Below are 70,863 nucleotides of genomic sequence, written 5' to 3'. Positions count from 1 at the left end.
TTTTTTTAGGAGATTTTAAAACAAGGAAGTATGGGGTGAAAAGACCAGGAAAACCAGAGACCGAAAGTAATTGCAGCGCGATCGAAGAACCGCTGAGACAAAAACAAAGCCTCAAGCCAAGGTCGGACACGGTAGCCTACTACACTAGGCCTCAGAATACGCGATACGAAAGAACCGACGATTCTGTACACAGGTATGAAAACCAACACCGAGAATCCTATTAAAGACACCCCAATAGGTACATACACCGAAAGCAAGATACAGTTTCGATAACAACACAATTGTGAAAAATTACTTAACTTCGAAAGCGTGCGCGCAGGGACAGCTTTGAATAGACGTCACCTCCAATCTTGCGCATGCGCAGATCATGCGCAGTATTAGACGTCTTCTTCTTCTTCCATATTTTCAAAATAACGAAAACAGTTTTAAAAAATACAAAATGAAAATTGATGATTTTATGCAGCATCTGCATAAAAAAGCTTCCATTGAGCTTTAGATATACATATAAAAAAAAAAAGAAGCTTCTAGCTTTTTATTGGTGAACCAATTCTGTGACCGATATGCATATTCTTTAAATTTCAAGTCAATTGAGTGAAAATTGGTGATTTTATGTAACCTTGAACTTTGACCTTTTGATCTAAATAAGAACAATCAGATTGTAGCTTTTCATTGGTGAACCAATTCAGTGACCCAATATAAAACTTCTTAAAATTTCAGCTCAATTGGATGAAAATTGATGATTTTATGTGACGCTGACCTTTGACCTTTTGACCAAATTATTAATTTGCTTTCTCCATATTCTCATAATAAAACTTTGTTGAAAATTTGATGACAAAACACAAATGGTAAATTTAAATTTCAGGTCAATTGGATGAAAATTGATGATTTTAGGTGACGCTGACCTTTGACCTTTTGACAAAATTATTAATTTTCCTTCTCCATATTATCATATTTTTGCTTTGGTTAATATTTGATAACAATATCTCAAATGGTAAGAAAGTTACGGACTGGACACACACGCACGCACGCACACACACACACACACACACACACACACACACACACACACACACGGAATTGCAAAACCCTGTCCTGTGCTAACAAGGAGGTCCTGTGATTTACTCTCCATGATAGGATGACCAAAAATAAAAAGTGCTTTCACTCTTACTTTGTCTCTCCGAAAAGGCCACCTGGAACACCCTCCCATCTACTTTCTCGACAAACCTCTCCAAGAAGTTGTGTCACTCAAGCTTTTGGGTCTCACTATCTGCCATGATCTTTCCTGGGAAAACCACATTTCCAAGCTGGCCTCCAAAGCCAGTCGCCGACTGGGCATCCTCCGTCGTGCGAAGTCCTTCCTTGGCACACCTGAGCTCCTCACCACATACAAAGATTTCATCCGCAGCTCAATGGAATACTGCTCTCCCCTCTGGGCCGGTGCTCCTGCCTCACACCTGGCTCAGCTTCACGCAGTTGAAACCAAAGCTTTCAGAATCATTGGAATCTCCCGTGATGAAGCTACCTCCAAGGGCCTTTCTCTGTCTCACCGCAGGCAGCTTGGTGGTCTTTCTCTCTTTTACCGACTCCTCTCCGGCCTTGCTCCCCCTGTTCTGTCTGTGCTCTGTCCCCCAAATATTCCTGCAGGACACGCAAGATCTGCCAGCAACCCTCTTATGGTTAAACTACCAAAATCAAGACTCTCTGCTCACCTTCACTCTTTCATTCCCCTTTTCTCCCGCCTCTGGAACAAACTCCCTCACTCTCTTCAATCCCACTCCTCCCTCCAGGTCTTCAAAACAGCTGTCCACCACCATCTCTATGCAAAACCTTGATCATTTCCACCCCTGTTAAAACACCCCAAATCCACCTCTTTCAATCTCCAACTTCTGTCTTGAAATTCCTAGTAGTGTTCCTTTGATTTATACCATGTACCCCTCCCCCCTCCTACCCCCAGCCCTCTCCCTTCCACAGATCTCTCAATGTCCTTGTTCTCTACTGTTGTTGTGCTATTGTGCTCCCCCCCTCTCTCTCTCTCTCTCTCTCTCTCTCTCTCTCTCCCCCTCTTGCCTCCCTCTCCCTTTATTATATTGTGTCCGTTTTATGTGTCCGTTTATGTTTTATGTGTTTAATGTGTTATCTCTTACACGAGCCTCGATCTTGTATAAAAATAATAATCTATATAATAATAGCGTAAAGACTCGACTTTGTTATCCCTTTTACGCCGCACCCAGTGACCCGATGCCCACGGCACTAATGGATTTACGATCTACGAACCGCGCCCTTTGTTTATCACGTACAGCCATACTCGAAAAATCTGAATTAGCCGACGTTGGGGCCCAAAAGCATCCGATTAACTGCCGATACGACGCCATCTTACGACGCCATCGTATTGGCGTCTGCTGGGCGAAGGCGAAGCAAGCCGTCCGCTGATTAGACAGGCGAAGGCGAAAGCAAGCCGTCAACTGAGTGGACAATCCAGAGCATGCATTTGTGCCGGTGTCGGCGATCGTTGTTCATATACGCACTCTTCATTCTCATCTTTCTTCCTAACTCTTACTCGGACAAGCAAATCCCCTCTGCCATCCATAATGGTACACTCTATCCATACACCACATCCTCCCTTCCGTGGATGTTCCACGGGTTTCGGCGAGTAATAAAATAAACCTGCACAGCTTCGTTACCTTCGCAAGGATTCTCTAGTCGGCCAGACAATCAGGAGGCAATGGCTCCTTAACCTCCTTGAGTATCCTTTAAGGGATCTCTAAATGTATAAATACCTTTAGACAAGAGTTCTCCCCTTGTATTAAGGGAAGCTGACATTAGAGTCTGTAGAAGTGGCCTGAAGAAAAGTGGCTCTTCTAGCAGGACTTTCCTTGGGTGGGGATCATTTGCTCTTTTCATATCAACTGCATACCAGGCCTCCAGCATTTCGTGATAAAAAGAAGGTAATGGTCACTTGCAACGTTTTGGAAGGTGATGATGAATATTTGCCTTTTGTACCCCAGAATGAGCACTTTACTGACAAAGTATGATGCAAGCACACATCAATGTGGTGTTGTGTTCGAATAAAGGTAATATAATGCTGAATGGTCTGTAGCCTGATGGTGTAAAAGTGGCTACAAAAGCAGGGAAAACTCTGCCCACATTCAGCAAGAGGTGTGCTCAGGATTCCTAGGGATACCCAATGCTTACCATTCCAAAAGCAATCCAACAACTTCCTTTTGCATATTAGCCAGAAACTCATCTGGAATTCGTATGCAAGAATGGTTGAACAACAGCTTCAGAATGACAAATTGCTTGATGAAAAAGAGTTCGCCCGTGCAAAGACAGCATCCTTCGTAGTCCACTCCAGTCTCTCAGCTTCACCTGTATTTTATTCCCCGAAGTGCTCCAGTTGTGAATTGATGACCTTTTAGAGGAGATTGACAAATAGATCATCCCCAAATATTTAACTTCATGCTGAGTCCATGTCAATTGCTGAAACAGCGTGGGGAGTTCTTCAACCTATATGGGTCCAACCAGGAGTCCAGAGCTCTTCCGCCAATTTGTTTTAGCGAATGATGCTGCCGAGTAGATTTGCAAACAGTCATAAACTGTTTGCATGTCTCATGTGCACTTCCTGCAAACACAAGAACATCGTTTGCATAAGCGGAAAGAGTGACGGGGATATTGTTGTGCGGCACCACGGTGCAGGTTAACCTTCGCCCCATCACACAGAGAAAAGACTCAATGCACAGAGAATAGAGCTCGCCAGACGGTGCCTCATTCCACTCTCAAAAGGAAAAGATGACAGGAAGGAACCATTGACTTTAACGAGTAGTAGTAGTCAGCATGGGATCATGAATGGTACAAATTATGTTTAACAAACTAGCAACGGTACCCGCCCTATGGGCGGGGCTTCAATTGGGAGGCCCAAATGAAAAGGAAAAATATCAGAAATTGAAGGCTTTTTTTATTTTAAAGGATTTATATAAACATCCGTTGAATCATATCACACTCAAATCGTCAAAATCTAAACAGTATTTGTCGTATTTCAATAAAAGCCACATCACTGTTCATATCAGTAAATATTATTCCATTGTGTTTGGAAAACTGGAAAATTTGAAAAATTGGAAATTGGAAAAAAAAATTGGAAAAACAATATAGCCTACTAGCAGAAGTACCCGGCATTGCCGGGCGGGGGAGGGGAGGGAGAGGGGGGAGGGGGGGAGGGGAGGGAGAGGCGGGAGGGGGGGAGGGGGAGGGGGGAAGGGGGGAGGGAAGGGGAGGGGGAGGGGGGAAGGGGGGAGGGAAGGGGAGGGAGAGGGTGAGGGGGAGGGGAGGGGGGAAAGGAAGGGGTAGGGGGGAAAGGGAGGGGTATGGGGTAAAGTACATAAATTGTGTAAAGTACACAATTTATGTACTTTACATAACGTTAATAGGAATACATGGCCGTGTAGATGGGAAATACAGTTTGTTTGAAATAAATCACAAATATCAGATGAAAGTGAAAAAAAACCTATGTGGTGTGAATGGCAATGTTCGCTCGCTGAAATGTGAAAAAACTGAATTACGTGCGAATGCATAACTGAGATTATGGCGGCAAAGTTGGAACATCACGTGATCGCTCTGAGCGAATCAGCACGCTGCTCTGCCACCACCTCAGATTCCGCGCATAATATTCCTCGCTGAAATGCGCTGAGGTAAAAATATGGTAAAAAAATATTCTGAAATATTTTTTTTTAGGTCGGCCATGTTCTTCCCAGGCTCAATGGTCATGTCTATGCCAAATATCAAGCACGTGAGCCTCTCCGTTTAGGAGTCTATCGGTAACATTACACACACACACACACACACACACACACACACACACACACACACACACACACACACACAAACTGTGTTTTATATATATAGATTTTACTCCAGGGGGTCCCAGGATTACCCACCCAAAATTTCGTTGCGATCGGTTCAGCCGTTTTTGCGGTACCTGGAAACAGACGGACAAACAGACAGACAAACATTTGGTGAATTATAGTAAGATTCTTCGTTGAAATTTTTGAAGAGAAACGCTATTTCGGGCAATCCGTAACTTTTTACCTCCACCGGATGTTAGGTTTGGTGAACATAACCAAGGTGAACGGAGGTTATGTTTTCACCCTTGTCTGTCTGTCTGTGAGAAGGATGTATCAAAAGGTTATGGACGTATCCAGCCATAACTTGGTGGACAGGTTGGGTGTGTGACAAGGACGAATTGATTCGATTTTGGTGAAGATCCGAATCCGGATCCGGCCTATCGGAGGGATACAAAACGTAAACTGTTCATACCTGGTGGAGTTGTGCGCTCAGCCGAGTGCCCATTCTAGTCCCGTCTACATTACCTTATTTGTTGTTTGTACCATTTGTGTGTTCACCGTCCCATTGCATCCACCTATCGTTTTCCGATTCATTGTGCTAAGTGTCTGTCTTGCTGTCCCAGACAATAACAAAGGCCCAGCTTGCTATCCTGCTTGTCCCTGTCTGTCTGTCTGTCTGTCTGTCTTTTGCTTGTTTGTCTGTATCCTTTTGTCAGCCCGTTTCTTTCCACTCCATTATCTGTGCGTTGACCTCACCATCCATCTTCTGGCCCTACCATGAACCTTGACCTCTGTATGACACTAAACACGTGATTGCACATATATGGATTTCTCCCAATCATGGACAAGATGTGCTGGTGTTGTGCTGTTGTTGTTGTTGTTTTTACAATAAGGATTCTGAATGCTTCTGTAATGATCAGATACAGCAATTTCCGTTTTTTTTGAAGTTTGGTTTCACTTTAAACGTTCCGATGGAAACTTTGCCCCCGAGGAGCGCTCATGCAAATCAGTGAATTTAAACGATCACATTTCCTTTCTCTAAACTGTCGGGAATGATCCGTGCAAGTGTGAGATTACATTTCGCAGCAGATGATTACAAAGAACCTTTAAAGAAGAAAAGGAGGAGTGCTCGAGACCTTTCCCACAATTATAACGTGCAGTTATATGTATGCTCGGGAGTTATTACCACCGTAGATGGGTTTTACAGCAGGTGCTGGGTCCACAACACACGACCTTTTTCCCTAAGAAAGTGTGGCCCTGATGATTAGTCCCCGACAGATGGAAAGGGGGGTTTGTTCCCTGGAGAGCACACGTCACTCTTCCCCGTACCCCCTTCACCTTGTCTGTATACACCCACTTCAATGGGAGATGTTATAAATAGAATTATAAGACCCCCTGAACGAGGTAATGTGTACAGTCGACCACCTTGTCTTAACGAGACCTACACTGGTCTCTAACCGCCACAGCAGTCCCATTTGTTTCCCTATTAGAGGGAAACTCAACTGGAGTTTCAAAAAATGGGAATATTTTATATCGAGGAATGAAACAAATGAACCTTCTTGGGATTGTCCGGTCGTTTCGGCGGACGCAGCCGCTCCTTGCCTCCGGAGGTCGGTGATTGGCTGTAAAATGTCACGTGCCTTTCACAGCCAATGGCATCAGGTCTCGTCTGTTGGAGAAGGGACAAAAAGGCGACTGGGGAAACCAGAGAGGCTATTAGTATTACTATTGATGCAGGTCGTACATCCATTCCCAATTAGTTTGATATATTATATAACCTTTTGTAAACTGCTGCACTGACAGTCTCGGCAAAGTTTCCAGACACGCACAATATTTTTTTTCGTGTTTGCATTACGATTTTATGGATAATAAACATAATACGAGACGCTTGTCGAGCGCAGGTGCATGCCCATCAGCCCAACGGTGCACCAGGTGTGCATCCCAGCCCTGACACCCTCATTTGCTAACGATATATACATCATTAGGCTCTTGATAAAGAAGTTTACTCATGTCCTCTGAAATGCTCTCCTAATTTGCCTTTTCATCAGTGCGTGCCCTGATAACTCGCGTTTTCGCTTGGAAATTGAATAAAGGGAAAAGGTGGGAAAAAGCGTTCTAATTGCCCACGTGGTCGGGAAGGGGAATTGAGGGGGGGGGGGCAAAGGGTCGCGTGGGAAGGACAAGGGCTGGGGGTTAGACATTTGCATTAATCGTTCACCCTAAAGTGGCCACGACTACTTCCTCTCTTTAATCTCTATCTGCACATTCCCATCTCATTATGATGTCATCTTTTACGACATCCGTCATCCAATGCGTCATTAAACGCACTACAATGGATTTCGTGAATTAAACGTTGATAACGGTGTGTTCACCGCCGTGGAAACTCAGGTGCTGCTGACGTTTCGAGCGTGAGACCATCGTCAGAGCACACAGGTAAACACACTCCTATTGCCCTTTTGTTGATAAAAAATACATTGTTAATTTCATCCACCGATGCTAACAGATACTACAGATCGTATAAACTTCACAAAGATTATATCATATTGAGTTGTACATAAAGGAAGTTAGTTAAGCACGAATTACTATGAAAATTTTTCACCAAATGCTTCCCGAGCTGATTTAATTTTGTGGGGACCATCTATATATTACATACGCTATGGAGGGGTATACATGGTCGAGGCTCGTGGAAGAGCTAGTAGGACGCAACATGGCGAAAGGAACAGCAGAAAGAGGGGGAAATACCAACAACAGAGCCGAAGGCCTAGATGTAGGGAGGCAAACAAAGAATGGGCGTGGGGACGAATGGGGGGGAAAAAGAAGATGCATAGGGTGGACAAGGTGGATACAGAAGGAAACTCTCAGGAGGGAAAAACTGGAAATTTGGAAGGAGGACAGATTTGGGTGGGTGTAACGAGGGTAAACAAGCGTTACGCCTCGGTCCCCCGTCGGTGAAGTGATGTGTTGACAAAGTGGAAAACGCAAGGCTTGGATCTTGGATTTTGACGTGGCGACCCAATTTTCAATAGCGTTCTCCCTTATGCGTAGATACACCCACACACCAGATTAGAAGTTAGTAGTTCGTTTATTTTTCAAGATATTTCGCTCACAAAGTTCAGACATATATATGGTGGCGGCCATCTTGGATTTTGACGTGGCGACCCAATTTTCAATAGCGTGCTTCCTTATGCCTAGATACACCCACACACCAGATTAGAAGTTGGTACTTCGCTTATTTTTCAAGATATTCCACTCACAAGGTTCAGACATACATGGCGGCGGCCATCTTGGATTTTGACGTGGCGACCCAATTTTCAATAGCGTTCTTCCTTATGCCACGATACACCCACACACCAGATTAGAAGTTAGTAATTCGTTTATTTTTCAAGATATTTCGCTCACAAGGTTCAGACATATATATGGTGGCGGCCATTTTGGATTTTGACGTGGCGACCCAATTTTCAATAGCGTGCTTCCTTATGCCTAGATACACCCACACACCAGATTAGAAGTTGGTACTTCGCTTATTTTTCAAGATATTCCACTCACAAGGTTCAAACATAAATGGCGGCGGCCATCTTGGATTTTGACGTGGCGACCCAATTTTCAATAGCGTTCTTCCTTATGCCACGATACACCCACACACCAGATTAGAAGTTAGTAGTTCGTTTATTTTTCAAGATATTTCGCTCACAAGGTTCAGACATATATATGGTGGCGGCCATCTTGGATTTTGACGTGGCGATCCAATTTTCAATAGCGTGCTTCCTTATGCCTAGATACACCCACACACCAGATTAGAAGTTGGTACTTCGCTTATTTTTCAAGATATTCCACTCACAAGGTTCAGACATACATGGCGGCGGCCATCTTGGATTTTGACGTGGCGACCCAATTTTCAATAGCGTTCTTCCTTATGCCACGATACACCCACACACCAGATTAGAAGTTAGTAGTTCGTTTATTTTTCAAGATATTCCACTCACAAGGTTCAGACATACATGGCGGCGGCCATCTTGGATTTTGACGTGGCGACCCAATTTTCAATAGCGTTCTTCCTTATGCCACGATACACCCACACACCAGATTAGAAGTTAGTAGTTCGTTTATTTTTCAAGATATTTCGCTCACAAGGTTCAGACATATATATGGTGGCGGCCATCTTGGATTTTGACGTGGCGATCCAATTTTCAATAGCGTGCTTCCTTATGCCTAGATACACCCACACACCAGATTAGAAGTTGGTACTTCGCTTATTTTTCAAGATATTCCGCTCACAAGGTTCAGACATACATGGCGTCAGACATACATGGTGGCGGTCATCTTGGATTTTGACGTGGCGACCTAATTTTAAATAGGATTCTTCCATATGCCTAGTTGCACCCACACACCAAATTAGAATTCGGTCCTTCGCTTACGCACGCACGCACGTCCGCACGCACAGACGCACGCACGCACGCATACACGGACGGAGGGGAAAACCATAGTCCCCCTTTCGCTCCGCGGTGCGACGGGGGACAAAAAGATCATGGTTCTGGATTGGGGATGATCTGAAATGGTAGTGAACATCTGTCTTGAAGACCTGGAGGGAGGAATGAGATTGAAGAGGATGTGGAAGGTGCTTCTACAGGTGGGAAAAAGTGGAACAAATGAGTGGAGGTGAGCAGTGATTTTGGATTTATGTAGTTCACCAGGAGGAGGTTAATGGTGGACGTTGTGTGTCCTGCAGAAACCTGAGGGGGGACAAAGGAGGGTTTGAGAAAATTAGAAATGATGGAAGAATGAGAATGGAAGATGATAGGAGAGAGAAAAGAGGGTGGTGGAGTGGGAGATGAATGAAGGAGAAGGGAAATAAATTTGAGAATAGAAAGGAATAAGGAGGGGATGAAAGGGGCATATGGGAGAATATAATGTCAGGTAATATCCACCATATTTGTGAAGGTAGTAAACAGGTGGCCTCTTGAACTATATAACATCACCGAATGAGAGCTGCCCCATAAAAATACTGGACTTTCCTCCTGAAAGTATGCACTTATTCCATCTGGAAGAATGGTCACACAGTGCAACACCTATCATTTCCACTTACCTGGGAGACACCAGAAGATTTTGTCATCTGTGTGTATCAAAATATCAATGGAGGAAACCTTTTGGGATGGTTGGTCCATCGTCAAGATGAAAATGCCACACGAACACCGACATCAGGATGTTGATGGACAAGTCAAAACTAGAGTTCTCCATCGATATTGTATGTCAAACATTGAGAAAGAGACGAAGACGCTAAAACATAAAACAGGACTTCATTGGCCCCATAATGTTGCTTCTCAATACAATTATTGATAAAGGTTACCGATTGCATCCTTTTTCTTCGAGATCAAGGCTCATGGAACAGTGAGGTGACAAATGGCAGTTAACTACTTGCTTGAAGCCCTGGAGGGAAGAGTAGAACAGAACGGTCTCTGAAAGGTATTTCAACAAACCGAAGAAAAGCGGACAAAAGAGTGGAGGTGTCCGGTAAACCTGTGGATTTTGGGGAATTCAATGAGGAAGTAGTTACTGGAAGAACCCGTGCGTCCTGAAGAAGCTGGAGAGGGTCGGAGCGTTGAGAGAGCAGAGGGAACTAAACAGAGACTACAAACCTGTCAGCGAACACTGTGCTTCAGTCCCCATTTTTTTTTTTTTTTTTTTTTTTTGTATACTGAATCGAGGCTCGTGAAAGAGCTGACATTTACTTCACAAACAAATCAACCAGACAAACAAAACACACAAAAAGAGGGAGCGGAAGACAAGAGAATGGGAAGCACGCAAACACTTGAGAGCACACAACATTTAAGAGCAGGGAGATGTGTGGAAGGGGGAGGAGGCGTGGGAAGGGGGGGGGGGGGGGGAGTGGGAGAAGTATAAAATACAAGGACACCAAGGACTTCCAGGACAGAAGTTGGTATTTCAAAAAGTGGAATTGGGGTGAAATTATCGGGGGTAGAAAAGATCAAGGTTTTCGATGGGGGAAGATAAGAGATGGTGGTGAACAGTTGTTTTAAAGACCTGGAGGGTGGAGTGGGATTGAAGAGAGTGAGGGAGTTTGTTCCAGAGGCGGGAGAAAAGAGGAATGAAGGAGTGAAGGTGAGCAGAGAGTCTTGATTTTGGCAGTTTAACCATAAGAGGGTTGCAGGCAGATCTTGTGCGACCTGTAGGAATATTTGCGGGACAGAGCCCAGAGAGGGCTGGGGGGGCAAGGCCAGAGAGGAGTCGGTAGAAGACGGAAAGACCACCAACCTGCCTGCGGTGAGTGAGTGAAAGGCCCTCGGAGTTAGCTTCATCGCGGGAGATTCCAATGATTCTGAATGCTTTGCTTTCAACAGCGTGAAGACGAGCTAGGTGTGAGGCAGGAGCACCAGCCCAGAGGGGAGAGCAGTATTCCATTGAGCTGCGGATGAAAGCCTTGTACGTGGTGAGGAGCTCAGGTGCATACCCATTGTGAGATTCCAATAATTTTTAGAGATTTAGATTCCACAGCAACCAGGAGAGGCAGATGTAATGCTGGGGTGCCATCGCATAGGGGAGAGCATTACTCCATTGAGCTATGGACAAAGGCCTTGTAGGCTGTGAGTAGTTCTGATGTTTCCAAGGAATGACAATTGGACCGAGACACGATTCCCAGTCCGCGGTGGGCTTTGGATACCGGCTTGGCTCGATATGGTCAGCCCAGGGGGAGGTTCAAGGCCGACGGTGAGGCCTAAAAGTCCAAAAGCCTGAAAAGTTCCTTATTCACACACCTCAAAGGATTCAAACTCGTACAAATAAAGTTGGTGAACGCAACAAAGACAAAAGGATGGTGAATCATCGACACAGACGTGGTTTGGCTGATCATCGGGGGCTTTGAACCGAAGGAACCACCTTCAGAGGCCATTTATCCCCGCAGAGCGGGGATTGGACCTTTTTTGGGCACCGTGGTCCCCTTTTTGAAGCAATGTTTTATGGCCGGATGCCCTTCCTGCCGCCAACCCTGTTAGTCACCTCTTGCGACACATAGGGAATCACCAGTGAACTGGTACTCAGTTTGCCGACCTCAGAAGGATGACAGGCTGAGTCAACCCCCCCCTGGCGTTAATTCAGCAATTGACCGGGATTCGAGCCCAGGATCCCAAGCCCGCACCCTAACCGCTAAGACAACACCAGGCTGGGCTTCGCCCGAAGGCCGAACGAAAATCCTACTCTCGCTCGAAAAGAATAGCACGGAGGGATCTTGCTTGTGTTTGCACAATCAAGTTCGCTTTATCTATAGTCTGGGATAAAGTTTCCAATAACATTTCCAGAGCGTCCATATTGCAGCGCGGTGAGTGACCCGAAGCGGTTTACAGCCCGTGGTTCGTTTGCAGGTCGTCTCGTTTTGGGAATAAAGCTTTTAACGCAATGCCAATAAATGCTGTGCTTACAGCATCGTGAACAATCACATTTACGGTCCTGCTTACAACTTGCACGGCACAAACGCTTTTTGCGCCGTGCCATAAAAGCATAAACGATTTGTATAAAAGTATCGACTAACTTTGAGCTTCAGCCATTCGGATCTGAACCTCGCCCTCCATTTCCGCTCCAAGTCTGGACAAAAGCTCGCAGGTAAGGGTTAAAATCCTGTAAAGGTGTTTTTTTGCTTTTAATTGTGCAGATGTCTCGCACTTGCCTTTGAACTGTGTAGTTTTGGGTTTGTTTACCTGCGAGATTGTAAACCGTTGGACTGGTGCTTCACAGCCCAATGTTGTTGCATCACAGAGCGCGTCAACCTTCCCTCGGATGGACCTTAAGCCGGGTATCCCGTCTGCTCGCATTAGATGGGGGTCCTCGAATATCTCACGGTGTCTTTCTTGAAGCGTGGGCGAGTTATCGCCGGCACCCTGAGCGGATTGCGAATTACAGACTACCGCCGAGGATGTAAAGGCAAACCACGCAATGTAATCCTTGCTGTGTGACTGCTTTGGGAACACCGAACCTGAACTCAGACAAAACTAGCCCGGCACTCAGTAGAGAGCATACCTCCACCTGGTTGGCCATATCACTCAATGGTGAAGAATCACTTTAAAAATTATACTAGCCGGATCCGGAACCAGATCTTCACCAAAATTGAATCGAATCGTCCTTGTCAGACACCCAACCGGCCCACCGAGTTTCGTCCAAATCCATCCATAACTTTTTGAGATATCCTGCTATGTATCGTTTTTAGCCCTATCTCCCAATGGTGAAGAATCACTTTTAAAATTCTAGTAGCCGGATCCGGATCCGCATCTTCACCAAAATCTAATCATTTCGTCCTTGTCACAAACGCAACATCTCTGCCAAATTTCGGCCCAATCCGTCCACAACTCTTTGAGATATTTTGTTCACAAACAAACAGACAGGGGTGAAAAACCCTCCATTCACCTTTGGTGGCGGAGGTAACAACACCGCAAGTCGGAGGAACGATCACGTGATCGAAAACCGTACTTATTCCACATATGACTTGTTATTGGTGATGACGAGCAGTTCACGCTTTGCTTTAAGAGGTCACCCAGGTGTTATCGGACACACGCTTTGCTCGTATAATCTCCGATACAGGTGGTAGCACGTGCAAGCAATACGATCGATGGACCCGAGTAAACACCGTTTTGCACTCTCATACACCACCACAGTTAAACACTTTGGACAAAGAGGGCAGGAAACTTTTTTCTTTTTCTTTTTTAACCAAAATTGCTTCGTTATTGCATGTTTACCGATGGGCCTGCAAGGTGGATGACACCGAATGTTGTTCTTCCGTGCTTTAGCCATGTCGAGTGCGTTTAAGCCGGTTGTCCTGCTACTGCCACTGCTGGTCGCCTTCACCTCCAGTGCGTTTATCTTCCCTGACATTGGCAGGTGAGCTGGCTTGCATTGGGTTTGGGAGCAACAAGGGGAATAGGGGAGTTCGCTTAATAAATACATCATACACAACTATGAGTTCCTACAGGAGGGAGGCTCATGGAAGGGCAAGGTCAAATTGGCAGTGGGGTAATGGGGCAACAATTGGGCACAACTGAAAAAAGGAGATATATTCTGATTCTGTTGTACCATACTCTGTTATGGAGCATTGGTGGTGCTGAAGCAGTTAATAGGCAAGGGTAAAAATGGGAGGTTTGCCATCCCTCTCCCAGCATTAGTTAGGGCAGGAATTTGGAATTTGTTCAGTGTGCCAGCGATAGCTCAACTTCCCTTTATGAAGGACACCATGGGATCTTTAACGTCCACCAACTAATTCCGATAGACGTCCATCTGAGGGACACACACACGCATTAAAAAGAAAGATAGATTATAGAAAATAGGAGAAAAAGTGAAATGAGCAAGTATTTATTCTCCCATCATATTGTATCTTTAATATCATGATTGATGTATGTTATTTTTAAAATCTTATAATGACCTCAGGTAGTAACAGATGGGGCCATCTATTTATTACGTACGCAGGAGGATGAAGCTAAATGATTGAGACTTGGAAGGATGACAGCAGAGGGAGATGTGTGTGTGTGGACGAAGGACAGAGGTTTGAGAGAACAGGAGAGGGAAGTGGAGGGGTATTTATGGAACACACCGGAAAGGGGAGATGGAGGGCGGTGGAAGGGGTGGGATTGTCAAATATGACGCCTTAATTGCGTACGTAATAAATAGATGGACTCTGAGCGTTCATCGGGTTTCCCCAACAGCTCCAAGCTGCGCCTGCCCCCAAGCGTTGCTGAATGAGAACAACACTTTTTATACAAATTTTAAAAAACGTCTCATCGTTTGACTTCACACTGTATCAGCCGAGTTAATGAATTAACAACACCTTTGTCGAGCGTTTCACTTGTTCGCTCGGTCCTCGTAATTGGCTCATCTTGTTCAATGTCCCCGACTTGCGACTTCAGTGCGTCTCGGATTCACTCGGCGTGCAAGGATCACGGTGTGCAGGGAAGCTCGGATCATTCAGAGGAACCTGTCGTGAGATGTGGAGATCATGGGTAAATGAGGCCCAGGTAACTTGGTGAAGAGGTAATGGGTAAATGAGGCCCAGGTAACTTGGTGAAGAGGTAATGGGTAAATGAGGCCCAGGTAACTTGGTGAAGAGGTAATGGGTAAATGAGGCCCAGGTAACTTGGTGAAGAGGTAATGGGTAAATGAGGCCCAGGTAACTTGGTGAAGAGGTAATGGGTAAATGAGGCCCGGGTAACTTGGTGAAGAGGTAATGGGTAAATGAGGCCCGGGTAACTTGGTGAAGAGGTAATGGGTAAATGAGGCCCAGGTAACTTGGTGAAGAGGTAATGGGTAAATGAAGCCCGGGTAACATTGGTGAAGAGGTAATGGGTAAATGAGGCCCGGGTAACTTGGTGAAGAGGTAATGGGTAAATGAGGCCCGGGTAACTTGGTGAAGAGGTAATGGGTAAATGAGGCCCAGGTAACTTGGTGAAGAGATAATGGGTAAATGAGGCCCGGGTAACTTGGTGAAGAGATAATGGGTAAATGAGGCCCGGGTAACTTTGTGAAGAGATAATGGGTAAATGAGGCCCAGGTAACTTGGTGAAGAGATAATGGGTAAATGAGGCCCAGGTAACTTGGTGAAGTGGTAATGGGTAAATGAGGCCCAGGTAACTTTGTGAAGAGATAATGGGAAAATGAGGCCCGGGTAACTTGGTGAAGAGAATGGGCAAATGAGGCCCGGGTAACTTGGTGAAGTAATGGGCAAATGAGGCCCGGGTAACTTGGTGAAGAGAATGGGCAAATGAGGCCCGGGTAACTTGGTGAAGAGATAATGGGAAAATGAGGCCCGGGTAACTTGGTGAAGTAATGGGCAAATGAGGCCCGGGTAACTTGGTGAAGAGGTAATGGGTAAATGAGGCCCGGGTAACTTGGTGAAGAGGTAATGGGTAAATGAGGCCCGGGTAACTTCGTGAAGAGGTAATGGGTAAATGAGGCTCGGGTAACTTGGTGAAGAGGTAATGGGTAAATAAGGCCCAGGTAACTTGGTGAAGAGATAATGGGTAAATGAGGCCCGGGTAACTTGGTGAAAAGGTAATGGGTAAATTGGGCCCATGCAACTTGGTGAAGAGGTAATGGGTAAATGAGGCCGGGGTAACTTGGTGAAGAGATAATGGGTAAATGAGGCCCGGGTAACTTGGTGAAGAGATAATGGGTAAATGAGGCCCGGGTAACTTGGTGAAGAGATAATGGGTAAATGAGGCCCGGGTAACTTGGTGAAGAGGTAATGGGTAAATGAGGCCCAGGTAACTTGGTGAAGAGGTAATGGGTAAATGAGGCCCGGGTAACTTGGTGAAGAGATAATGGGTAAATGAGGCCCAGGTAACTGTGAAGAGATAATGGGTAAATGAGGCCCGGGTAACTTAGTGAAGTAATGGGTAAATGAGGCCCAGGTAACGGTGAAGAGGTAATGGGTAAATGAGGCCCAGGTAACTGTGAAGCGATAATGGGTAAATGAGGCCCGGGTAACTTGGTGAAGAGGTAATGGGTAAATGAGGCCCGGGTAACTTGGTGAAGAGATAATGGGTAAATGAGTCCCGGGTAACTTGGTGAAGAGGTAATGGGTAAATGAGGCCTGGGTAACTTGGTGAAGAGGTAATGGGCAAATGAGGCCCGGGTAACTTGGTGAAGAGGTAATGGATAAATGAGGCCCGGGTAACTTGGTGAAGAGGTAATGGGTAAATGAGGCCTGGGTAACTTAGTGAAGAGAAAATGGGTAAATGAGGCCCGGGTAACGGTGAAGAGGTAATGGGTAAATGAGGCCCGGGTAACTTGTAAAGAGGTAATGGGTAAATGAGGCCCGGGTAACTTGGTAAAGAGGTAATGGGTAAATGAGGCCCGGGTAACTTGGTGAAGAGGGAATGGGCAAATGAGGCCCGGGTAACTTGGTGAAGAGGTAATGGGTAAATGAGGCCCGGGTAACTTGGTGAAGAGGTAATGGGTAAATGAGGCCCAGGTAACTTGGTGAAGAGATAATGGGTAAATGAGACCCGGGTAACTTGGTGAAGAGGTAATGGGTAAATGAGGCCCGTGTAACTTGGTGAAGAGGTAATGGGTAAATGAGGCCCGGGTAACTTGGTGAAGAGATAATGAGTAAATGAGGCCCAGGTAACTTGGTGAAGAGATAATGGGTAATTGAGGCCCGGGTAACTTGGTGAAGAGGTAATGGGTAAATGAGGCCCAGGTAACTTGGTGAAGAGGTAATGGGTAAATGAGGCCCGGGTAACTTGGTGAAGAGGTAATGGGTAAATGAGGCCCAGGTAACTTTGTGAAGAGATAATGGGTAAATGAGGCCCAGGTAACTGTGAAGAGATAATGGGTAAATGAGGCCCGGGTAACTTAGTGAAGTAATGGGTAAATGAGGCCCAGGTAACGGTGAATAGGTAATGGGTAAATGAGGCCCAGGTAACTTTGTGAAGAGATAATTGGTAAATGAGGCCCAGGTATCTGTGAAGCGATAATGGGTAAATGAGGCCCGGGTAACTTTGTGAAGTAATGGGTAAATGAGGCTCAGGTAACGGTGAAGAGGTAATGGGTAAATGAGGCCCGGGTAACTTGGTGAAGAGGTAATGGGTAAATGAGGCCCGGGTAACTTGGTGAAGAGATAATGGGTAAATGAGTCCCGGGTAACTTGGTGAAGAGGTAATGGGTAAATGAGGCCTGGGTAACTTGGTGAGGAGGTAATGGGTAAATGAGGCCCGGGTAACGGTGAAGAGGTAATGGATAAATGAGGCCCGGGTATCTTGGTGAAGAGGTAATGGGTAAATGAGGCCTGGGTAACTTAGTGAAGAGAAAATGGGTAAATGAGGCCTGGGTAACGGTGAAGAGGTAATGGGTAAATGAGGCCCGGGTAACTTGGTAAAGAGGTAATGGGTAAATGAGGCCCGGGTAACTTGGTAAAGAGGTAATGGGTAAATGAGGCCCAGGTAACTTGGTGAGGAGGTAATGGGTAAATGAGGCCCGGGTAACTTGGTAAAGAGGTAATGGGTAAATGAGGCCCGGGTAACTTGGTGAGGAGGTAATGGGTAAATGAGGCCTGGGTAACTTGGTGAAAAGGTAATGGGTAAATGAGGCCGGGGTAACTTGGTGAAGAGGTAATGGGTAAATGAGGCGTGGGTAACTTGGTGAGGCGGTAATGGGTAAATGAGGCCCGGGTAACGGTGAAGAGGTAACGGGTAAATGAGGCCCGGGTAACTTGGTGAAGAGGTAATGGGTAAATGAGGCCCGGGTAACTTGGTGAAGAGAATGGGCAAATGAGGCCCGGGTAACTAAGGTGAAGAGGTAATGGGTAAATGAGGCCCGGGTAACTTGGTGAAGAGAATGGGCAAATGAGGCCCGGGTAACTAAGGTGAAGAGATAATGGGTAAATGAGGCCCGGGTAACTTGGTGAAGTAATGGGCAAATGAGGCCCGGGTAACTTGGTGAAGAAGTAATGGGAAAATGAGGCCCGAGTAACTTGGTGAAGAGGTAATGGGCAAATGAGGCTCGGGTAACTTGGTGAAGAGGTAATGGGTAAATGAGGCCCGGGTAACTTGGTGAAGTAATGGGCAAATGAGGCCCGGGTAACTTGGTGAAGAGGTAATGGCTAAATGAGGCCCGGGTAACTGGGTGAAGAGGTAATGGGCAAATGAGGCCCGGGTAACGGTGAAGAGGTAACGGGTAAATGAGGCCCGGGTAACTTGGTGAAGAGGTAATGGGTAAATGAGGCCCGGGTAACTTGGTGAAGAGAATGGGCAAATGAGGCCCGGGTAACTAAGGTGAAGAGATAATGGGTAAATGAGGCCCGGGTAACTTGGTGAAGTAATGGGCAAATGAGGCCCGGGTAACTTGGTGAAGAAGTAATGGGAAAATGAGGCCCGAGTAACTTCGTGAAGAGGTAATGGGCAAATGAGGCCCGGGTAACTTGGTGAAGAGGTAATGGGTAAATGAGGCCCGGGTAATGGTGAAGTAATGGGCAAATGAGGCCCGGGTAACTTGGTGAAGAGATAATGGGCAAATGAGGCCCGGGTAACTTGGTGAAGAAGTAATGGGCAAATGAGGCCCGGGTAACTTGGTGAAGAGGTAATGGGTAAATGAGGCCCGGGTAACTTGGTGAAGAGAATGGGAAAATGAGGCCCGGGTAACTTGGTGAAGAGATAATGGGTAAATGAGGCCCAGGTAACTTGGTGAAGTAATGGGCAAATGAGGCCCGGGTAACTTGGTGAATAGGTAATGGGTAAATGAGGCCCGGGTAACTTCGTGAAGAGGTAATGGGTAAATGAGGCTCGGGTAACTTGGTGAAGAGGTAATGGGTAAATGAGGCCCAGGTAACTTGGTGAAGAGATAATGGGTAAATGAGGCCTGGGTAACTTGGTGGAGGTAATGGGTAAATGAGGCCCATGTAACTTGGTGAAGAGGTAATGGTAAATGAGGCCCAGGTAACTTGGTGAAGAGATAATGGGTAAATGAGGCCCAGGTAACTTGGTGAAGAGATAATGGGTAAATGAGGCCCAGGTAACTTGGTAAAGAGATAATGGGTAAATAAGGCCCGGGTAACTTGGTGAAGAGGTAATGGATAAATGAGGCCCAGGTAACTTGGTGAAGAGGTAATGGGTAAATGAGGCCCGGGTAACTTGGTGAAGAGGTAATGGGTAAATGAGGCCCAGGTAACTTTGTGAAGAGATAATGGGTAAATGAGGCCCAGGTAACTGTGAAGAGATAATGGGTAAATGAGGCCCAGGTAACTTTGTGAAGCGATAATGGGTAAATGAGGCCCGGGTAACTTGGTGAAGTAATGGTTAAATGAGGCCCGGGTAACGGTGAAGAGGTAATGGGTAAATGAGGCCCGGGTAACTTGGTGAAGAGGTAATGGGTAAATGAGGCCCGGGTAACTTGGTGAAGAGATAATGGGTAAATGAGTCCCGGGTAACTTGGTGAAGAGGTAATGGGTAAATGAGGCCTCGGTAACTTGGTGAGGAGGTAATGGGTAAATGAGGCCTGGGTAACTTGGTGAGGAGGTAATGGGTAAATGAGGCCCGGGTAACTTGGTGAAGAGATAATGGGTAAATGAGTCCCGGGTAACTTGGTGAAGAGGTAATGGGTAAATGAGGCCTGGGTAACTTGGTGAGGAGGTAATGGGTAAATGAGGCCCAGGTAACAGTGAAGAGGTAATGGATAAATGAGGCCCGGGTAACTTGGTGAAGAGGTAATGGGTAAATGAGGGCTGGGTAACTTAGTGAAGAGAAACTGGGTAAATGAGGCCTGGGTAACGGTGAAGAGGTAATGGGTAAATGAGGCCCGGGTAACTTGGTAAAGAGGTAATGGGTAAATGAGGCCCAGGTAACTTGGTAAAGAGGTAATGGGTGAATGAGGCCCGGGTAACTTGGTGAGGAGGTAATGGGTAAATGAGGCCCGGGTAACTTGGTAAAGAGGTAATGGGTAAATGAGGCCCGGGTAACTTGGTGAGGAGGTAATGGGTAAATGAGGCCCGGGTAACTTGGTAAAGAGGTAATGGGTAAATGAGGCCCGGGTAACTTGGTGAGGAGGTAATGGGTAAATGAGGCCGGGGTAACTTGGTGAAGAGGTAATGGGTAAATGAGGCCTGGGTAACTTGGTGAGGAGGTAATGGGTAAATGAGGCCCAGGTAACTTAGTGAAGAGAAAATGGGTAAATGAGGCCCGGGTAACGGTGGAGGTCATGGGTAAATGAGGCTCGGGTAACGGTGGAGGTCATGGGTAAATGAGGCCCGGGTAACGGTGGAGGTCATGGGTAAATGAGGCCCGGGTAACGGTGGAGGTCATGGGTAAATGAGGCCCGGGTAACTTGGTGAAGAGGTAATGTGTAAATGAGGTCCGGGTAACTTGGTGAAGAGATAATGGGTAAATGAGGCCCGGGTAACTTGGTGAATTTAGTCCTTCCTGTCTGTGGTTTATCAACACCCCATTCACTTTAATAATCATCAGTTTACCATGAACTAAATCATGGACGTCGCCGCGTCGATCGCTATTTGGAAGTGAGGGGGGCATTGTAAGTGCAAATCGCAGAACCAATCGTGATGACTTTAGGAAAGTCTAGCCCATGCAAATTGTTGATTGTGGACGCTCCTTTGGATTGTAGATGGTGCATTCTGAGCATTTAATCTGACCACCTTTGCCACGTTTCATTGAAATAAGTTAACTAATAAAATGGGAGTTTTTCATTTTGAACTTCTTCTTGGTGCCAACGTTTATTATAACACTCAAAAACCAGATATAAACTGGATTTTCATATTTTAATGAAACATACCCCCCCCCCCACCCCCCCTCCTCAAAAAATGCACAGTGGTAGGACCCATAGATAAGCTTGGCAGGGGGCTTGTCATTTGCACTCCCGATTTATTTATCTTTCCTTCCCCCTTCCTCGTACTCTGTAGCCGCTGCTACCACAATAAATAAATTTTGGGAATTTATCACAAGAGGATCGAGTAAAACTGAAAATGACGGCCCGGACAGCAATGTTCGTGTACGGTACCACGATAGCATTGTTTATATGGAGACCAACATGTTGTTAAGCGGTGCAGAGCACTCCATCAAGCCGCTTGCTAAGGGAACACACCCTTGGTGCATAGCTCAGATATGGTGGGCCAAATAGCCTCCTGCGTCGGATTTCTTAGTTAATTAGATCTCGATCGTAACATAAATCACCTCCTGAATTTATCCCTTCCAGCCGCGTTTATCATTTATAAAGTTTGTCTGAATGGATAAACACCAGAGGCCTTTTCAATGGGGACGACAATTAGCTTACGGTTCCGATGTGGACCGTGGTCCACTTTTGAGGACCCTTGGCAATCGAAATTACACATTCATCAACGATGCTACAATGACTAGATCATCTTTTCTTACCTTTAAATTCCACTAAGGGCGAGCAAAGAGGCTCCTTTGGAAAAAAACTTGAAAACACAGAACTGCAGTGTGAATGTCCATCCGTAATCAGTACTGATACTCACACACAAGTGATATATTTTCAGCACATGCACAGCATGCAGTACATGATTACTTGAACTAATAAAATCTAGGACATGTCTCTTTTATGAAATAAATAATTGGATGAGGTGGGTGAAGGTGTATTTGTATCGTTGGGTTGGTTGTTATCTCCATTTGCGGGTTCAGGAGGTGGAACGAAGTCCTCCCAGGACCAAAAGTATCCACCGCCTCTTCGGTAAGGGATCGCGGTTCATGGACCAAGCTGTTCAACTTTTTCAGAGTTTTGTTCCAAGGGATATTTTCAGGATCGTCACCGAACCCCGGATTGCCTCCAGTTGTAGTTCATTTGTGGTAATATTCCTGGGGATGGTTTTTTAAATCTCAGTTTGGTTCTTCTTTATCATTCCTGTTGCTCCAATTAATCACTGGTACAATTTCAATGCTCTTCAACTTCCAAGCTCTTGACCTCATTTTTGACATCCTGGTCATTTTCTTGATTTCTGCTTTGTTTAGGACAAAAATCGCTGAGTACTGATGTCTCAATCATCAATGCTGTCTTTGTCCTTTGTGTTCCCGAGTACAATGTCTGGACGCAGTGCTCTGTTTTCTATGTTCATGCTCGATGGGATTTTAGTCATACATGAGCGATACTTCCTTGTTTTCAGCGATTGCTTTTGGTTTATTTCCACAATTTTTCTGGAACTGGAATATTGAGACTTTTGCAGATGTGCCAGTGGATTACTCGACATACTTTGTTGTGCCTTTGGGTGTACAGCTGCTCTGACATGAGTTTTTGTTTTTTATTCTGATAGGCAGTGGCTCATACTTTATGTTTCTACCTTGCAGAACCTACATTTGTCCGATTGACTCCGTCCTGCCATCTTCTTAAAGCCATTGTTGTAGTGTGATTGGTCTTTGGGATTTATTAGGATTCGTTTTCCATCCCAGTTGAGCTGGACCTCCTCTTAGCCATTCCAAAGAGCCTTCTTTGTACACTCCCATTCTGTCCAACTCTTTGTTTATACCTACCTGCTCTTTTATGATTTTCCCAGTTGGCAGTGTATGTTTGTTGATATTTTGTTTTACATTTTTCTTGTCTTTTTTGCAATTGCTGGAGCTGTACTCATTTCAGTTTCTTGTGTGACATCTTCTATTTACATTCTGTGGTTTGTTGTCTTTGCATTTGCTTCCAAAATGGATTCGGTAGTCTGTTGCACTTTTCACGTATTCGGCCAATCCTATCGTTATCATTCTGAGCATTTGGTCGAGGTGTGTGTGTGTGTGTGTGTGTGTGTGTGTGTGTGTGTGTGTGTGTGTGTGTGTGTGTGTGTGTGTGTTTGTATGGCATGCTTTTTGTGTTCTACTGGAGCTTTCTGATGTGGAATGTGATACACCAAAATTATTGTCATGATCTTCTGAGTTGATTAGGCTAATTAACTACAAAGAATCCAGAAGAATTCCCATGTTTTAAACACACGCAATGTTAAGGTCATGAGTCACCAATCATGAGCACTCCATCCTGCACCAACCACCAAATTAACCAAGAACCATCTATAGTGCAGACCGGAAGATCCACAGGACTACCTTCACTTCCGTAGACAAGATGATGATGATGAAGGTGTATAGAGCAGCTTAATATGTCCTTCCATGACATAGCTTTACAATTGCAAAGAAAAAGAAAAAAAGAGTGATAACATTGTAAAAAAAGCCGATATTAAGTAATACCAATAATATCAAAACAATAAATAATAATGATAATAACAAACGTTTAATCCCCATCTCCCTCCCCCTCCTCCCCCCCATTCTTCCTCCACTCCCCCGCCCTAACCAAAGCACATATAAACTTGGTGAAAGGCAAACTTATGCCCATGCAGTACAGCAACCAGGAAGCTATGCGATAAGGTCTTGAAGACCAATGAAAATTTGGTCCAATGGACCAGCGTGCCCACTATATATTAACTACTTCCCACCAGCACGGTATTGATTTAACAGATAACTTATTTGGGGACAGTTAATATTGATTTATACATAATTCGTTGATGCATTTGGGGAACATCCCCCATGAGGGCCTATGGAGATTGTACAGAACAAAACATTTTGTTATATTCGAGCAAAAATTGGAAGGGGGGGGGGGGACAATCGGTATATTACCCCCCCCCCCCTAATCAAAAATGTAGGGGAGAGGAGTAGCGACAATCGCTATATTATCCCCCCCTAGTCAAAAATGTGGGGGAGAGGAGTGGCGGCAATCGGTATATTATCCCCCCCCCCCCCCCCGAGTCAAAAATGTGGGGGAGAGGGGTGGTGACAATCGGTATATTATCCCCCCTAGTCAAAAATGTGGGGGAGAGGGAAGGCGACAATCGGTATGTTATCCCCGCCCCCCCCCCCCCTAGTCAAAAATGTGCGGGAGAGGGGTGGCGACAATCGGTATATTATCCCCCCCTAGTCAAAAATGTGCGGGAGAGGGGTGGCGACAATCGTTATATCATCCCCCCCTAGTCAAAAATGTGCGGGAGAGGGGTGGCGACAATCGCTATATCATCCCCCCTAGTCAAAAATGTGCGGGAGAGAAGTGGCGACAATCGGTATATTATCCCCCCCCCCCCCTAGTCAAAAATGTTGGGGAGAGGGGTGGCGACAATCAGTATATTATCCCCCCTAGTCAAAAATGTGGGGAAGAGGGGTGGCGACATGTGGGGGAGAGGGGTGGCGATATGTGGGGGAGAGGGGTGGCGACGGAGAGGGGTCGCGGTATTATCCTCCCCCGCCCCCCCCCCGAGTCAAAAATGTGGGGGATAGGGGTGCTGACAATCGGTATATTACCCCCCACCCTAGTCGAAAATGTGGGGGAGAGGGGTGGCGACAATCGCTATATTATCCTCCCCGAAATGTGTGGGAGAGGGGTGGCGACAATCGGTATATTACCCCCCCCCTCTTCAAAAATGTGGGGGAGAGGGGTGGCGGCAATCGGTATATTACACCCCCCCCCCCACCCCCGAGTCAAAAATGTGGGGGAGAGGGGTGGGGACAATCGGTATATTACCCCCCGCCCCCAGTCAAAAATGTGGGGGAGAGGGGTGGCGGCAATCGGTATATTATCCCCCCCTCGTCAAAAATGTGGGGAAGAGGGGTGGCGACAATCGGTATATCATCCCTCCCTCGTCAAAAATATTGGGGAGAGGGGTGGTGACAATCGGTATGTTATCCCCCCCCCCCCCCTAGTCAAAAATGTGGGGGGGAGGGGTGGCGAGGGAGAGGGGTGGTGGTGACAATCAGTATATTATCCCCCCCTAGTCAAAAATGTGGGAGAGAGGGGTGGCGACAATCGGTATATTATCCCCCCCTAGTGAAAAATGTGGGGGAGAGGGGTGGCGACAATCGCTTTATTAAGCTCCCCAAGTCAAAAATGTGGTGAAGAGGGGTGGCGGCAATCGGTATATATTACACCCCCCCACCCCCGAGTCAAAAATGTGGGGGAGAAGGGTGGCGACAATCGGTATATTACCCCCCGCCCCCAGTCAAAAATGTGGGGGCAAGGGGTGGCGGCAATCGGTATATTATCCCCCCCTTGTCAAAAATGTGGGGAAGAGGGGTGGCGACAATCGGTATATTATCCCCCCCTAGTCAAAAAATATGGGGGAGAGGGGTGGCGACAATCGGTATATTATCCCCCCCTTGTCAAAAATATGGGGGAGAGGTGTGGTGACAATCGGTATATTACCCCCCCTCGTCAAAAATGTGGGGGAGAGGGGTGGAGACAATCGGTATATTATCCCCCCCTAGTCAAAAATATGGGGGAGAGGGGTGGCGACAATCGGTATATAACCCCCCCTAGTCAAAAATATGGGGGAGAGGGGTGGCGACAATCGGTATATTATCCCCCCCTAGTCAAAAATATGGGGGAGAGGGGTGGCGACAATCGGTATATTACCCCCCCTCGTCAAAAATATGGGGGAGAGGGGTGGCGACAATCGGTATATTATCCCCCCCCCCTCATCAAAAATGTGGGGGAGAGGGGTGGCGACAATCGGTATATTATCCCCCCCTAGTCAAAAATGTGCGGGAGAGGGGTGGCGACAATCGCTATATCATCCCCCCCTAGTCAAAAATGTGCGGGAGAGGGGTGGCGACAATCGGTATATTATCCCCCCCCCCCTCGTCAAAAATGTGGGGGAGAGGGGTGGAGACAATCGGTATATTATCCCCCCCTAGTCAAAAATATGGGGGAGAGGGGTGGCGACAATCGGTATATTACCCCCCCTAGTCAAAAATATGGGGGAGAGGGGTGGCGACAATCGGTATATTATCCCCCCCTAGTCAAAAATATGGGGGAGAGGGGTGGCGACAATCGGTATATTACCCCCCCTCGTCAAAAATATGGGGGAGAGGGGTGGCGACAATCGGTATATTATCCCCCCCCCCTCATCAAAAATGTGGGGGAGAGGGGTGGCGACAATCGGTATATTATCCCCCCCTAGTCAAAAATGTGCGGGAGAGGGGTGGCGACAATCGCTATATCATCCCCCCCTAGTCAAAAATGTGCGGGAGAGGGGTGGCGACAATCGGTATATTATCCCCCCCCCCCTAGTCAAAAATGTTGGGGAGAGGGGTGGTGACAATCAGTATATTATCCCCCCTCCTAGTCAAAAATGTGGGGGAGAGGGGTGGCGACAATCGGTATATTATCCCCCCCTAGTCAAAAATGTGGGGAAGAGGGGTGGCGACATGTGGGGGAGAGAGGTGGCGATATGTGGGGGAGAGGGGTGGCGACAATCGGTATATTATCCCCCCTCCTAGTCAAAAATGTTGGGGAGAGGGGTGGCGACAATCGCTATATTATCCCCCCCAAGTCAAAAATGTGGGGGAGAGGGGTGGCGACAATCGGTATATTATCCCCCCCCCCCCCCGAGTCAAAAATGTTGGGGAGAGGGGTGGCGACAATCAGTATATTATGCCCCCTAGTCAAAAATGTGGGGAAGAGGGGTGGCGACATGTGGGGGAGAGGGGTGGCGATATGTGGGGGAGAGGGGTGGCGACAATCGGTATATTATCCCCCCCTAGTCAAAAATGTGCGGGAGAGGGGTGGCGACAATCGCTATATCATCCCCCCCTAGTCAAAAATGTGCGGGAGAGGGGTGGCGACAATCGGTATATTATCCCCCCCCCCCTCGTCAAAAATGTGGGGGAGAGGGGTGGAGACAATCGGTATATTATCCCCCCCTAGTCAAAAATATGGGGGAGAGGGGTGGCGACAATCGGTATATTACCCCCCCTAGTCAAAAATATGGGGGAGAGGGGTGGCGACAATCGGTATATTATCCCCCCCTAGTCAAAAATATGGGGGAGAGGGGTGGCGACAATCGGTATATTACCCCCCCTCGTCAAAAATATGGGGGAGAGGGGTGGCGACAATCGGTATATTATCCCCCCCCCCTCATCAAAAATGTGGGGGAGAGGGGTGGCGACAATCGGTATATTATCCCCCCCTAGTCAAAAATGTGCGGGAGAGGGGTGGCGACAATCGCTATATCATCCCCCCCTAGTCAAAAATGTGCGGGAGAGGGGTGGCGACAATCGGTATATTATCCCCCCCCCCCCCTAGTCAAAAATGTTGGGGAGAGGGGTGGTGACAATCAGTATATTATCCCCCCTCCTAGTCAAAAATGTGGGGGAGAGGGGTGGCGACAATCGGTATATTATCCCCCCCTAGTCAAAAATGTGGGGAAGAGGGGTGGCGACATGTGGGGGAGAGAGGTGGCGATATGTGGGGGAGAGGGGTGGCGACAATCGGTATATTATCCCCCCTCCTAGTCAAAAATGTTGGGGAGAGGGGTGGCGACAATCGCTATATTATCCCCCCCAAGTCAAAAATGTGGGGGAGAGGGGTGGCGACAATCGGTATATTATCCCCCCCCCCCCCCGAGTCAAAAATGTTGGGGAGAGGGGTGGCGACAATCAGTATATTATGCCCCCTAGTCAAAAATGTGGGGAAGAGGGGTGGTGACATGTGGGGGAGAGGGGTGGCGATATGTGGGGGAGAGGGGTGGCGACAATCGGTATATTATCCCCCCTCCTAGTCAAAAATGTTGGGGAGAGGGGTGGCGACAATCGCTATATTATCCCCCCCCAAGTCAAAAATGTGGGGGAGAGGGGTGGCGACAATCGGTATATTATTCCCCCTAGTCAAAAATGTGGGGGAGAGGGGTGGTGACAATCGGTATATTACCCCCCCCCCCTAGTGAAAAATGTGAGGGAGAGGGGTGATGACAACAGGTATATTATCCCCCCCCTCGTCAAAAATGTGGGGGAGAGGGGTGGCGACAATTGGTATATTATCCCCCCCGTCAAAAATGTGGGGGAGAGGGGTGGCGACAATCGGTATATTATCCCCCCCTAGTCAAAAATATGGGGGAGAGGGGTGGTGACAATCGGTATATTACCCCCCCTCGTCAAAAATGTGGGGGAGAGGGGTGGAGACAATCGGTATATTATCCCCCCCTAGTCAAAAATATGGGGGAGAGGGGTGGCGACAATCGGTATATTACCCCCCCCTAGTCAAAAATATGGGGGAGAGGGGTGGCGACAATCGGTATATTATCCCCCCCTAGTCAAAAATATGGGGGAGAGGGGTGGCGACAATCGGTATATTATCCCCCCCTAGTCAAAAATGTGGGGGAGAGGGGTGGCGACAATCGGTATATTATCCCCCCCTAGTCAAAAATATGGGGGAGAGGGTTGGCGACAATCGGTATATTATCCCCCCCTCGTCAAAAATGTGGGGGAGAGGGGTGGAGACAATCGGTATATTATCCCCCCCTAGTCAAAAATATGGGGGAGAGGGGTGGCGACAATCGGTATATTACCCACCCTAGTCAAAAATATGGGGGGAGAGGGGTGGCGACAATCGGTATATTATCCCCCCCTAGTCAAAAATATGGGGGAGAGGGGTGGCGACAATCGGTATATTACCCCCCCTCGTCAAAAATATGGGGGAGAGGGGTGGCGACAATCGGTATATTATCCCCCCCTCGTCAAAAATGTGGGGGAGAGGGGTGGAGACAATCGGTATGTTATCCCCACCACCAGGGTGACACAAAAAAGTTGGGGAATATGTCCACTCCCATATACCACCCATAAGACTATTAACTTGCAATAAATATGAATAACATACACATCGTTTTTAAAATAAAGACACTTACAGAGTTACACATCTTTTTCAGCTCGAGGTGCGGAATGTGGCTGAGATTACCGACACAAGATGTCGTTCGCTGAAACGCCAAATGCAGACGCGCAAATTTACTTCGCGAAGAGCGGGAAAATTATCGCCGGTGACGTCAGCATTCGAAATCCCGCCAACTTCATTCGATCGTCAGGCCTCGCCATGCGATTCGTGAAAGACTTGGGCCAGAACCGTTTCCCTCGACGGACCCCGACGGACCCCACCTTGGCCGTTAAGTAGGTGGCTTCGGAAATAGACGATGACGAAGAAGTGTATAGCCCTGTGTTGAACGAACGTGCTTTCCTCACCTTTAATGGGATTTGTATTTGCAGAGGGAGCAGCAGGTTCGGCCATAGTAAGCGCTACTCCGAAGGATCTTTGACCAGCGACTACACGAAGATACTGGAGGCGAAAAAAGCCCAACAGTTCGTCCGCTGGTTGCTCGACAACGAACTTCCAACCGAGTGAGTGACGTCACCTCTCCCCCATTCATTGAAACGTTGACAGGAATCAACAAATTACATCATAAACACGTCATACAAATATCGACGAGGAACTGTCCCACCATTTCAATTACATCTGTCCCAAAGGGGTTTCCCACGTGACCTCTTTTCCTCCAATCACGAGCTCCCGTCGCAGGCAGCCCCACCTTAGCACTTCGAGGTGTTACTATTCTTGTCTCTTCATTACCTCCGTCATCAAAGGTGGATGGAGGTTATGTTTTCACCCCTGTCTGTCTGTTTGTCCGTTTGTGATCAACATATCTCAGTTGTGGACGGATTCGGACGAAATTTGGCAGAGATGTAGCGTATGTGGGAAGGACGAAATGATTCGATTTTGGTGACGATCCGGATTCGGATCCGGCTACGAGAATTTTAAAGTGATTCTTCACCATTGGGAGATAGGACCAAAAACCATACTTGCAGGATATCTCAAAAAGTTATGGGCGGATTTGGATTAAGCTTTGTGGAGAGGTTATGTGTGACAAGGAAGAATCGATTTTGGTGAAGATCTGAATATGGATTCGGATATGAGAATTATTTAATTTTTAAGGTGAATCTTCACCATCGAGTTATATGGCCAACCAAGTCAACCAGGTATGTTTTTTTTTTTTTTTTTTTTTTTTTTTTTTGTATACTGAATCGAGGCTCGTGAAAGAGCTAACATTTACTTCACAAACAAATCAACCAGACAAACAAAACACACAAAAAGAGGGAGCGGAAAACAAGATGGGGAGAGAAGGGGAAGCACACAAACACAACATTTGAGAGCAGGGAGATGTGTGGAAGGGAGAGGGCTTGGGGGGAGGAGGCGTGGGAAGGGGGGAGGGGTGGAGGGAGAAGTATAAAACACAAGGACACCAAGGACTTCCAGGACAGAAGTTGGTATTTCAAAAAAGTGGAATTGGGGTGAAATTAGCGGGGGTAGAAAAGATCAACGTTTTGGATGGGGGAAGATAAAAGATGGTGGTGAACAGCAGTTTTAAAGACCTGGAGGGTGGAGTGGGATTGAAGAGAGTGAGGGAGTTTGTTCCAGAGGCGGGAGAAGAGAGGAGTGAAGGAGTGAAGGTGAGCAGAAAGTCTTGATTTTGGGAGTTTAACCATAAGAGGGTTGCTGGCAGATCTTGTGCGACCTGTAGGAATATTTGCGGGACAGAGCCCAGAGAGAGCTGGGGGGGGGCAAGGCCAGAGAGGAGTCGGTAGACTCTCTACTGAGTGCCGTTCCAGTTCTCCTTGTAAAGCACTTTTTTTTCTTTTTTCTTTTGTTGTATACAGAGTCGAGGCTTGTGAAAGAGCTAACATTTATCAAAGAAACAAATCAAACAAACAAGCAAACAAAGTATATAAAAAGGGGAGCGGTCGACAAGATGGGGAGAGAAGGGGAGGAAGCACACAAACACAACATTTGAGAGCAGGGACATCGGGAGATGTGTGGGAGGGAGAGGGCCTGGGGGGAGGCAGGATAGGTATAAAACGCAAGGACACCAAGGACTTCCAGGAAAGAAGACAAAAGTCACCTCAAAAAAGTGGATTTGGGGTGAAATTAGCGGGGGTAGAAAAGATCAAGGTTTTGGATGGGGGAAGATAAGAGATGGTGGTGAACAGCCGTTTTAAAGACCTGGAGGGAGGAGTGGGATTGAAGGGAGTGAGGGAGTTTGTTCCAGAGGCGGGAGAAAAGGGGAATGAAGGAGTGAAGGTGAGCAGAGAGTCTAGATTTTGGCAGTTTAACCATAAGAGGGTTGCAGGCAGATCTTGTGCGACCTGCAGGAATATTTGGGGGACAGAGCCCAGAGAGAGCTGGGGGAGCAAGGCCGGAGAGGAGTCGGTAGAATATAGAAAGACCACCAACCTGCCTGCGGTGAGTAAGTGAGAGGCCCTTGGAGTTAGCTGCATCGCGGGAGATTCCAATGATTCTGAACGCTTTGGTTTCAACAGCGTGAAGCCGAGCGAGGTGTGAGGCAGGAGCACCAGCCCAGAGGGGAGAGCAGTATTCCATTGAGCTGCGGATGAAAGCCTTGTATGTGGTGAGGAGCTCAGGTGTGCCAAGGAAGAACTTCGCACGACGGAGGATGCCCAGTCGGCGACTGGCTTTGGAGGCCAGATTTGAAATGTGGTTTTCCCACGAATGATTTGTTCAAGATTTGTTTGAAAGTTTAAAATCTTTCTTGATTTCTTGAATCAAGAATCAAGAATCAAGAATCAATTTCTTGAATCAATTTCTTGAATCTTTAAAATCTTGAAGTTTAAAAAACTTCAAGATTTGTTTGAAAGTTTAAAATCCCGTAACAACAAACTGCACGTTGATCGCACTTGGTGTACAACCAGTGTAAATCACGTGACCATCCATTTATTGATCAACATTTTTGTTCGTGGGTCATTTTGTGTTGGTTTACACTTTGGCTCCAAATAAAATGGTTCCAATGGAAGAAATCAACATGGCGTCGATTGAGGTACGCTCACTCCCGTGGGAAGCAAGGAGAAGCTCATGACGTTTCCTCTTCGTCGGAACAAATGAGGGATAAGGTCCGTAACATCAGCTTCTGCACCGTGGTTAGTACACCTCAATCAAGGTCTTGTTGATTTCATCAATTGTTCTACCTGGCCGCCGTCACAGTTCGACGGTCGAAAGACCAAGTATCACCTGGTCAATTCGTTTACAGGTACAGAAGCTGCAACCACACTGGGATAGTAAGTGGTGTCACCGGGTGTCGATGAACCTCCAAGAACAAGGACCACATCATAAACGTAATCCAGGCAGGAATTTTTAAGTTGAGCAAGGCGTCAGAGATAACTTGCCTACTGTTCGTAAAAACCACCGTCGGATCTTTAACATCCACTAATAACAAGCGTTACGCCTAGGTCCCCCGTCGGGGAAGTGACGTGAGTTGACAAAGTGGAACACGCAGAAAACATGCTATGATATTATATTTCTCTCACAAGGGTCAGACAAACATGGAGGCGGCCATCTTGGATTTTGACGTGGCGACCCAATTTTCAATAGCGTTCTTCCTTATGCCTAGATACACCCACACACCAGATTAGAAGTTGGTACTTCGCTTATTTTTCAAGATATTCATCTCACAAGGGTCAAACAAACATGGAGGCGGCCATCTTGGATTTTGACGTGGCGACCCAATTTTAAACAGCGTTCTTCCTCATGGCGAGATACACCCACACACCAGATTAGAAGTTGGTACTTCGCTTATTTTTCAAGATATGCAGGTTACAAGGTTCAGACATACATGGCGGCGGCCATCTTGGCTTTTGACGTGGCGACCCCATTTTAAACAGCATTCTTCCTTGTGCCTAGATACACCCCCACACCTAGACGTTGGTACTTCGCTTATTTTTCAAGATATGCAGGTTACAAGGTTCAGACATACATGGCATCAGACATATACATGGCAGCGGCCATCTTGGATTTTGACGTGGCGACCCAATTTTCAATAGCGTTTTTCCTTATGCCGAGATACACCCTCACACCAAATTAGAAGTTGGTACTTTGCTTATTTTTCAAGATATTCATCTCACAAGTTTCAGACATACATGGCGGCGGCCATCTTGGCTTTTGACGTGGCGACCCCATTTTAAACAGCATTCGTCCTTGTGCCTAGATACACCCACACACCTAGACGTTGGTACTTCGCTTATTTTTTGAGATATTTCGCTCACAAGTTTCAGACATATATATGCTGGCGGCCATCTTGGATTTGGACATGGCGACCCAATTTTCAATAGGGTTCTTCCGTATGCCGAGATACACCCACACGCCAAATTAGAAGTTGGTACTTCGCTTATTTTTCAAGATATTCATCTCACAAGGTTCAGACATACATGGCGGCGGCCATCTTGGATTTTGACGTGGCGACCCAATTTTCAATAGCGTTCTTCCTTATGCCTAGACACACCCACACACCAGATTAGAAGTTGGTACTTCGCTTATTTTTCAAGATATGCAGGTTACAAGGTTCAGACATACATGGCGGCGGCCATCTTGGATTTTGACGTGGGTTGCACCCACACACTAAATTCGAATGCGGTCCTTCGCTTACGCACGCACGCCCGCACGCCTGCACGGACGGACAGACGGAAGGACGGACGGACGGACACACGGACGGAGGGGAAAGCCATAGTCCCCCTTTCGCTCCGCTGAGCGACGGGGGACAATTACCTGTGCTGGTAGACGGGTCCTCCGGTACATATTGATGTCTCGCCCTGTGTACGTCATCCTGCGGCATGCGAAACACCAGGGTGACAGTTTTGAGTTGGGTCTAACAAGACCCCAACCCAGGCTCGACACCCCAGAGGCGAGACAACGTGCAGTTAACACAGAAGAAAACGACAACGGCACTCAGGAGAACGCATACCTCCGCCAGGCTGAAAAGGAACTGTCCTTTTCGGAAAGGAAAGGAACTGAACTTCCTTCCTGAAAAGGAACTGTTACGTTTTGTATTCCACTGATAGGTAGGATCTGGATTCGGACCTGAAACAAAATCGAATCGCTTGTTATTCACTTAACCAACTCGTCCACCAAGTTTTGTCAAAACTCGTCCACAACTTTTTGAAATATCGTGCTCACAGACAGAGACAGACAGACAAACCAGGGGTGAAAACGTAACCCCCACCTTCGGTGGCGGAGGTAAAGTTGGGACGACGTAGATCTACGATTCGACAACCGCTCAGTTGTATGTGGAGGATCTATTGGTGAGCAGGTAAATGAGTACCTACAATAAGACCTGATCAAAAGTGTGCCTTCTACCATATCTCACAACACCATGGTCTTTAATTGCAGGGGTAGACACATCCGCAGCTACATCCTACTATTAATTTGCAGTCGATACCACAACTAGAACGAAAACTACAACGGGTCATCTGTCAGGTGGTTGCTGTTTTGTTTTTGACACCGATGGAAATTTTTATTACGGACCCTAGGGATCAAAAAGCTACACATATCGGACAAACAGTTTGAAATGGAGCCTGGACCTCGCTGCCATTGGAGTATTTGAATTGCATCAGATGCGGCAATAAATGCGAATCGTTGCTCCCAGCTTGCCGGCTCGATGACAGAAGACACCATTTGCATTTTTGCCACCACCATCCCTACCCCAGTTAGAATCCCATATAAACTGTGATCAGGAATTGATGTTGAATTATCTATCTATAATTCCAGTAATCTCTGTCTGTCTGTCTGTACGTTTGTTTGTTTGTCTGTGACCGCTGTTTCTCGACAACTACCGGTCCGATATACTTGAAACTTGCCAGGTATATTGCTGGGGACCCGAGGATGTGCCTTTTCAAGGTTTCATATTAATCGGACAATTACTTACCGAGCTATGTCCAAAAAACGATTCAACCAATCAGAGAGCAGCGAACGATCGCGTGTGCCGAACGTGGAGGACACACTCTGCCTCGGATGGCACATTTGAGAGCGTATTCATTTATTTCACGTTTGCAAACTATGTTGGCGTTAAACTATGTTTTAATAAAGTTTTAAAACTAATAAAAACGAATTTGCGATTCATTCGCTTTCCTGCGCGTTTGTGCACGCGATGGCGATTGCTTTACCTAACTCCGGAAGCCGTTCGCTTTGGACCAAACCATTGCATGTAAATAGAGGGGGGGGTTCTGTGGTCGTTGCGAATGGACCAAACCATTCATGTAAATAGAGGGGGGGGGGATTGTCACTGTACTCGCAAGCCGTTCGCCGTTCGCTTTGGCGTTGCGAATGAACCAAACCATTTCATGTAAATAGAGGGGGGGGATATAATTTTAGATAGATATATAGTACGGGCATATATATAGTACGGGCATGCCCTAGTTTATATAATTCCACTTGTACGCTGTCTCTTTATCAGTGTCGTGTCGCGAGCCCAGTCATTGGGGTGACGGTGTTCTCCAGGGAAAGTCCTGACTTGGGCAACATTCGCGATGCCAGGAGTGGTCAAGCGGCATACTGGTGGCACATTCAGCAACGGCCCATGGCAGATGCTGGACAGCAGGTGCACGCTTAGGTTCATTGCGTGGCTATAGCGGAGACTGCAAGACAATGAGGTGAGTCTCGTGTGCAGCGTGGTGCATAAATATAACAATCCATTTATTGCATTATGACATCACTATTGGAGAATTGCCATACACAAAAAGCAACAATTATGACAAACCAATATGATTATCAACCTTTCCCCAATTCCCCCCACCTTCAGCCCCCCAGAGTTCACCATCTTTTCCCTTCTCTAACAACCTTCCCAATGTTCCTGTTGCAGAGTCATCAGTGAGGACTGTGAGAAGAGAGACAAATCTACATTGTGCTCCTGAAATTACCCCAAATGCAATTCCAACTCCTTGTGTGGAGCCATATTCGATCAACACGGTGTTCCCTTCAACATTTCATTGTGTTCGTGTATTTTATTACCATGCAGAATTAAATTACACACCGTGTGAAACCATTATTCCGAGAGAGTCGAATGGATTTATCAGAAATGAATAATAAACTGGACTCAGGCACTGTTCCTTCATCGGTTTCTTTTAACATGTGCACATTACCCTGGAACAATCCAGAGGGATCACAGTTTATTTTCATCAGGAGGAACTTCCAGTCCCCAATGGTGCTCAGTCTCATGTCCTTCCAGGATTAAGTCATCGGGTAAAAATTCAGGCTGGAGGAGCTCCAGCTGGTCATCCATTTCCCTGAGGGTCCACAGTTTCTCAATCTCATAGCGCTTGCGCGTTTTCTCCAGCATTACGTGCAGCACGGTGGGACCTGAGGTGCAAAGCAGGGGACGGCCAGCAGAGCAGAGTTACAATTTGGTAAGTATTACAGTCAACCACCGACGAGGGTAGTGTGCCACGTTCGCCAGGCCATTGCGCCACGTTTGCCAGGCCACTGCGTCACGTTTGCCAGGCCATTGCGCCACGTTTGCCAGGCCATTGCGCCACGTTTGCCAGGCCATTGCGCCACGTTTGCCAGGCCATTGCGCCACGTTTGCCAGGCCATTGCGCCACGTTTGCCAGGCAATTGCGCCACGTTTGCCCGGCCATGGTGTCACGTTTGCCCGGCCATGGCGTCACGTTTGCCAGGCCATTGCATCACGTTTGCCCAGCCACGGCATCACATTTGCCAGGCCATGCTGTCACGTTTGCCAGGCCATTGCATCACGTTTGCCCGGCCACGGCGCCACGTTTGACAGGCCATTGCGCCACGTTTGCCAGGCCATTGCGCCACGTTTGCCAGGCCATTGCGCCACGTTTGCCAGGCCATTGCGCCACGTTTGCCAGGCCATTGCGCCACGTTCGCCAGGCCATTGCGCCACGTTCACCAGGCCATTGCGCCACGCTTGCCAGGCCACTGCGTCACGTTTGCCAGGCCATTGCGTCACGTTTGCCAGGCCATTGTGTCACGTTTGCCAGGCCATTGCGCCACGTTTGCCCGGCCACGGCATCACATTTGCCAGGCCATGCTGTCACGTTTGCCCGGTCATGGCGTCACGTTTGCCAGACTACGGCGCCACCTTTGCCAGGCCATTGCATCACGTTTGCCCAGCCACGGCATCACATTTGCCAGGCCATGCTGTCACGTTTGCCAGGCCATTGCATCACGTTTGCCCGGCCACGGCGCCACGTTTGACAGGCCATTGCGCCACGTTTGCCAGGCCATTGCGCCACGTTTGCCAGGCCATTGCGCCACGTTTGCCAGGCCATTGCGCCACGTTTGCCAGGCCATTGCGCCACGTTTGCCAGGCCATTGCGTCACGTTTGCCCAGCCACGGCATCACGTATGCCAGGCCACGGTGTCATGTTAGTAGGTGATGGCATCACAAGGAGGCAAAACTGATGTGTTGAACAGTAAACTGGCATCATCATGTCTTATGTGTTAAAGAGACTCGTTTAACAATATTCAAATAATCTATTAAGTCTTTACATTGAAATACACTCGTGTTTTATATTTACATCAAAGTAAATAATCTCAAATCTATATACATATAAAACACAGTTTGTGTGTGTGTGTGTGTGTGTGTGTGTGTGTGTGTGTGTGTGTGTGTGTGTGTGTGTAATGTTACCGATAGACTCCTAAACGGAGAAGCTCACGTACTTGATATTTGGCACAGACATGGCCATTGAGCCTGGGAAGAACATGGCCGACCTAAAAATTTATTTCATAATATTTTTTTACCATATTTTTACCTCAGCGCATTTCAGCGAGGAATATTATGCACGGAATCTGACCGGTGGCAGAGCAGCGCGCTGATTCGCTCAGAGCGATCAGGTGATGTTCCTTGTCGCCATTAACTCAGTTACGCGTTCGCACGTATTTCAGAGCGAAAAGCGATTGCGTTTTTTCACATTTCAGCGAGGAACATTGCCATTCACACCACATAGGTTTTTTTTCCTTTCATCTTTAGATCCATTTTTTTTTCAGCGAGGAATATTATACACGGAATCTGAATTGGTGGCAGAGCAGCGTGCTCATTCGCGCTCATTGATGACGATCACGATCACGTGATCACGAATGATGTTCATGACGCGATCACGTGATGTTCCTTGCCGCCATAAACTCACAGCAAGTAGCATTGATTTTAGCGTGATTAGCATTTAGCATGATTTAGCATAGATAGTAGCATGTTTCACATAGATTTTTTTTTAGCGAGGAATATTATACACGGATTCTGACCGGTGGCAGAGCAGCGCAATGATTTGCTCAGAGCGATCACGTGATGTTCCATCCCCGCCGCCAGTTGGCTTCACTTTTCACGGAGTATGAGCGTTCTATATATTTTCAATTCAGTGTGCCCGACTTGCTCACGTACTTGATTTGTGGCATAGACATGGCCATTGGGCCTTCACGGTGTAATTTATGCGAGGCTTTTGTCCGAGTGAGCTTGATTCGAGAGGGCGAATGTACGGGTTGGGAAAGTACGGGTCTCCCTTCCCCCACCCGGCAACGCCGGTACTGGAGGGCGTCACAGGATCGGTGAGTCTCCAAAATCCGCTTCGTGCTGTTGCGAAGATTCAGGACGATGTCGCGATTGTTGTGCTGCTCTCCGACCATGAGAACTGCAACGTCATTGTTGACTGGCCTTCCCCTTCCCTCCCCCCTACCCCCTCCCCCCCTCCCTTTTCCCCCTCCCCCTTCTCCTCCCCCCTACCCTTTCCCCCTCCCCTCCCCCTCCCCTCCCCTCTCCCCCCTTCCCCCTCGCCCCCCTCCCCCTCCTCTCCTCTCCCATCCCTCCCCTCCCCCCCTCACATCCCCTCCCCCCCTCCCCCTCCCCCCTCTTCTTCCTCACGTTTATACACGGAATGCCGGGGACTTCCCCCACCTCTTCTCCCCTCCCCCCCCCGTTCTCCTCCCCTCCTCTTCCCCCTCCCCTCCCCCGCCCGGCAATGCCGGGTACTTCTGCTAGTATGCTTATAATCCGAAACAGATCGTCAGCATAAGCAGCAATATTCAGATAATACGGAAAGTCACTACTGAGTTCTGAACCATCGCCCGTGTTTAAAAGGTCAGTATCAATTCCATGTCATCAATAAAGTTACTCAAGCAAGTCATCGAATATGAATGAATGATCGTTTTAAGGCCATTTTCCCCGCTAGAGCAGGGGTTAGCCTTGCGGGCCCCATGACAATCATGGTTCCCTGTTTGAGGCAATGTTTTTATGGCTGGATGCCCTTCCTGGCGCCAACCCATAGTCGCCTCTTACGATGCGCAGGGATACGGTGTACCTATTCTAAACCGGGGTACACACCGTGATCATTCATCCCAGCAAGCTGGTACTCAATTTGCCGACCTCGGAAGGATGACAGGCTGAGTCAACCCCCCTGGCGTTAATTTAGCGATCGACCGGGATTCGAACCCAGGATCCTAGGATCCCAAGCCGGCACCCTAACCGCTAAGCCTTAATGTAAAATAATAAATTAACTGACATTTGCAAGAAAACTACTCGCAGTCCAAGAGTATGACTAACCTTTGGCACAAATGGTTCCAATCTTGGAAACGGTGTACCAGCAAAACATTTTGTGCGCGTGTCAGGTCGGTCAGAGACATCTGCGGCAATAAATCGGATCGCTAACGATTTGCTGTCGGCTTGTGCGCAATTTGCTATTCTTTTTAATCTGCCGCTGCCGGTGCATTACCGGCATTTGAGACGGGAGAGAACATGCAAAGCAGCTTGCATATTACAGCAAGGCAATAACGCCGAAATAAACATTCGTACACACATCTGAAATTGTTACCTACGCCGTGCATTCTGCAAATGATTTGAATGGGCCCATTCGTCGAGGGAAAAGGAGATCGAACGCATTTAAAACAGCTCGGGCATGGCACATTGAGATAACACTTCTTACCAACATGGACTCCTTTTCTATTCCTATGGCCACGAGCTATTTGCAGCTTGGAGCAGTCCATAAAAACAAATTTATGGCTCCAGAACTCGTTCAGGCATCGTCTGCCTGTCATAATCCGAGCCAAATCGCTCCGATTCTATTACCAAGACACCCATTAAGCAAGCTTAATGTGGAAACCCACCACTTGCATCCATAAGCTAACCAACAAACTTTTATTCCTTTACATGCGCACGAAGCTTCCAGCGACAAATCACTCACCAAAGTCGATGCACATCCAGTCTTCTGAGGTTTTCCCCTCTAGAAGGACGTGGGGATCGCTCGAAGACTTCACACTTTTGTACTGGCGGAAAAAGAAAGAAAGAAAAAAAAAAACCAAGGAATGTCCACGCCATTGCTTTTTATCCCCATTGCCATCATGATCGTCGATAAAAGGAATCCAGCAGAACGTAAGCGGCGCTCACCAGCTTGTGAACGTACTCGGCCAAGGCGACGAGGTGCCGGTGCGAGCTTGCGGTCACAATAACCATGTGGTCGGTGTAGCAAAGGCTCGGAGGGATGCGAATTACACATATATCGCACCCGTTCTCCTGCCGCAAGGTTTGCACTAAATTGTCAAGACTGAGCACTCCTGCTTCGCTGTGGGGTATTACCTCCGATTGCTGCGATAAATCTGGGAACGACAAAACAATGGGAGATTAGGTGAAGAATACGAGGGAATGAACACATTTGGTGGTGTTTAAACGGGATCTTTGACATCGTTTTTACAGTGAAACATCATGTCATGGATAAATCCGTCCGATATTTGTGGGTCAAACAAAATGTCAATCAAGTTACCTATGAACAGGATAAAGGAGATAGGTTTTACCTCCGCCACCAAAGTTGGATGTTTTCACCCCTGTCTGTCTGTGAACAAGATATCTCCAAAGGTTGTGGACGGATTCGGACGAAATTTGGCAGGGAGGTAGTGTATGTGACACAGAGAAAATGTTTAGATTTCGTGAAGATTCGGATTCGGATCCGGCTACGAGAAATTTTTAAAGTGATTCTTCACCATTGGGAGATAGGGCCAAAAACGATATGTATGTAGTAGGATATCTCAAAAAATTGTGGACGGAGTTGGACGAGACTTTGTGGACAGGTTGTATGTGTGACAAGGACGAATTGATTTGATTTTGGTGAAGATCTGAATATGGATTCGGATACGATAATTTTAAAAATTATTTTAAGTAATTCTTCACCATTGAGGGATCGGGCGAAAAGCGATATATATAACATGATATTTAAAAAAAGTTATGGACGCCTAATGACGAAATTAGGTGGATGAGTTGGTTAGGTGACAAGAACAAACTGATTAGATTTTGGTTCATGTCCGAATCCAGATCTGGCCTATCATTGGGATACAAAACAAACTGTTCAGCCTGGCAGAGGTATGTGCTCTCCACTGAGTGCCGTTCTAGTATAATTTGCTGAACTAGTCATATAAGTATTTGAGAATGAATGAATGATCGTTTTAAGGCCATTTTCCCCGCTACAGCGGGGGTTAGCCTTGCGGGCCCCATGACAATCATGGTTCCCTGTTTGAGGCAATGTTTTTATGGCCGGATGCCCTTCCTGGCACCAACCCTTAGTCGCCTCTTACGGTGCGCAGGGATACGGTGTACCTATTCTAAATCGGGGTACACACCGTGATCATTCATCCCAGCAAGCTGGTACTCAATTTGCCGACCTCGGAAGGATGACAGGCTGAGTCAACCCCCCTGGTGTTAATTCAGCGATCGACCGGGATTCGAACCCAGGATCCTAGGATCCCAAGCCGGCACCCCAACCGCTAAGCCAACACCAGGCTATATAAGCATTTGATCGACCATATAAGTATTTGAGGTGTGCCATTAAATGATCATCCAATTTATCATGACATTGACAGTACTAGCAGGGGTTACCCTACGCTGCCCGGCTTGGTGAGCTTTTCCGAGGGGGTTTTCGGGTCGTGCTGGCCATTGAAAAGCTTTGGAGTTATTGGCCTCATGGTGGTTACCTTTTGCATGTGGGCCGGTATCTGCACTGTCTGACCCCACATATACACTTTGTAGTGGCCTATGGTGGCCTCAAAACGTACGTTAAGGCCAAGGTGTAGTAGCTTAAAACCTTGCCGAGATTCTGATGTATCTGCACCCAAAATTTGGGGCCTCTAGGTGCGACAGTTCAGCCATGAAGGAATAACGTACAAACACACAAACAAACACGGAAACACTTGAAATACAGTATGTATATAGATAAGCTGAATAAAAGTGAATATGAACATCGAAAAATAATGGTCCTGTTTTATTGAAGGCACGAGACATGGTGGGTTCAACAAGAGTCGGAGCGTTATCACCGGCAACCCGAACAGATTATAAATCCAGGCCTGAATGGCTGCTGGGAAGGTAATGGCAAACCATTTGGTATAATCCTTGCCAGGAGACTGCTTTGGCAGCATCAACGTTCTGTCAAGAATCTGGTGCACGATGAAAATGATGATGAAGATGATCTACCGTGGGAATACTGAGACATCTTTGAATAGAGTTGAACCCAATCAAATCTTTCCGGAACATTTTAGAATGCCACTTAAGGGCCACAGTTAAAGAGCACAACCAAACACTGAACGTGCACTTGGTGCTCTTTTTATACCCAATTCAAGGCTCGTGGGGGGAACTAAACGAGAGAGTGACATGTTGACAAACCGACAGAGAGAAAGAAGGGAAGAGGCGGACGAAAAGCATACAAACACGTACTATATGAGAAGGGAAGTGGCAGGGAGGGAAAGGGGTTGAGAGTCAGCAAGATTAAAAGAGAATGGGAAGGGTTATGGGAGAAACAATGAAGTGGTGAAGGGCAGCAGTGTTGAACGAATGGATGGAAGAGCACAAAACACCAGAAACAAGGATCAGCTCCACATAAAAACTAGAGGTTCCAGGGAACCTGAACTCAACTGGTCTATATCAATATGGTTAGAATATGCATAATAGAACCACAAACTATATATAGTTTATATGTGCGTTTATATTGTTACGGTTTTTAGAACCTCCACTTTGTAAATTTAGTATTAAAATTTCCTATGTACATTTCCCCTTTAATTGGCTGTTAATTGAAATGAGTGCACCGTAGCTAGTCCATATACAAGCACGTAGGCCACCATAGAACCTTTCTATAGTTATTTCTTTATTCTATGTCAGTATAAGGCTCTGTCTCCCATTAATTGACTCTGCATTGCACCGAATTGAAATAAGATAGATTCCCTTTCATTGCCAAAAACCTCCATTGCCAACCGCATTACCAACTGCATTTGCCGCCATTACGCACGCGGCCAGCTCGGAGAAGAAAGGCGTGTCTCCACCTCGTCATAGGAAGGAGGAGTGAGCCAGCCCCGATCAACCAACCAAGCACGAGGGGTTTGGCTTGAGAAGGAGGAGAGAGAACGATCGGGCAGTTTCGCGAACGTTCCAGGGTGTGGCGCTATAAAACCCGTCACGCGGCGCCCCCCACCAGAGTTGAGTTCAGTGGAGGAGGAGCAGCAGAGTTGAGTTCAGTGGAGGAGGAGCAGCAGAGTTCAGTTCAGTGGAGGAGTGAGCACTGAGAGAGTTGAGTGAACAAACCGCAGCTTTGAGTCCACCGCAGCTGAACCAACTGCAGCTTTGAGACCACCGTAGTCCGGCCCCCCTGTGACACGCAGCTTCGACCCGCTGCTACGCGGGAACCAGATTGCTGTGGGATCGGTGGCATCGGTGGCCGTCGAGGTCGAGCCCGACGTCCCGGGCGGGAGCAAAACTCCAGCTGAACCTTCCTCCCCTTCCAGCCATTCGTTCCTGTCATTCCTATCATCATTCCCCGTGTAAGTCTGACTGTCGTCCGTCTTTTGTGTTGTCCTGGGGTTTAAGTAAGACTGCATAGGTAAGCTAGAATTGCTCTGTGTCCTTCTGATCCTTCCATCCTTCTGTAAATTATTTTCGTTTCTTTCCTTCTCCTTGGTTCCTTTGATTGTGTAAATATTAGTAATAAATTATATTTGTTCTTCCTTACCTTCTGGTTTCCTCCAATTAACCCTGGTGTTGGGCTAGCGGCTAGGGTGCCGGCTTAGGATCCTAAGATCCTGGGTTCGAATCCCGGTCGATCGCTGAATTAACGCCAGGGGGGTTGACTCAGCCTGTCATCCTTCCGAGGTCGGCTAATTGAGTACCAGTTCACTGGTAATTCCCTGTTTGTCGTTAAAGGCGGCAAAAAGGGTTGGCGTCAGGAAGGGCATCCGGCCGTAAAACATTGCTTCAAAAAGGGGACCAAAAAAACAACAACAACCACGGTTCCCGAAAAAGGCCAACCCCCGCTTTGCGGGGAAAAATGGCCTCTAAAGGTGGTTATTACCTTCTGGTTTCCTCACATCCGTTCGTCCTTGTCTTTTCCCAATTGAATACCTGTGGCACGATTTGGCCAACGTTTAAGAATCGGGTCTAGTACTTGCTAATGGTTCGTGCCGCGGCTGCTAATCTGCTCGGCAATTAACATCTTGTCCGCGGTCGCGAACGAGGTTGCTCACCTGCCTCTCCGGAGGGAGCTGGGCAACTTCAGGACTCACATCGGTCAGTCGCACACAAGGGGATTAATCCCCCCTTCTTAAGGGGAAAAAAGGCCGACGTTGAGATCCGCAACAATATGTTGCATTTATATGTGCGTTTTCAAATATCTTTAAGTGGCAAAAGGCACAAGTTTCATCAAATTTGATCAGTATTTGTGACTTTTAGAGCTTGGACGTCGTCCAAACTGATGTTTATGGGTCAAGTCATGTCATAGGTCACGACGAGGTCATTTTTCGGACATCGTCAAAACCCGTAATATATGTGTTGAGGTTTGTTACATACTGTCTACACACCAAGGTTCAGCCTTCTAGCTACATTAGGAAGTACCAGATTGACAAAAATTGATTTTTCAATATGGCCGCCCAGCCGCGCCCATTTTTGGGCGTGCAACGCCCAAATGCAATCCCAAACTAGTTTATGTCTTCAAGATGCTGCATAACAAGTTTCATCAAATTTTATCAATATTGGTGACTTTTAGAGCGTAGACGTCGAATTGTTTACAGACGACAGACAGACAGACAGACACTGGGTGTCGACAAAAACTCAGCTGGACATAGTCCAGTTGAGTTAAAAATGAAAATGTGGAGGAGGAATGAAGATGAGCATCCATCTTGGAATTAGCGCAATGTAACTAGGTATGAATGCGCTCCTGGTAGAACACATCCAATTGGGGTGCTCGGGAATGGGGATGAACATTGGGAAGAGAGGGCAAGTGGAATGAGGCCGGAAGTGAGGCGAGATAAACCTGACAGGAGGAATAGCATAATATTGCATGGGCTGACATCTCTCATCATATCCGGCAAAGTCTGAGTGACACCACGTTGAATTAACAACGACGTACGGGACACTGTCCCATCACTTAAATGGTATGATTGAAGCATAAATATCAATCCGGGCAAGTATCAAGTACTCCCACACTCATGAAAACAAGACAACCTCGATAACTCTTCCATATCCTTCATTGGCTAGCCATTAACCCAGGTGCAGTCACTGGAACTTGTCAGTGTCACTGTCGGACATAACTTTTCATGGTCTGATCACATCATCAAGTTGGCATCTAAAGATAGAAGCCATGTGACGCATCTTAATTCCTTTGACATTCTTGAGCTCCCCACAACCAACAAGTCCTTCACCTACAACTTGATGGCATACACTGTGAAGTCATTATCCCCACACTTTAAAAAAAAACAAAAAAAACTGGGAGATATTGTATACGGAACCGTCTGTCTGTCTGTCTGTCTGTCTGTCCAAAATTCACCAAACTTGGTAGATATGATCACCACATGGCACGAAGGTACAAGAGCAGTATAGTTTTTACCCCCTCCCTGGGGTGGGGTTAAAAGGTCATACACCAAAAATGCAATTACGGGAATATTCAAAACATTTTTAAATTAAACTTTGTATATGCAATCAACATTGGGGGGCACATGAAATATGTAACAATTTTTGGGATTTCACCCCTGGTTCATGCTCCATGGGATGTAAACAGGAACATTTTTAGCTGCGACGAGAAGCTCTATGAGAGGACCGCGTTGTTGTTCTTGTTGTTGGGGTGCCTTTTTGAATAGCGCATGTGCATACACTCGGACATGCGTTGGTATGAGGTAAGAACATCGCGGACTAAAATCGCGATTTGTTTGAAGAAACCAGAATAAATTTAGCAACAAAGACAACATGAATGTTTTCATATCAATCTCATTACACAGAACCTGACACAAATTAGGTGTAATTGTGGAATAGCGCATGCGCATACACTCGGACGTGCGTTGGTATGAGGTAAGAACATCGCAGACGAAAATCGCGATTTGTTTGAAGAAACCAGAATAAATTTAGCAACAAAGACAACATGAATGTTTTCATATCAATCTCATTACACAGAACCTGACACAAATTAGGTGTAATTATTGAATGGCACATGTGCATACACTCGGACTTCCCCTACCGACCAAGCCCGTTTGAAATTATCCCTCTGCCACCCAGAATTAACATGAATAAATAACATTAATGAATTAACATTAACATTAACAGAAATAACATTCACGTCCATACATTATATGTAATCAGTTGATGAAGCATGTTGCGTCCCAAAACAAAGGACAAGACCAGAACTGAAAGACAAAAAGACGCTAGTGCATGCATATAATTTAATGACTGGTCGAATTTGGTAGCGCATATTGCAACGGATATCCTCATGATTCTACACGTCGCAGCTGGTGACCACACTGTGGTCATTTTTCTCTTGTTTTATACTGGGTCATTTCTCAGTGGAACCTTTTGCCATCTTTAAATTTTGCTTTAGGTGGGAAACGTGAGGATTTGTGATGGCCGCCATCGACTTCACACCATTTTTTTTGTTTTACTTCTGTATGTCAGGTGAAGTTAAGAATCCCAAAAATCGTCAACCAAAAATCGTCAATATCTCTAATGTTGAGACTCACAATTATTGCTAAGTCCTCTCCCACCGTAGACAGGTTGGTTGCTTCAAACTACTCTATCAGCTTGCCTCTGTTCTTGCCCCTCCTGCATTTTCACGATCCAGCAACACATTCCTCGTTGCCCTCACAAAGTCCAAGCCACTATTTCCTGTCCACCCTTTCATCCCAATTTTCGCCCCCCTATGAAAAATTCCTCGATCCTATCATGCTCCAAAACGAAGAAATACACGCAAAAGAGAAAAAGAAGAAGACACCATGATCATCTGACAATCACGATGAAGGACATCAAGCATTCCGAGAGGATTTACGGAACGTTTATTCCTTCCCAAAAGCCTAAAAGGGGATTTAATTTTAAAAAAATTTAATTGAGGGTTAAGTCATACCATGTGGTGGGATTGTTGGGATCGGTTTTTTTTTTGGCAGCCGAATATGCCTTTGGACATTCAATCCTGTATGTAGAAGCCTTCACACCAGAGATAAGGCTATTGTTGGCTTGTTGGAACTCAGTCTGTAATTAAACCAAGCGTTAGAAAGTGAACTAAAAAAAAAACAAAAAACATTTTTTAAGGCCATTTTCCCTGATAGAGTGGGGGTTAGCATTGCAGGCCCCATGACAATCATCATGGTTCCCTTTTTGAGGCAATGTTTTTATGTAGTCGCCTCTTACGATGCGCAGGGATACGGTGTGCCTATTCGAAACCGGGGCACACACCAGCACATTCATCTCAGCAAGCTGGTACTCAATTTGCCGACCTCGGAAGGAATGACAGGCTGAGTCAACCCTCCTGGCATTAATTCAACGATCGACCGGGATTCGAACTCAGGATCCTCGGATCCCAAGCCAGCACCCTAACCGCTAAGCCAACACCAGGCTATTAGAAAGTGAACTCACTCGTATAATAATGCTGAACTGCTTCGTAATCTTTTCAAAGAATACCAAATGATTAATAGACCGTGTATGTGCTGGATGGATGGGGTAAAGGCTTAAACCAAGCTGTCACTGCCATAGCTCGGGGAAGCAATGCAGGACAGGAATGTTTGGAGGAAACCCGATCATGAATGTCACCAGAAGTCAGAATAGACTTGACGGAGTTAGATAACTAGATAATGATTAAAAGGTATTTAAAACTTGTTTTGTATTTCTTTTTTACATTGGAGGTTATCGAAATCGGCTTCTCACTTCGGCTTCTCACTCAGCGCTCAGTTTATTGAAATCAGTACCTTGCGTACACGAAACAAAAAGTGTGGGGTTGAGCAATTGGTTCACTCTGTCTGTCTATCTGTTTGTCCTTCTGTGTACAAACGTCACTTTATGATCGAGGAATAACTTACTTTAAATTGAATGTTGTATTTTGAACATGAATCGGAAACAAACCTCTAGTTTAGCGGCATTTTGGCTCAGAATTCAACCCGATCACACATCCGCAGAGGGGAGAGAGATAAACATTTTTACTCTCTCTCTGCTTGTCTGGCAGTCAAACAAAATTGAAAATCATTCCAAACACGAAACTTACTGGTTTAAGCACGTTATAAAGGACACAAACAACGGGCATGAATTAATGAATGCAACGTGTTAAATAAAGTGAGGTATGAAACAACGGCGGTAAACTTACGATTTTCTTTTTTTCTAAAACCTTTAAAATCTTTATTTTATTTAAATTGAATTACATACTTGAACACGAAAGAACACAAATCACCTTCTTGGCGCTAATTCAAAACGCTGCCGTTTACCTGTACTTGGACCAAATATTACAGCATTTTACATCGTCGTGACCAATCAAATTTGCCGTTCACGGACCCCACCACTCAAGACTGTGTGTGGTGAGGTGACAAACTACCAAGCTTGATACCTACCTGTTTTAATCGTATTTGGACGTTCATTCATTCATTCATTCATTCAGATACATCACGAGGCTGTTCGGAACATTTTACACTAGTTTTGAGTTTTAGTACATCGGATCAAAAGTGTACCCGCTGGGGTAAAGAGTACACTCACGCTCCAACGCAGAGGTGTAGGATGTCGGTTCAAAACCACCGAGTCTGAGTCTGCAAGCATCATTGTCCACAAAGGTTGATGCAACATCTTGGGTATTGACTGTTTCCATGGCAATCACAGGTTTTGCAGCAAGTGTAGCCTCTGAAGGCTCCAGAACAACTGCAGCTTTTACATCTACTGAAGCTTCTGCAACGTCAGCGTCTTTCATAGCATCGGCAGTTTCCAAAACGACTACAGTTTCCATGGTTTCTGCAGAAATTGCAGCTTCTGCAACACCTCCGGCAGTGGTTCTTGCAGCACATTTTGCGGGTTCTGCAGCATCTCTGGTGGTTCCTGCAGCACATTTTGCGGTTCCTGCAGAAAATGAAGATTCTGCAGCACCTTTTGCGGTTCCTGCAGCACCTTTTGCGGTTCCTGCAGCACCTTTTGCGGTTCCTGCAGCACCTTTTGCGGTTCCTGCAGCACCTCCGGCGGTTCCTGCAGCAGCTCCGGCGGTTCCTGTAGCTGTAGCACCTCCCGCGGGTCCTGCAGCAGCTCCGGCAATGGTTCCTGCAGCACCTCCGGTGCTTTCTGCAACATCTCTGGTGGTTCCTGCAGCACCTTCGTCGGTTCCTGCAGCAGCTCCGGCGGTTCCTGCAGCAGCTCCGGCGGTTCCTGCAGCAGCTCCGGCGGTTCCTGTAGCTGTAGCACCTCCGGCGGGTCCTGCAGCAGCTCCGGCAATGGTTCCTGCAGCACCTCCGGGGCTTTCTGCAACATCTCTGGTGGTTCCTGCAGCACCTACGTCGGTTCCTGCAGCACCTCCGGCGGTTCCTGCAGCACCTCCGGCGGTTCCTGCAGCACCTCCGGCGGTTCCTGCAGCACCTCCAGCACTACAAGTACAAGGTCTTTGCATACCTGGATGGCATGACAGCACACACCTTTCTGCTGCCAGAAAGCGTTGTTTTTGGAACAGATTTCTTTGCGCGGATTCCTGTGACCAGGCGAAATTCACTCTAAAGTGGGGCCAACCCACGGCAATTGCCCGAACTCCGAGAGGTCTAAAGGTCCAAACCACTGCGGTCTTAACCCTCACGGTTTGGAAAACAGAGAACACAAGATGTGTTCGGCAAAACGACGCCGCCATCTCTTTCCGTTTGTTGGAACCAATACTGAGCGGTTTTTATTCTATAACACACCCCAGGAAAAGCTGAAGATCAGTTTGTGACGACTTTGATTTTGAAGTAAGCAATCACCAACAAGGCCTCGCAAGCATGGTCTCGGTCAGAGGTCAGAGTGCATGGGTACTCAATTGGCGGATATTCCTCCGTTTTTCATGCTGAAGCCTCCATATTACAGAAACGCGATGAAAAGAGGTAACTGATTTTAAATATATATATACATAAAATAAATGTCAAAGTAAACCGGAAACGCTTAACATTTACAGTATAATAACTCGTGTTTCTGACATACCAGGTAGTACACATTTTAAGAAATTAAGTGTAGTTTGTAATTGCATTTCTAAGGCACACAGCACACAGGTTCGATGAATTGGCATCACAATAAATGTTTTCAACGTCTTAACCGGCAATATTGCAACCAACAACTCCGCCATGGATAGTTATATCATTTCCCCTTCATCATCGTATGATTCCTCTCAATTATTTTTTATTATACATTTATTGTCGAGATGCATTTCAAATAGGAAACATTTAAAACACAGGAATTTAGGAAAGAAATGTTTTTTTTTTTAAGTGATAGTTACTGTTCCGACTTGGGAACAAACACTGATTAATTCACAGTCTCCAAAAAGAAAGTTAAGGCTTATTAAATATAAGAAAATTAACGTTAATTTCAAAAAGTATGAAATAACGTATTTTGGAAAACTTTATATAGCTTTTCGTTGTACATTTAAACGAATGTTAGTACAAAGTAAGTTCTGACACCGCTTTACCGGATCGAAATATCGCTCTAAGTATGAAATATTTAAAGTAAAAATGCAAAAATAATATTGGAGGAAACAATGTATTAATATCTGTACAGTGTGTACAAGCATGAACACGTAAACGATGAAAGTTACTATTTTTTTGTTAAAATTTGAGAAACTTAATATGTAGACGGAAGGATTGGTTTTAATGTAAGCAGTTGTTGTTGTTGTCGACATTCCCATGGGCTATTGTCAACCGAATGGATAGATAGGTCGTAATTATGAATGAATGCTACTAGCATTGTGTTATTTATTTATTTTACTTATCGTCTGGATTATGTGTGCGCACTGTACACTGCACACTGATCTGCTTTGAATGTACAGTAGTGTAGTTGGTGTTGGAGGGAGGGGATTGAGGTACTGTACTATTGCAAACAGCACCTTCGGTTTGTGCAGGAGTTACACCTTGATCTAATGGTTCGTTCCAGGATTTAAATTCATAATACAAAGCACAGTGGATGCCCATCATCTGAGAGCTGCTGGAGGTTTGCTCTTTAAGCCGGCTGTCCTTGCTCGTTCCACGAAATGCGTCGAAGGGGAGTCGGGGCAGGTGCCATTGCGAAGAGGAAGTTGGAAGAGGTAAGAATGAACCAAAATAAAGTCGAATGTTTATAAATGGAAACCTCTTGATATTTACAACCTTTTCATCAGACTTTAAATCTGCTGGACACACAACGTAGCACTTCTTTTGAAGTAATGTTGGAAATTGTTGTTTTCAGGCGAAGTACAAAGAAAGAGGAACTGTTTTAGCCGCTGATCAGCTTGCACAGGTGTGTATGTGTGTGTGTGTGTGTGTGTGTGTGTGTGTGTGTGTGTGTGTGTGTGTGTGTGTGTGTGTGTGTGTGTGTGTGTGTGTGTGTTAGTTGTTATCTCCATATACGGATTTCAGAAGGTGGAACAGAGTCCTCCCAGGTCCCGAAGTATCCGCCTGTTTCACTGAGGGATCATGATTCATGGACCAGTTTGTGAAGTTTTCTTATTCTCAAACTTTTGTTCCAAGGGCTCTTTTTGTGGATCGTCACTGAGCCTCGGACAGCTTCCAACTGCAGTTCGTTTGTCGTAATATTCCCAGGGATGTTTTTTGAGCTTTTTAAGGTTACTTTTTATCATTCCCGTTGATCCAATAATCACTGGTACAGTTTTGACGCTCTTCAGCTTCCATGATCGTTTCACTTCATTCTGGAGGGCTTGGTATTTGGTCATTTTATTGATTTCTTCATTATTTAGACCAAAATTGCGGAATACTGATATCTCAATTAGCAATGCCTTCATTTCTTTTTTTGTGCCTCAGTACTATATCCGTTCACAATGCTTTGTTTTCTATGTTCACGCTTGATGGAATCATCAGGTCATAGGTGAGCATTACTTCATTGTTTTCAATTATTGCTTTTGGTTCATGTTTTTATGAGTTTTGGGGAACTGGGATATTGAAATTTCTGCAGATGTGCCAGTGGATTACTCGACATACTTTGTTGTGTCTTTGGGTGTACAGCTGCTCTGACATGAGTTTTTACATTCCGATAAGAGGTGACTCGTATTTTCTGGAAGAACCTGGAAGAACCTCCACTTGCTGATTGACTCGGTCCCACCATTTTCTTAAAGCCATTTGTGGAGTGTCTTTGGTCATGAGCATTTATTATGAACTTTGTCTGGAGCATTTATTTTGTCCGATCAAGATCGACCCGATGATGATTTATGATTCGTTCTCCATCCCAGTTGAGGTGACCTCTTCTTAGCCATTCCAAAGGGCCTTCTTCGTCTACTCCCAATCTGTCCAATGCTTTTTTTTGTACCTTTCTGCTCTTTTATAGTTTTCCCAGTCGTCAGTATATATCTGTTGATATTTTGTTTTATATTTTTCTTTCTTTATTTTTGCAATTGTTGGGGATGTACTCATTCTTTCTGTTTCTTGTGTGACATCTTCTATTCCATTTGCGAGGGGGAATTCCCTCGTTCACGGTAGAATATTTTCAAACCTTTGTTGACTGTCATAGTTCTTTTTAATCTTTCTTGCGATCATCTGTATTTTGAGTTTGTTCTCAGCAGCTATTATCTCAGCAGGTATTTATTTCCAATTTTGTATGTTTTTTATTTTTTGGATTCTCATTAGCTTTGGGTTTCGATTTTGATTGTGTGTGTGTGGGGGATTTTCAATGTGCTATTCATAATCGGAAGGTTTGTGCTGTCTATCCCTTATTTATTAGTTATCAATCTTGTGACACAGAGAATCTCACTCAAAAGACAGACATTTTAACTTTGGCCAAAGTACCTGTACACAATGACCAACTCTTTGAAAGGCGCTTGATGGCATCTTTCTACACGAGTGGGAAGAGACAGGACGCCTGGTTTTGGGGCAGCTCCAACATGGTGGCATCCTCGATCGTACAACACTACCTATGAAGTGTCATGACTTGCAGCTTGTAGTCAAGTCGAATTAGGCCTTCACAGAGAGCTCCAACGTGAACACTTCATCACTGAAATATCATCTCATCCTACAGATGATTGATGTTGGAACGTTGACCCTTCATTCCAACACATTTGTTCTTCACTTTCCAAAATATCTTGTATTTCTCATGAGATCAAATAACACTTGATGAAATTCTCATCAGATGCCATTAAAGTCATAGATCTTTGTTCGGGTCCCCGTTTATGTATTGTGCTCATTTAAGCCTGAACTTGATCTTACAATCAGGTGGAATAGTTGCCTTGTAAAATAGCCTTGTAAAATGAGCAATGTCTCCCACAGATGTCAAAGCAGCTGGAAACATTTCGTGGCCATCTCGAGCAATTTGCCAGCAAGCGCAAGCAAGACATCCGTAAAAACCCTCAATTTCGAATGCAGTTCCAGAACATGTGTGCAACAATCGGCGTGGATCCTCTCGCATGTACGTGGCCTCAAACTGCAAGACCGTCTGAATCCTGGCCCAAGTTGCTGTTTTTGGATTGTTGTTTATAGGTTAAAAGAAGTTCTGTGCTCTCTGTTTTCACCGCTTTGGCATATTCCCTTATTATTAGAAGTCTAAATATCTGGCCAATTCATAGAGATTCCAGCCTCACGAAGTGTGTGTTTTGCGTTGCATCTCAGCTGGAAAGGGGTTTTGGTCCGAGATGTTGGGTGTGGGAGACTTCTACTATGAACTTGGTGTACAGATTGTGGAGGTGTGTCTTGCACTGCGGCATCGCAATGGGGGTGAGCAACTCCAAATGATCCGTTACTTTGTGCTGCTTCCGCACCGTAGTGTACATGCTGTATCTACAACCATAAGGTAAGTCCATTACAGATAATGCTTTGTGGTTACCTGTTTATATGTGCCTTGTGTTGCTCAAACAGGGCTTATGATGCTCGAAGAGCTGCACAAGCGAGTTTTGAAAAGCAGGGGCAAGCTGGCACAAGACGTGAGTCAGTAAGTAATGAACTCGATGCAGACCTAATGGAAACATTTGTGACATGATTGACCATGCGAACTTTGGCTTTTCTACTGCATTATGAAAAACGGTGTGAACAATACTTTCCATTTGATCCCAGGGATGACCTGATCCGTGCGATCAAGAAGCTCAAGGTTCTTGGCAATGGCTTCAGCATGATTCAGATGGGTGGTTCCTACCTTGTCCAGTCAGTACCTGCAGAACTGAATATGGACCATACGACTGTGCTGCAGCTTGCAGAGGTGCAGTATGTGTGCTTTAACAGCAGCTTGCTTTCAACCGTGACCTCTTGGTACGACTTGCTGTACATGGGAATGCATCTTTACATGCTGGGAAAGGTTTGTTGGGTTGAGAGAAATGAGGGGGGGTTAAGCATAATGTTACGGCCCATCCTTGTCGTGCATGCAGGCGAATGGTTACACGTCCGCGGCGGAAGTGAAAGCAGCACTAAAATGGGAACCTGAGAGAATAGACCATGTCCTGGTAAAATGCTTTTTTAATTGGCATCTTTTCTATAAAACGTTCATTTTTATACAAAGTATGTACAGACTTTGACCACGACACTAATTCCACTCTTGTCACTTCTCAAGACGTATCTGCTTAGGGAAGGCCTGGCCTGGTTGGACATGCAAGCCACTGACGGACCTCAGTACTGGTTTCCAGCTTTGTGCTCCAAAGATGCTGCACTCGACGAGCTAAACGAGACGTCTCCTTGATCTCCAGCAGCAGTGAAACCATCAGTGGCAAAACAAAAATCAGTCATGAATAAAATCCAGACACGGGCCATCGTGGCTGCACGTTTAGTCATCGGGGAATTTGATTCGTCGATGAGGGCCTTATTCATTGGCAAATCTGATCAATGCAAATGTATCGATGATGAATGGTGTATCGTTAAGTGTATGTCTATCCTCTGCTGTGAGATGGAGTAAATTCTTATTCACTTCAGCAACATGGCATTTGTAAAGCTTTATGTCATGCTATCATGCAAATAAAACTTGGTCTCATATTTTCCACACGTTGTACAATGGCCTTTTAACTTTTCCCTCAAACTTTATTGGTGTTGGCCATACATTTTAAAGTTTAGTCATCGTTACTTACTCGTTACACAAAAAAAGAAATTCTAACTGATCATTGTTGGGGAAGGATGCATAACTCTGACGTATAAAGGGCAAACGTCCAGTACGCAACAGATCGATGACAAGTCATCTACTTTAGCTTCGTCGTCCAAAGGATCTGACGAAAAACCACCATCCATGTGCTTTGTTGGAAGGGCTGATGCATCATGGTGCATGCCCTAGATAGAAAATTGTCCTGTATTAACTCGCATTATTACCTCCGTCATTGAAGATGGATGGAGGTTATGTTTTCACCTGTCTGCCTATGAGCAGGATATCTCGATGTTTGGATGGATTCGGACAGAGCTTGGTGGACAAGTTGGGTGTATGACAATGACGAATTGATTCGATTTTGGTGAAGATCCGGATGGTTTTTTTAATTGACATCTTTTCTGTAAAACTTTTTATACAAAGTATTACAAACCACGACACTGATTCCACTCGTCACTGCTGCACAGCTTAGGGAAGGACTGGCCTGGCTGTCAGTTTATTATCTAGAAAGACATACTACAAACATTTTAAGTGATTCTTCACCACTGAGAGATAGGGCCAAAAACGATAAATCTATATAAATAAAGGAGGAGTGTCTGTGTGTGTGTGTCTGTCTGGATGTCCGCTTATAACTCAAGAACTACACATCGGACAAAAGTTTTAGACAGATTCGGAATCAGCATAAAATTCCGGTGGTTATAGGCTACGTTTTATTTTAATATCGATGGTTTGAAAAACCGGGCCAGCTGCAATTCCATGGTGTAGTTTGTGGCGGCGCTATTGCCCCTTTCCGATCCCATGACGCATTGCGGTTCTGATTCGCGATAAGGTCTATGCGCTATCACCGACACTTTTCCACCTTTTCCATACCTTTTAATCAGATTTACCTTATCGTCCATCGTAACCACATTACGCTTGGAAACACTAGCATTATCCTTCTTCGGACCCATGGCTAACACAGACACAGTAACGGAATACTGTACGTCGCCTCTGTTTTGAATGAGAACCAGCAGTTGCGCGTATGTACAGTATACTGTACGTACATATTTATATATTTTTAATGTGCTTTTTATTGTATTTTAAATTGTTTTTTAGCTTCTTTTATTGTTAATTTATGTACTATTTTATTTATTTTAAATATATTTTTAAGGAAAACAAATGTTTTCACGTCCGTAGGAGTGACGTAATGTCACACATAATGACGTTCGCTGCCCGGTCATGAAAGAAATTATGATTCGCTTGACAAAGTGACATGAAGATCAGGCAGTAAACCTCCCAACTGAGTTTCTCAATAGTCGTCAGCCTCAAGGACTCCCAACACACAGGTTGATTCTCAAGGTGGGAGCACCAATCATGCTTCTAAGGAATCTTGATCCACCAAAGCTGTGTAATGGAACACGATTGACAATCCAGCAAATGATGCCGCATGTCCTAGAGGCAACCATCCTCTCAGGACAATACAGAGGAGAGAAAGTATTCATTCCAAGGATACCACTTATTCCACCTGACCTTCCATTCTCCTTCAAGAGGATTCAGTTCCCCATCAGGCTATGTTTTGCTATGTCCATCAACAGGGCGCAGGGGCAATCAATGAAGGTTGTAGGCCTGAACTTCACAGAACAAGTGTTTGCCCATGGCCAGCTGTACGTGGGCTGCTCGAGGGTTGGAAAACCAAGCAATCTTTATGTCTTGGCACCAAGTAAGAAAACCAGAAATGTTGTATACCCAGAGGTTTTGAGAAATTGAAAAAACGTCATGTAGGAAATGTACTGTGATATTGCTCTAAAATATACATGTTCTTTTCATCATATATTTGTATTATTCTTATTCAACCCGGGCGAAGCCGGGTACCTCAGCTATTAGCACAATATCTCGAAACGTTGTGAACGGATTATGAATTGGCCACCAAGTTTCGACCTAATCCATCCACAACTTTTTCAGATATCGTGCTATGTATCGTTTTTGGCCATATCTCCCAATGGTGAAGAATCACTTAAAAGATTATAGTATCTGGATTTTTCCAAAATCTAATTAATCCGTCCTTGTCACAAACCCAACTTTCCAACCAAGTTTCATCCAAATCCGTCCACAACGTTTTGAGATATCCTGCTCACAGACACCCAGCCAGCTTTGGTGGTGTCGGTAATTATTTCCCACTTTTGTAATGTCTATCATTGCACAGGTATCCACAACAGGTTCGATAATGTATTTTCTCAAACGTAGAATTACTTGATTTACAGAAGCTCTAAAATACAAACACAGAATTTGATACATTTGTGCCCTTTTGCGAGGCTTTCTTGTGATAAACTCCAGCGCACTCAAGGAGAAGATTCTTCAGAGTCGGACTTTGTGGCATAGGTCTCGGAGCTTGCATTGTTTGAGGTAGAGTCCCTTGTATGTGGGGCCACCATGGCTTCCTGCATCTGGACATGTTGTTGCAACATATACGAGAACTCCACAAGTGGCCACTGCAGCAGACTTGTAGTCTTTTGGCCTAGCTGGGCTGTGGTCCCCAGAAATTGGGCCTGCAGATCTTCCATTCTGGGGAGTCCCGCGCAGGCCTTAAGGCCTTGGATGCTCAACAATCGATTTCCGACGCAACCACCTGCAGCACAAAAAGGAATCGTGAAAAGCGCCAAAGCATAAATACATCTGTTGTAATAAAGTTCATGCAACCACAAAACAGCCATCACAACAATGACTGCCTTCAACCTGTAGCTTTCGGCCACAATTTAGTGTTTAAACGTCTGATGCTGCAATTTTACAGCCACAACATTCAACAGCATTCCAATTTTGCACGTTCCAATACCAGGCGATTTCAAAATGCAAAGTTCGTAAACGGTGACCCCTTTGGATATCAGATTTTCTAAAGTCTTACCAAGCAGCACTATCTGTGGGAAAGCTTTGATGGCACGCAGCAGCTCTTTCACTTTGGCCTCCTTGCTCGTCATCACATAGTTTGTACCGAGGAAAAGTGGTAACAGGTTATGGAATTTTGTATCTTTGAGTACAGTGTGAACCATCTGCAATGGCAATGGAAAGTAGTGGGAGGAGGAAGGGAGGGAAGAGGGGTAGTTGGTGTTAAAAACTTATCATCCAACGTCTCCTGTTCCTTGTTTGCCCCTGTTGGTTCCTCTGACCATATTCTCATCATTGCCCTCATCTCTCTAGCTATGGTTAGAGAGCAACCTGAACACTGAATAATGAGCTGCCATCTCCACAGCGTCCGATATTGATTCCACCTAGGAATGATTTCATAAAATCTACTCTTACGAACAGGTTTATCCCATTTTGTTTGCGGCTATCATACCCATCCTCTCGGCACCAAATCCTATAACCACGTGGCTGCAGTCAAGTAGCTTGCTTGATTAATGCCTGCAAGGCTTGCAAAAAGTGTGTCCTTCCTTTGGAAAGCCAGGAAAAAATAAACATGATAACCAAGGCGAAACCCTCCAAGCAGTTCTCCGTCCTCAAAATATTGGCGGTACCTTATAAAGTCTGTCTCTCTGGGTTATGCTTCCCCTCGATCATCACCTCAAATGGCCTCTCCTCAGATTCTGCTCTGGACAAGGTAGGATTTCACAACTCGGTGTTTGCCTCCGAATTTTGCATACCCAACCCATGCCACCCTGTCCCAGACCATACCCCTCTCGTGCATACTGCCTTCTCAACTCGGTCTCTTTAGCACCTGAGAATGTAAAGTTGTATCTAGCCTCAACCCTTCATTGGAAACGGGCCCAGATGACATCAGTGCCCATGTTCTGCTGCTCTTGCATCTCCTTTGCTCTCTTCAGCCTGTCCTCTGGCCACCTTCCATCTGTCTGGAAGCCAGCAAACATCACTCCCACTGACAATACAAGAAGAGTGCAAAAAAATCCTCTCCATTATAAGCCAGTAAACTTACTTCCAATTATAAACCATATCAAATAATTATTACTGCTGATGTCAAGCTTTTCTTCTTTTCAGTCTGATGTTAATATTGTACAGTTGTGCAGTAACTTATGGTACTCACCTGCATGCTGCAGCTGCACCACTCTCTGTTGATCTAGAATAGATGAGATACTGGTCTGATAAATGGAACATGTCTCTCAATCCTGGCAAATCTTACTGGTGGTACCTTCCTAAAGATGTTCCTGAGACCTTGTCACTCAGGAGAGATCGCCAAACTAACCCAACTATCTATTTCCATGGATAACTCCCTGGTAGAGGTTCAATGTCTTGAACTTAGGACTCAACCTCCACCATTACCTATCCTGGACTAAAAATAAGGCCAAGCTGGTTTCCAAAGACTGTTACAGACTGAACATCATTTGTTGTTATATCTACATATAATCAAACGCTCTCAAAATTATTGGCATTTCCTGTGATGAGGCTGAGGCACAAGGCCTATTGCTCTCTTTTACAGCCACAACATGAAACTTCCAAAATCCAGGATTGTTTACCACACGTTCCACAATCCCGGTCGCAACAGGAAAAACACCAAACAACCACGTGTTGATATCGCTCACAAGTCCTGTGTCGGCACCCTGAGTCATCAATCAAGTCCTGCTTCCTCTTGTCGAGGTTCTTCTTCCTCTTTTCTTATCTCAATCGGATCGTACCTCTCCGGAAGAACCAATATTTAAACAATAAACACAACAAATTCAATGAAAACAGGAAGAAAAATCACAGAAATTACCATATATACTCACATCCCAGACAGGTCTGTGACCTTTTATTTTTAATCTCTTCTTCAGTCAACCTCTTCCTTTCCTCTCAAACCTCAAATTTTCCCCAGCTCCTCCAAGACAGAATTCTTCTTATAACCCGCTCCTGATTAAACTCCAAAAATCCAAGTTTTCCACACGGACACTTCTGCTCCGTTTGTGGAACTGTCTTGCGGAGACTGTTCGATCACCCTCTTCACTCCAGAGCTTCAAACAAGTGATGAAGCAGTGTCTCATGTCACCCCCATCTTCCCCTCCAATCTTGTCTACCCTATTAAACCTACCGAATCCAACCCTCCTGCAGATTATTGTTTCCTCCCCTCCGCTCTCTCAGCCCTTTTCCTGTTTTCCGCTTCATTCTTTCACTTGATCGTCGTGTCCAACTGCAGCCACACTGTCAGTCCACTGCTATTTTACTCTCTGTCCCTCTCTCTTCAATGAAGCTATATTTTGTAAAAACAAGTAAATAATTTACATACCAAGGGACAAAAGAAGAAAAAAAGGAAAAAAACTTCCGTTACCTTGCTACCAAATGCATGAATGACTATTCCATGTTTCTTCAATTTGTGCTGCAGCAAGAACAACTCCTTCATTTTAAGGGAGCAATTTTGAAATACTGCAATCATGGTGCTTTCTCTGAATGCGTCCTCAACCTTTGCCTCGAGGAGCTGTTCCAACTTGCTTTTCTGGAAATGGAAAAGGATAACCACGTGTTAAGAGCTTGAGCAAACTCGAAAGTATACAAAAAGGACTAATGCATACATGTAGAAAGACATGAGGGGTGTGTGAAAGTCAAAGGGAAACCAACAGCAATATTGTAAATAGTGGCAGAACAAGCTTGCAAGGCCTGGTAGAAGCTTTTTATTTTAATTCAAACAGTAGTGTGCAGTTCATAGAGGAGCTTGTGCATACATCACATGCAAGACAACATTCGGAGACATCATTGAACTTTTACACGATCTACAAGGACAGCAAACAACTGCAGAATCAACAGGAAAGTAGATCATGTCTTGAGAAACCGTCCCTCGTGCCCAAGGCCAAGGCGGTGTCTCAAATCAGGTGATCCTTCATTAGAGGGACACTCAAGTCACCATGCGCTCTTGTGTGACACATCTACATTACCCTTTGCATGGTAACTATGGGGGTCAATTTCAGTTTTAATAATACAGTATATTAATTGATATCAAGATGTCAGCAAAATGTTTTCTTTGCAAAGAAACATAGAATTTTGGTTCTCAACACATATGCAGTACCTTCTCCACCTCAACTATATATATATATATATATATATATATATATATATATATATTATATATATATATATAATTACTTTTTATTTTTATTTTTTGTGGGAGCTCGGGTTAACTTCACACAGTATAACAAAACCTACGGTCAGGAAATTGATCAAATGTCATGGTTGCTTGTCATAGCATTCACCAGATTTCATGGCTTTTGGCCACATTAACCAGGTTGTCCTTCTTTTCAGGTGGTTATCAAAGGAAAATCCGTGCATGTGTTAAGTCGGTGGCTGGATTTGAGAGGTGGTCGGTCATTCCAGTTGGTGGAAATAACAGAGGTAGGTAGAGGGTCAGGGGGTTGGAGATCTTTAAAGATAGCGTCTCCTCCATAAGCAATTTTAACCTGGGCGATCACAAGATGAGCTTAGTGCTCAGATGGGAATGCCAAGCATGCCAACCCAAAATCATGTCTTCATAAACACCACCATTTTTTCAGGGTACCATGCACATCAATCCCTTACTTCTGTTGTGAATGTTTCCATGGGTTTTACACAACATTCCGGTATCGCTGGCTTCGGGGGGATGTATTTGGTGATAGCCAGAACTTTCATTCGCAGTGGAGACATAGCCCGCCAGTGACGCGTCACAGACCTGGCCCGATACCGCACCGGCTGCATTGGCCATGCCCTGCCTGAAAACATGTTCATTGAGAGGTTAGCACCATAACCTGAAAAGCAATGTGGCATTAGCGGCTGACAAAGGTAACGTGTATTCAGTACTCCTGAACCTGAACGTATTCAGGCCTACAAACTTCCTATAAATAGATAACAATCAGTGCTCTAACCCTCCTGGACATTTGGTTTGATGTCTTGGTTAGGCCAGATTTTAAAAAAGAGTTGTTGATCGTCCCCGCCCGACCCTACGAAACACACCCGACCCGAAACTTTTTTTATTTTGAAAAAAATCATTAAAAACGATCTTTTCACATTCAAATTTGGCGCCGTTCTGCACCGCATGCGCAGTGCGTGCTGCGCAGAGCGTCGCAAGTGCCTCGGGCAACTTCACCCATTTTACGTTGGCCATTCATGGCGGCTATTGTGAGATTTTTCCCACTGAAATCTGTATTGATTCGTGCTAGAATCGGCTTGAAATGCCTATTGTGATCGCATCAATAGCCCGTGAGGGCTCTTCCAAGACGGTGAAGGACTGGTTTGCGTGCAATATCGAGTTGGATGTTACAATCTCGGACTTCTATGCAGAGTTCTCAGACGGCAAGTTTGATGGGGATAGGGAGCCATTGCCTGACGATACACGCGGTACTTTTGTCAAAGTATTCGCCGGGCCCAGTAAAACTGACATGACGAAAGTTTCACCAGCTTGCAAAATTTCTGATGTGACAAAGACTCTTGGCTCATTTCTCAAATTTGTGTTGGCTGCAGACACGGCCACGGATCACAGGATGGAACCCGATGAATGAAGAAATAAAATCATTTTGAGGAGAAAGGAGTCTTTATTTCATATTTTTCCATGTCAACAAAACTCAATGGAAAGTAGGAAAAAAAATATAAAAAATAAAAATAAAAACCTCCCTCCCTACCCGAACTTTTGAGAAAAAAGGACGCTCAACAACTTTTTATTTTTATGTGGCCTTACGACTCGGGATAGGTTTTTATGCAAAGATTTTTTAAAAAGACGTTATTAGACCAGCATAAGTGTCCCGTTTATCTGAAATGCTGACAATGTCGTCCTGCACCAGGTGTTTGGTCAAAAGTGACAGCAAGACCTTTTATCAATGACCTGAATAGATTCAGTTCTCAATGCCTCCCAATAAGAAATACGATGTTGCTCTTTTATATGTTATCTTAATAAATGAAGGCATCACCAGATAGGAAAAGAATATTGCCATTTAGCATTTACTACATGATGATAAATAAAATAATTAAATCAAGCAAAATAGCGTAGAGGTACAATGCCTTCACAAAGCATTCAAACCCCTTGATTTTTCCACATTTTGTTGTGTTACAGCCTGAATTTAAAATGGATTAAATGTGATTTTTTTGTCATTAATCTACACAAAATACCCCATAATGACAAAGTAGGATTTTTTCTTTCGAAATGTTTACAAATTAATTTAAATCAAAAGCTGAAATGTATTGAGTCAATAAGTATTCAACCCCTTTGCTATGACACTCCAGATTGAGCTCATGTGCATCAAATTTCCTTTGATCATCCATGAGAAATCTCTACAACTTGATTGGAGTCCACCTGTAGCCAATTCAATTCAATTCAATGATTTAGAAAAACGCACTTTTTTTTTTTTTTTTTTTTTTGTATACAAGATCGAGGCTCGTGAAAGAGCGAACATTAATCACACAGAAAGACAAACAGACACATAAAACAAATAACATCGGGAGTGGTAGACAAGATGGGGAGAGAGGGGGAAGGACACAAACACAACATTTGAGAGCAGGGACCGAGAGACATGGAGACATCGAGAGATCTGTGGGAGGGAGAGGGCTTTGGGGGGGAGGCATGTGAAGGGGGGGGGGGGGGGGTGGGAGAGGTATAAACATATGGACACTGCCAGGATTTCCAGGAAAGAAGTTGGAATTTCAAACAAGGTGGATCTGGGGTGAATTAGTGGGGGTAGAAAAGATCAAGGTTATGGATGGGGGAAGATAAGAGATGGAGGTGAACAGCTGTTTTAAAGACCTGGAGGGAGGAGAGGGATTGAAGGGAGTGTGGGAGTTTGTTCCACAGGTGGGAGAAAAGAGGAATGAAAGAGTGAAGGTGAGCAGAGAGCCGAGATTTCGGCAGTTTAACCATCAGAGGGTTGCAGGCAGATCTTGTGCGACCTGTAGGAATATTTGGGGGACAGAGCACAGAGAGAGCTGGGGGAGCAAGGCCGGAGAGGAGTCGGTAGAAGACAGAAAGGCCACCTACCTGCCTGCGGTGAGTGAGTGAAAGGCCCTCAGAGATAGCTTCATCGCGGGAGATTCCAATGATTTTGAAAGCTTTGGATTCAACAGCGTGAAGCCGAGCCAGGTGTGAGGCAGGAGCACCAGCCCATAGGGGAGAACAGTATTCCATTGAGCTGCGGATGAAAGCCTTGTATGTGGTGAGGAGCTCAGGTGTGCCGAGGAAGGACTTCGCACGACGGAGGATGCCCAGTCGGCGACTGGCTTTGGAGGCCAGCTTGGAAATGTGGTATTCCCAAGAAAGATCATGGCAGATAGTGAGACCCAAAAGCTTGAGTGACAGAACTTCTTGGAGAGGATTTTTGAGAAAGTAGATGGGAGGGTTGTCCAGTCGATCTTTTCAGAGAGACATAGTAAGAGAGTGAGATTTGTCAGGATTGAAAGACATGTTCCACTTGTTTGACCAGTCTGTGATTTTGTCCAGGTCTTCATAGAGTGAGGAGGCTGCAGACTGCCGATCTGAGGGAAGAGGAATGGAGCGGCAGAGAGTGGAGTCATCAGCAAAGAGATAGAGAGGATTTTCCAGAGAGTCGGAGAGATCATTGATAAAGACCAGAAAAAGCACAGGGCCCAGCACACTGCCTTGGGGAACTCCAGCCTGAACAGGAAGGGGAGATGAGAGAAATCCATTCAGGGCCACACGTTGACTACGACCAGAGAGGACTTTCTATAAAAGGTACCACGGTTGATGGTGAATGTCAGAGCAGAAACTCTGCAATGAAGTCCAAAGAACTGTCCGTAGAACTTCAAAGACAGGCAAATCCTTGAGAACCTGCTTCAGAGTGCAAAAGACATTACACTGCGGTGAACATTTACATTCCAACAGGACAATGACCTCAAACATACAGCCAAAGTAACACTGGAATGGCTTCAGAACAAGAACATGAAAACAAGAAGTTATTGAGTGGCCCAACAAAAGCCGAGACTTGAATCCCATTGAGAATCTGTGGAAAGACTTGAATATGCTGTTCACCGACACTCCCATCCAACTTGACAGAGCTTGAGCAAATCTGCAAGGAAGAATGGGAGAAATTCCCCAAATCCAGATGTGCAAATCTGATACAGACATACCCAAGAAGATTTGAAGCTGCAGTCGCTGCCAAAGGAGCTTCGATGAAGTATTGGCACTTGAGGGCTGAATAATTGTGTAAATTTGATATTTTTCTGTCATTTTAAAAATAATTTTGTAGCAAAATTGTAAAAACACGTTTTCACTGTTTTCAGAAAAAAAAACACGTTTTCAGAATCTTGTGCAGATTGGTGACAAAAAAAATTTAAATGAAATCCATATTAAATTCAGGCTGTAACACAACAAAATGTGAAAAGAGTCAATACTTTGTCAAGTCAATACGTGAATACTTTCTGAAGACACTGTATGTAAATTTGCCTTGACTTGTCTAGACTGGGTTTGAATACCGACCCAACTATAAACTACCATACCGGTGGTGCACGGACAAGGCGATTCAGCAAAGTGTGACTAAAAGCAGGGTGTCCTGTCTGCCGGAATCAATGGGTGGACATTAAAGATCCCACGGTTCCCACACGAAGAGCAGACGAGTTATCGCATGCACACTGAACAAATTACAAATTTCTGTCTGGACTGCGAGTAGCAAATTGTCTGGTGTCGTTGGAGGTTCCTTAACATCAGGTTATGTTGCTTGCTATATTAGAGTGTGCTTGCTGTCTGGGAAGCAGATTCTGCACTTATAAACCAATTAACCAGGTAGTTTGCTTCTTTCATGTTAACGGCCTTCTCCCAATTCGAAGGGTAACCAACACCCCCTTCTGCAAATCCCCCCTACCCCAACAACCCCCCCTCCCCTTCCCCTAGCAACCCTTTCTCCCCACACAACACTTCCTTAACAATCGTCCCTCACCCTCCCACCCCCCAAACAACCTTCTCTTCCTCGTCCTCCCTCCTGCCACCCCCAACAACCTTCTCTCCCTCGTCCTCCCTCCCACCACCCCCAACAACCTTCTCTCCCTCGTCCTCCCTCCCGCTACCCCCAACAACCTTCTCTCTCTCTTCCTCCCTCACGCTACCCCCAACAACCTTCTCTCCCTCGTCCTCCCTCCCGCCACCACCAACAACCTTCTCTCCCTTGTCATCCCTCCAACCACCCCCAACAACCTTCTCTCCCTCGTCCTCCCTCCCGCCACCCCAACAACCTTCTCTCCCTCGTCCTCCCTCCCACCACCCCCAAACAACCTTCTCTCCCTCGTCCTCCCTCCTGCCACCCCCAACAACCTTCTCTCCCTCGTCCTCCCTCCCACCACCCCCAACAACCTTCTCTCCCTCGTCCTCCCTCCCGCTACCCCCAACAACCTTCTCTCCCTCGTCCTCCCTCCCGCCACCCCCAACAACCTTCTCTCCCTCGTCCTCCCTCCCGCCACCCCCAACAACCTTCTCTCCCTCGTCCTCCCTCCCACCACCCCCAACAACCTTCTCTCCCTCGTCCTCCCTCCCGCCACCCCCAACAACCTTCTCTCCCTCGTCCTCCCTCCCGCCACCCCCAACAACCTTCTCTCCCTCGTCCTCCCTCCCGCCACCCCAAACAACCTTCTCTCCCTCGTCCTCCCGCCACCCCCAACAACCTTCTCTCCCTCGTCCTCCCTCCCGTCACCCCAAACAACCTTCCCTCCCTCGTCCTCCCTCCCGCCACCCCCAACAACCTTCTCTCCCTCGTCCTCCCTCCCGCCACCGCCAACAACCTTCTCTCCCTTCCAGTCTTCCACCATTCGTATTCCTTGTGCAAAACGTCTCATTTTATATCCAACATGTTACACGACACAAAAACGGTTGTCACTCATTTATAGACCAAAGCACATCGGAACAAATGTTTTAACGATCACATGAATAACACGATACGATTGACTTTACCGAAACAAGACACGAATATCGCCCTGGAGGCCGCCATGTTGGGAGCGAATATCATGCAGCCAGCAGCTTCCGACTCGCACCTCAATGGATTGCTGAATTGGCGTTAAAATCTTTAAACCTACCAAGACATATACTTAACGTTTTACGGGATAATTAAATGACTTATAAAAGTATAGTCTAATTAAAAATAAAAACCACATTATCCACCTTTCCTGAAACCACCGCCTTTCGCATCGTTTGCTTCGTTTTTACCTATTATTCTTAAAACGTCGCTTTAAAAATCATTTTAAAATATTATGTTAGATTAAATTTCATAAGCATCTATTTACATCATGGGTGAGTGACTTACCAATTAGTCAGGTTCACTATGTTTTTTCGTTCAAAATCATGGTAGATTAGCCAACCTATACATTTTTGGAAACGTTATTTATACATGGAAAATCTGAAAATCAATGTTTACATTTGCCAATTCCGACCAATTCGATTCGACCAATTCGACCAATTCGACCAATCGACCAATTCCATTCGACCAATTCGACCAATCGCTTCGATCGACCATTCGACCATTCGACCGATTCGATCGACCATTCGACCAATTCGATTTGCCAATCAATTTGACCGACCTTTGCTTGTGTGGAACGGACTGTGAAAACGATACGGACTATATTGTCGGATACGACACACAGGACGGTGATGACGAACTCTAAATGGCATATTCTGTAATCGTGTATGTTTGATGCCATTGACTGCCTGTGTATATTTTGTCATTGACTGCCTGTGTAGATGTGAAGTTATACCGACTGCATGTGTATACATGATTTTGCTGACTGCCTGTGTATGTTTGGTGATATGAATTATTGTGACACATTTTGATGTTATTAACTGCCTGTACAAAATGATAACATGTATTTGATTATGCAACATATCGCGAATATAAAGACAGTATTTTGCAATTCAAAACCTTTGATTCGTGTCTTACCATTCCCCATAGCACTAATTTGATACTTTCATTGGATTCCTTGTCCCTGAAAATATAGGTTTAGTATATTTTAAAAAGTTTTTAGGGTAATTAGAGGCAGAAATAGAACAAAATATGTATTTTACAGTGGCCATTTTGAAAATCCAAAATGGCCGCCATACAGGTATCTCTCCAAATGTAAACATTGATTTTTAGTTTCCTTATGCTATAACCTTTCCAAAAATGTATAGGTTTGCTAATCTACCATGATTTTGAACGAAATATAATTTATTGACATCGTGAAGCTGACTAAATCTGCAGCTGTTAGTGTAGAGCGCTCGCTGAGCGGGTTAACAACTCGGTGAAGCATCGTTGGCTGAGGGCCCGGCTGTGTCGTTGATGGTTAGGGCAGGAATTTGTTCAGAGTGCCGCCGATGACTCTCCTACTCTCCGCGCAGGGCGTCGTGGGATCTTTAACTCCATCAACGAATGTTGGCAGACGGGACGCAAAGGAACACACATTGGATTGATGAATCACTCCGCCTGTGGAACACCAGGATGACAGTTTATAGCTGTGTCGGGATTCGAACCCGGGCTAGACAGCTTAGAGGTGAGTGTGTGTACTCAAACTACTCATGGAAAGCATCGAATCCTGGACCAGGTGGGATCGTATATTGCATGATTAAACTAATACTGTAGTCCCGGGAATTTGAGCATCAACGATTGGAGGGGGTTTCCAAGTTGGTTGACTACCTGGACAACCTGCAGTCCGAGGTGGAAAGTACAAAGAACACAGTTGCCCCATCATGGAACTTTCTAAAGAGAGTTCCAAGGAGTTTGGCCAAGTTGGATGTAGACCTTCATTTGCATAATGAGAGGCAACACAAGGAGTGAATCCTTACAAAATCTCCCAAAATTTCTTATGAGATCTCAAATAAATATGTTAGGATTTCATCAAATCCCATGAGAATTTTTCTTAAAGTAAGGTATGCATGCAGGTAAAGCACCAGACTGAAGACTCAGAGGCCCACATTCTGGCGCTATATATCTTGAGTGATTTTTTATCTTGGGAACTACAACAGTTGTGTATTCCTACAGGTACCAATCTAGCAGGCAAGATCTTCCACGACACCTCAAACAGACTCACCTGGAGAGCAAGATTCTGCGGGGCAGGTGAAAGTGAATGGTCTCTCACACCCACGACCAGTCGGTGGCTCCTGCCACAGCCAGCATCCATGAGCCATTGCAATGAGGATCTCAAAGGACTTTCTAAGTGTTGAGTTGATAAATAAATTTCACCTCGTCCATGTTCCAAAACCAAAGAAACAAGTAAACGAAAAAACATGTTTTAGGGCTATACACTTTTATTTTTAAAAGGTTTTAAACCTATTTAAATTTTTTTTTTAATTAAATTTTAATTGATGAAAATGTACCGGAAAAGAGGACCGTGTGCCAAATTTCAGCTCTCTAGAACATATGGAACCTAGAAAACGAATGGCTCAAAGATTTAAAATGGGACAAACAAACAAAGTTCAGATGAAGTTTAATGAAAGTGTGTAATAAATCACCTGTGAGTTTAATGGATCCTTATGCGTCGTTTAGAAGCATAATAACTCACATTCATTTACGACTCTCATCCCCAAGTACGTTAAGACAAAGTAGCCATGTTTCACCTGTGGATTGCATGGCGTTCCTGACTCTCACATTCTTGTTTCTTGTTAGCCTTCCATTCACCAAGGAACATGAGAGACAATTGTCATTAGTATTTGTGTTTGCGCACAGATCTACTCTCATGTATATCATGATATACCCTGACCCGATGAATCTCAGCATTATTAAATGCTCTGCCTTATTAACGTTTTCCGCCTTGCTGACAAAATGCTCACAAGACGTTACCAGCAGAGGGCATGTTCCACATAGATGGTTTTTGTTTTTGATTTTTTTTTGTCTTATTTTTCTATCAGCCTGTTTTTGACAAAAGTGTCAAAGTTCATACAAACAACAACAACAACAACAGGCATTTTAAGGCCATTTTCCCTGCTGGAGCGGGGGTTAGCCTTGCAGTTCCCATGACAATTTTCTCCATTTTGCCCGATTTTCTGCATCTCTCCTTGTTAACCCCCTTGCCCACATTTCTTCTTCCACCATCTTTAGCCGAAACTTTCTTGGTCTTCCCCGTCCTCTATTTCCTTCTACATTCATTTCCATCACTCTTCTCAACCAGTCACTTTCATCCTTCCTCAACACGTGACCAAACCATCTCAACCTGTTCCTCTTCACAACATCCATCACAGGCTCTATTCCCATCAACAACAACAACAACAACATGCATTTTAAGGCCATTTTCCCTGCTAGAGCGGGGGTTAGCCTTGCGGTCCCCATGACAATTTTCTCCATTTTGCCCTATTTTCTGCATCTCTCCTTGTTAACCTCCTTGCCCGCATTTCTTCTTCCACCATCTTTAGCCAAGTCTTTCTCGGTCTTCCCCGTCCTCTACTTCCTTCTACATTCATTTCCATCACTCTTCTCAACCAGTCACTTTCATCCTTCCTCAACACATGACCAAACCATCTCAACCTGTTCCTCTTCACAGCATCAATCACAGGCTCTATTCCCATCATCTTTCGCAATTCATCATTTGTCTTCCTCTGTCTCAAGGATACTCTGCACATCCATCGAACCATTCGCATTTCCACCCTTTCCAGCCTTCGTTGCTGCTCTACATTCATGA

General features: G+C 45.6%; 4 protein-coding genes across 11 annotated transcripts; 2 read left to right on the top strand and 2 right to left on the bottom strand.

Moving 5' to 3' along the window:
- Positions 1–12,403: 12,403 nt before the first annotated feature.
- LOC137429909 (pro-glucagon) lies at positions 12,404–35,826 on the top strand. Its single transcript, XM_068120274.1, has 5 exons — positions 12,404–12,446; positions 13,625–13,715; positions 29,336–29,467; positions 35,403–35,554; positions 35,764–35,826. Exons 2-4 carry the CDS (start codon positions 13,627–13,629, stop codon positions 35,512–35,514), a joined length of 333 nt encoding a protein of 110 aa, XP_067976375.1. The 5' UTR covers positions 12,404–12,446; positions 13,625–13,626; the 3' UTR covers positions 35,515–35,554; positions 35,764–35,826.
- Positions 35,577–50,350, bottom strand: LOC137429908 (uncharacterized). Of its 4 annotated transcripts, none has more exons than XM_078779964.1 (5): positions 49,342–50,164; positions 48,877–49,278; positions 40,300–40,508; positions 40,097–40,178; positions 35,577–36,260 (listed from the first exon to the last, which is right to left on the bottom strand). In XM_078779964.1, exons 1-5 carry the CDS (start codon positions 49,997–49,999, stop codon positions 36,064–36,066), a joined length of 1,548 nt encoding a protein of 515 aa, XP_078636090.1. In that variant the 5' UTR covers positions 50,000–50,164; the 3' UTR covers positions 35,577–36,063. The 4 variants fall into 4 exon arrangements, with proteins under 4 accessions (XP_078636090.1, XP_078636089.1, XP_078636091.1 ...); XM_078779963.1 differs by having other exon boundaries at positions 48,877–49,695; positions 49,738–50,164; XM_078779965.1 differs by having other exon boundaries at positions 48,877–49,587; positions 49,738–50,164.
- A 601-nt stretch (positions 50,351–50,951) lies between these two features.
- SNF8 (SNF8 subunit of ESCRT-II) lies at positions 50,952–55,278 on the top strand. Of its 5 annotated transcripts, none has more exons than XM_078779961.1 (9): positions 50,952–50,989; positions 51,268–51,418; positions 51,559–51,609; positions 53,586–53,724; positions 53,925–54,029; positions 54,171–54,243; positions 54,366–54,507; positions 54,674–54,748; positions 54,856–55,278. In XM_078779961.1, the coding sequence occupies exons 2-9, from the start codon at positions 51,365–51,367 to the stop codon at positions 54,979–54,981; spliced, it is 765 nt and encodes a 254-aa protein (XP_078636087.1). In that variant the 5' UTR covers positions 50,952–50,989; positions 51,268–51,364; the 3' UTR covers positions 54,982–55,278. The 5 variants fall into 5 exon arrangements, with proteins under 5 accessions (XP_078636087.1, XP_078636088.1, XP_067976370.2 ...); XM_078779962.1 differs by having other exon boundaries at positions 50,987–51,051; XM_068120269.2 differs by having other exon boundaries at positions 50,987–51,157.
- Positions 54,744–67,259, bottom strand: MRPL10 (mitochondrial ribosomal protein L10). The gene is made up of 5 exons (XM_068120267.2): positions 67,175–67,259; positions 61,837–62,006; positions 60,599–60,763; positions 58,250–58,394; positions 54,744–57,976 (listed from the first exon to the last, which is right to left on the bottom strand). The coding sequence occupies exons 1-5, from the start codon at positions 67,227–67,229 to the stop codon at positions 57,690–57,692; spliced, it is 822 nt and encodes a 273-aa protein (XP_067976368.2). The 5' UTR covers positions 67,230–67,259; the 3' UTR covers positions 54,744–57,689.
- Positions 67,260–70,863: the final 3,604 nt, after the last annotated feature.

This window comes from Myxine glutinosa, chromosome 6 (assembly GCF_964187855.1).
Source record: "Myxine glutinosa chromosome 6, kmMyxGlut1.1, whole genome shotgun sequence".
Classification (NCBI taxonomy): Eukaryota; Metazoa; Chordata; class Myxini; order Myxiniformes; family Myxinidae; genus Myxine; species Myxine glutinosa.
Note: the sequence above shows the minus strand (reverse complement) of the source record. Positions and strands in the feature narration are given on the sequence as shown.

Coding starts and splice junctions, on each gene's coding strand:
- LOC137429909 (XM_068120274.1), top strand. CDS start 13,627: ATGTCGAGTGCGTTTAAGCCGGTTGTCCTGCTACTGCCACTGCTGGTC. Junction 13,716..29,335: donor ATCTTCCCTGACATTGGCAG/GTGAGCTGGCTT, acceptor TTGTATTTGCAG/AGGGAGCAGCAGGTTCGGCC. Junction 29,468..35,402: donor GACAACGAACTTCCAACCGA/GTGAGTGACGTC, acceptor GGTGTTCTCCAG/GGAAAGTCCTGACTTGGGCA.
- LOC137429908 (XM_068120272.2), bottom strand. CDS start 49,999: ATGGCGGCGTCGTTTTGCCGAACACATCTTGTGTTCTCTGTTTTCCAA. Junction 40,179..40,299: donor CCGAGTACGTTCACAAGCTG/GTGAGCGCCGCT, acceptor TTTTTCCGCCAG/TACAAAAGTGTGAAGTCTTC. Junction 36,261..40,096: donor CTGGATGTGCATCGACTTTG/GTGAGTGATTTG, acceptor TTTGCACCTCAG/GTCCCACCGTGCTGCACGTA.
- SNF8 (XM_078779961.1), top strand. CDS start 51,365: ATGCGTCGAAGGGGAGTCGGGGCAGGTGCCATTGCGAAGAGGAAGTTG. Junction 51,419..51,558: donor CGAAGAGGAAGTTGGAAGAG/GTAAGAATGAAC, acceptor TGTTGTTTTCAG/GCGAAGTACAAAGAAAGAGG. Junction 53,725..53,924: donor CGGCGTGGATCCTCTCGCAT/GTACGTGGCCTC, acceptor GTTGCATCTCAG/CTGGAAAGGGGTTTTGGTCC.
- MRPL10 (XM_068120267.2), bottom strand. CDS start 67,229: ATGATATTCGCTCCCAACATGGCGGCCTCCAGGGCGATATTCGTGTCT. Junction 62,007..67,174: donor GATATTCGTGTCTTGTTTCG/GTAAAGTCAATC, acceptor ACATGTTTTCAG/GCAGGGCATGGCCAATGCAG. Junction 58,395..60,598: donor TTCATGCATTTGGTAGCAAG/GTAACGGAAGTT, acceptor TTGCCATTGCAG/ATGGTTCACACTGTACTCAA.